Source organism: Amphiprion ocellaris, chromosome 11 (assembly GCF_022539595.1).
Source record: "Amphiprion ocellaris isolate individual 3 ecotype Okinawa chromosome 11, ASM2253959v1, whole genome shotgun sequence".
NCBI lineage: Eukaryota > Metazoa > Chordata > Actinopteri > Pomacentridae > Amphiprion > Amphiprion ocellaris.
Window position 1 is genome coordinate 1,278,942 of NC_072776.1, and position 72,089 is coordinate 1,351,030.

The 72,089-nt window shown below is 38.6% G+C and overlaps 2 protein-coding genes and 1 long non-coding RNA gene across 7 annotated transcripts in view; all 3 read left to right on the forward strand.

Annotated features, from left to right (window-relative positions):
* The first annotated feature begins 3,289 nt into the window (after positions 1–3,289).
* LOC111564160 (phospholipid-transporting ATPase IH-like) lies at positions 3,290–52,148 on the forward strand. Of its 5 annotated transcripts, XM_023263580.3 has the most exons (31): positions 3,290–3,774; positions 16,445–16,567; positions 16,827–16,916; positions 19,619–19,699; positions 20,320–20,427; positions 23,344–23,472; positions 25,120–25,223; positions 25,318–25,368; positions 26,075–26,139; positions 26,225–26,306; positions 26,408–26,558; positions 26,658–26,855; positions 26,944–27,117; positions 28,911–29,077; positions 30,336–30,407; positions 32,074–32,147; positions 32,254–32,357; positions 34,694–34,875; positions 35,819–36,052; positions 36,190–36,367; positions 36,458–36,560; positions 37,271–37,416; positions 37,826–37,885; positions 38,966–39,093; positions 39,889–40,024; positions 40,511–40,534; positions 42,007–42,072; positions 42,340–42,443; positions 42,541–42,706; positions 45,171–45,285; positions 49,092–49,231. In XM_023263580.3, exons 1-30 carry the CDS (start codon positions 3,736–3,738, stop codon positions 45,246–45,248), a joined length of 3,417 nt encoding a protein of 1,138 aa, XP_023119348.1. In that variant the 5' UTR covers positions 3,290–3,735; the 3' UTR covers positions 45,249–45,285; positions 49,092–49,231. The 5 variants fall into 5 exon arrangements, with proteins under 5 accessions (XP_023119348.1, XP_023119346.1, XP_054871101.1 ...); XM_023263578.3 differs by lacking the exon at positions 45,171–45,285 and having other exon boundaries at positions 49,092–52,148; XM_055015126.1 differs by lacking the exon at positions 40,511–40,534.
* Positions 52,149–55,404: 3,256 nt separating this feature from the next.
* On the forward strand, positions 55,405–58,392 carry LOC129350024 (uncharacterized). Its single transcript, XR_008603221.1, has 2 exons — positions 55,405–56,946; positions 57,891–58,392. It is a non-coding gene; the product is annotated as an uncharacterized LOC129350024 (long non-coding RNA).
* Positions 58,393–68,836: 10,444 nt separating this feature from the next.
* Positions 68,837–72,089, forward strand: part of mcf2lb (mcf.2 cell line derived transforming sequence-like b) — a 25,166-nt gene continuing 21,913 nt past the window's right edge. The window contains exon 1 of the mRNA XM_055014982.1: positions 68,837–69,500. Coding sequence (XP_054870957.1) covers positions 69,422–69,500 — 79 coding nt within the window. The 5' untranslated portion in view covers positions 68,837–69,421. The remainder of the gene's footprint in view (positions 69,501–72,089) is intronic.

Consider the following 72,089-nt stretch of genomic DNA (forward strand, 5'->3'; position numbering starts at 1 on the left):
GTCTGTACTTTCTTTTCATGCTTATTTGTTTTGCCAATTTGAGTCTTATTTTTGTCCTTTTGTGTCTCGCTTTGTCATTTTGTGTCTTGTTTTTGTCGTTTTGTGCCTTGCTTTGTCATTCTGTTTCTTGTTTTTGTCACAGACATTCTTGTTACCATAGCAGCGAAATCTTTCTCAGACTCCAGTTTGTTGTAGTATTGTTCTGTGTTGTAAAATTATTAACACAGATGATGATGTGTGGCTTTTCTTATTTTTCCATAATGAGGAATAATCCTATAGAATTGGACTTTAGGCTCAGACTCTTTCATTGTGTCCATTAAACCAGTGATAACATTTATTAAGCTGTGAGTCTGCAACAGCATCATATCAAAATGCAAACTAGAGACATATAGCTGGTTAAAAATACCAAAAAGAACTGTTCACCTGGAGTGGTACTGATACTGGAGATGTTGGGTCTGGGTCCATGGACTAAAGTTCCCAGTGTAAACAGCAGACTGCACATGGAAATTTCCTCTGTTGGATTATTATGAACCTACTCCAAGTTACACAATTTGCAGTACGTATTTGATGAAATAACACAATAAAGGTTTGAAAACTAGATTTTGATAGCCACAAGATTAGGTAATAATGCAGGACCCACCTTTGTTGATGCTCTTCTTCAGTGGTGAAAATTTCCCAGACATTTTGCTGTTAATCAACTTACCAAAAACAGCTGACATGCAGTGAAGCAGAGGCTTTAGGATCCCCTGGGAAGATATCCATATGTTCAAAACAGTGTGAGGATGCTTATGATTTGCTGCACCATCAATAGGCACTAAATCATGATAAAACACTCTGACAAGAAGACAGATTACAGTGGGATATAAGCAGGCGTCATATTTTCCATTTTCTGTATCATCTGTAGCACTCCAGGTCCTGTAGTGAATGTGAGCATTTAACCCTTGTGTCGTCCTGCGGGTCAAAATTGACCCGTTTTAAAGTTTGAAAATGTGGAAAAAAATATATTTTCACAGTGAAACTTCTGATGTCCACATTTTCAACATTTTTGGGAAAACTTTGAACATTTTTTGATGCAAAAAATGTTAAAAATGTTTCTTAAGAACATTCACAAAAAATCTACCAAAATCCAGCGAATCTCACTGGATTTTGGTTGATTTTTTTGTGAATGTTCTTAAGAAAATATTATAAGTTTTACTGATATATATGGAATCACTTTAGATATTTTTAGGATTTTTTTGGAAGATTTTTGCTCACTTTTTGAAAATATTTACATGAATTTTCTTGCCAAATTTGGAGGAATTTTTGAATAAAACTTTGAAGGAATTATTGGAATTTTCTTCCTGAAGGTTTTGCAAATTTTCAGAAATTTGGGGATTTCTTTTGCTAAATTTTTGCATTTTTTTCAGACAAGGAAACTATACTTTTGGTGCCCGTAAATGAAGACAACAGGAGGGTTAAATGTGTTTGTAAGCCATCAGACACATCTTGATTACCAGCATAACTCTCATTCTTCTGTGTTTTCATCGTGAAAAACAGGGCAAAACATGGTGTCCACATGTGCAAGTTACATATTCTGTCCATGCCAGTCTGGTGGGAGCACGAGGACAGTAACCCACTGCCCCATATGTAGCTCCATATCGCCCATGCAGAGGACAGAAGGAAGAAATGAACAATGACCCAGTTCCTCCACTCAGATGGAACCGTGATATCCAGTCAACTAAATGATCACCTTAGTAACAGGAGTGGAAACATCAACCTTTGTGCTGCAAATTGAGCAGCAATTTTGGCCCAGTTCATTTGGAAACGAGGCCACATTGAAAAAAACCTTCAAATAAAATCAGATTTTCTCATCATTCAGTGATCTGGTTGTTTTCAATAATAACACAGGCCAAACGGTTAATGTCCAGGATGGGGAAGTAATTGCACTGATGATGTTTTTATGGGACAAATATGGGCAAATGGCATCATCTCACTGACATGACAATGACTTTAAACCTCCATATAATTATCACAGCCCATAAACAAAGAGCATGCAATCTGCCCACTGAGGCGCACTCATCATTAGACACTAAGTGCCCTGAGGTCTGGAGGGAGGTAAACAGCTGCATCAGAGCTTTAGCAGGTCAGAGCTGAAAGTGCTGGATCCCTATGCATTATTAATAGTGTCTGTGCTAATTGAAAGTCATAACTCCGCAAATGAAACGTCTGGAGCAGACATCACGCCTTGTTGCCCTGCCATCAGAGGATCCCCGTAGATGGAGACTCTGCTAATTTTAGATTTTCTCTTGATCCCGAACGCAGCCAGGTTTTGTAAGTTACATTGTGTGACGACAGGTCAAACAATGGCAGGACGGCTGCTGAGTGGCTGCATTAACCCTCCTGTTGTCCTCATTTACAGGCACCAAAAATATTGTTTCCTTGTCTGAAAAAAACCCCAAAATTCAGCAAAAAATTCCCCAAATTTCTGCTAATTTGCAAAACCTTCAGGAAGAAAATTTCAATAATTCCTTCAAAGTTTCCCATAAAAGTTTTATTTAAAAAAAAATCCCCCAAATTTGGCAAGAAAATTATTGTAAATATTTTCAAAAAAATTAGTAAAAATCTTCCAAAAAACTCCTAAAAATATCTAAAGTGATTCCATGTATATCAGTAAAACTTGTAATATTTTATTTAAGAACATTCACAAAACATCAACCAAAATCCAGCGAAATTCGTTTGATTCTGGTTGATTTTTTTGTGAATGTTCTTAAGAAACATTTTTAACATTTCTTTTTTCCACCAAAAAATGTTCAAAGATTTCCCAAAATGTTGAAAATGTGGACATCAGAAGTTTTACTGTGAAAATATATATATTGTTCCACATTTTCAAACTTTAAAACGGGTCAATTTGACCTGCAGGACGACACGAGGGTTAAATAAAGTTCTTCTTATCACTATTATTATTGTTGTTGTTATTTTAGCTTTGACAACACAGAACTTTACGTATGATAAGACACTATATAGATAAAATTTCTTGCCACCACCAATAATGCAGTTTTTCTTTTATTTTTTTTATTTTAAATGTAGTCTGTTTTTACGCAAATCTCCTAAAACACCTGGAAGCTGCAACCACAGTGATAATAATCTGATGCAGCTGTGATTGCTATAGTTGTGTTATGATTTGTGTTTTTTTCCCTTCTCACTGAGCTTTTTGCATGTTGATGTGTTTTGTTTTGTTTTTTTAGTGCAGATTTTATTCCAGGAGATGCGAGAAACGCCAGTGCGCATGCGTAGCGTAGTCATCTGACGGCTGTGGACGCTTTCGCAGCAGCAGCTACACGGAGGAGCGGGACACAGATCCTCCATGAGGGACCATCTCCTGCACGAATAGACCAGGTCCTGCAGAAACAAGCGAGCACCGAGCACACACGAGAAGGAGATTTTTTTCTTTCTTTCTTTTTTGGGGCGGTTTGCAAGCGGTGAAATCGTCCCTCCTGAAATGTAGCCAGAGGAGACGGTTTGTTGCGATCGCTCGGTGGCTGCATGGCTCTTCCCAGGGATGCCATGAAAAGCAGAGCAGGCGACTGACTGAGAGACAGACCGCTGCTCCTCGCTTATCACAGACTGTGGCGGCGGGAAGTGGGGGAAGCGATGGATCCTGGTGGAAAGATCCACGTCAGGTAGCGTCCACGAAGATCCAGGGAGAGCCGAACGTCTCTGTCGCGCAGTTTAGTCGCCGCCGGAGCTGTCTGAAGGATGGATTTCACCCTGCTCCGGAACATCATCAGCAGATACGTAAGGGCCCCTGTCAACACTCACAACTGTAGCTGCAAAGTGCAACAATATACACGCGAAATGCACGTTTGTGTTGCATGAGTGGGTGATGAATACTCCTGCAGTGATTCCACTGGAGCTGCATGTCACTGTAGGGCTTCACAGTGTTTTTGTGGAGCTGAATGGAGAATGTGCCAGTGGCTACAGATGCAGTGATGGCCGGTGAACGTGTGGAATAGGAATGAACTGGCTGGCCTATTTAAGTGAGTCACAACATGCATGCATACTAAACCATCTCTGGTCCTGCAGAGGGAATAAATCCCAATTAGGGCTGGCAGCGCTGAGAGAGGCCTTGTGGCCACCAGCAGTGAAGCGGAGCAGCCTGATGGAAGTTGTGCAGGTTGTGTGGAACGTCCACATAGTGATGCTGAGTTGTGACCATCTGATGACCCAGCAGTGTTCAGGAAAGCATCTGGTTTTGGTTGGCAGTTGAGTTAACCCTCGTGTTGTCCTGCAGTTCAAACCGACCTGTTTTAAAGTTTGAAAATGTGGAAAAAAAAAAAATATTCACAGTGAAACTTCTGATGTCCACATTTTCAACATTTTTGGGAAATCTTTGAACTTTTTTTGGTGGAAAAAAAAGAAATGTTAAAAATGTTTCTTAAGAACATTCACAAAAAATCAACCAAAATCCAGCGAAATTCACTGGATTTTGGTTGATTTTTTTTGTGAATGTTCTTCAAGAAAATATTACAAGTTTTACTGATATATATGGAGTCACTTTAGATATTTTTAGGATTTTTTTTTTTTTTTTAGAAGATTTTTACTCATTTTTTGAAAATATTTACAAGCATTTTCTTGCCAATTATTTTTTTTTTAAATTAACCTTTTGAGGGAAACTTTGAACGAATTATTTGAATTTTCTTCTTGAAGGTTTTGCAAATTTTCAGAAATTTGGGGAATTTTTTTTTCTGAATTTTTGAATTTTTTTCAGACAATGAAACAATACTTTTTGGTGCTTGTAAATGAGGACAACAGGAGGGTTAAAAGTGAACCAACTCTGACTCGCTCATCAAACTGGGGCACCTCTGGAGTATTGCCACTTCTGCAAAAGAACACACCGTGACCCCTTCACCTGACCTCAACACCAGCCTCAGGTGCTGCGTCTATAACAAGCGGTGTTCTGAGCGTTCTGAGCTTACAAATTAGGCGAGTGACGGCGTGCAGGGAGCTTGACGGATGCTAACATCAGGGGAAATCAGATCCATGAGGGAGGGGAAGCAGGGAGGAGGACATCACCTCTCAGCCCTTTGCATCCTCACCCTGCAATCAGACAAGGGATTAATCATTAATTCAGTTATCTGCATAGTGATTCAGAATCGGAGGGATGGATGATGTGTATCAGGGCCTCTTATTACTTTGTGTATCACCTCCTATTAACCCAGCCACATTCTGAACAGCTGCTCCCGTAATGAGGCGACATAGTAGAACAAACATTACATCATGCAAGGTGATTAACGTGAGATGAGCGGGGCAAGTCCGAGGCCTTTTCTCCGGGCGCTCCCATCAAGGTCACTGGCCACATGTAGCCGGCATGCAGTCCTTTAACAAATCTGTTAGGACAAAAAAACAGCAACAACACCGAAGTAGTAAATCTTCTTCAGCCATTAAAGCTCACGCCTCTGATTTAGTCCGCTTCACTCCACTCCACAGCTTATGAGCCTTTCACTTGGTCTCTTGTTTCTTTATTGTCACCCTGGCAGTGACTTATGACTTGTCCTTGATGCTGTTTTTGTGTGTGTGTGTGTGTGTGTGTGTGTGTGTTAAGGAAATTAGAGTTTTAAAGTTCTCTTGTACAGCGTTGCTTGGATTTGCTTTGCTTTATGGAGCACATTGCAAAACTGGACAACATGTGAGATAATAAGGTCTCATGCAGACATATTGCCATTGTTTTTAACTGTGTTTATGCTGTATAACAACCTTAACCCTCCTGTTGTCTTCATTTACAGGCACCAAAAATATTGTTTCCTTGTCTGTAAAAAAATCCAAAAATTCAGCAAAAAATTCTCCAAATTTCAGAAAATTTTCAAAACCTTCAGGAAGAAAATTCCAATAATTCCTTAAAAGTTTCCCTTAAAGTTTTATTTTTTAAAAAATCTTCAAAATTTGGCAAGAAAATTCCTGTAAATATTTTCAAAAATGATTAAAAATCTTCCAAAAAAATCCTAAAAATATCTAAAGTGATTCCATACATATCAATAAAACGTCTAATATTTTCTTTAAGAGCATTCACATAAAAATCAACCAAAATCCAGCGAATGATGCTGGATTTTGGTTGATATTTTTCGGTGAATGTTCTGAAAGAAACATTTTTAACATTTCTTTTTTACCACCAAATAATGTTCAGAAATTTCCCAAAAAAGTTGGAAATGTGGACATCAGAAGTTTCACTGTGAAAATATATTTTTTTTCCACATTTTCAAACTTTAAACCGGGTCAATTTGACCTGCAGGACGACATGAGGGTTGATTCAGACGGAGAGTGTCAGTCAATCTCTGACGTTAAAAGACAGCAAATAAAACACTAGAAAACAGGTTTAAAAGTGTCTTTGCTATTAGCTGTGTAGTTTCGACGCCTTAGTCTTCACCTTGACTGTTGGTGTGCAAACTGTGTTGCCTGATATGCTCAGATAAGTTATTCCATGCACTCATGCAGACTGTCTACTAACAGTGTTTTATAATTAGGAGGAAATCATAATTTTCTGAAGTTAGTGCATTCTGTTCTGACTGGAAACATTGCAGCTGAATCAGGCCTACAGTGCAGCAAATAGCAAAGAAAAACATGGTGTCATGGTGTTCTGCAGTGCGTGAAGTTTAAATGGGACATTTTGTTGTGTAATAATCTAAGTCTGCTCAACTTTTTTTCATCTTGCTGGCATAGAAGAATGTCTAAGCCCTCATGCAATAAGATGTAAGAGGTGCGTGTTCACTGGTTCTGGCATGTTAGTGGAGTCTTGGTGGTGCGAAGAGATTTAATTTATAATTAGATGTGTCTGTAAAAGGACCTCCTGTGGCTTGAATGGATCCTGTTTTGTATCGGTGCATGTGCCGGTGCCCTTTTCTCATCTCTGGTAATAATAGCGATGGCGTGATGCCTCAGACCGGCAAAAGCCCTGAGGTCATGATCTGTTTGAGAAGGATGCTGGTATGTGTGGGTGCTGGTCATATTAAAAATAAATAACAGGTGCCATGTAAGAGCATGTCCTCATATTTGCACAGCTTTACCTTTTTGCTTTCATATGAGCCTGTCGCAGTAACAACAATTTGATGGGTCAGTATATAACTGAGTGATTTTTGAAGTCCATGGGATATATTTCACATAGATTTTTATTAAAAGATAAAAAAAATAATGTGTTTTATGTTCATTATGATCGTGTCTTTACAAATTACATTACTATTTATTATGGAAACAATCACTTATTAATAAAAAATGACTGGATATCACTAAAATGTCAACTAAATAACCGTCTGAATTTAATACCAACCACCTTCTAATGAGCTAAACAATAATAATATGAGTTTATTCAGAAATAGTTTGGATTGTGTTCTTTTATTAAGTTGAGATAATCATGACAGATATTTCTTTTTGGGCAATATGTCACATTTTATGTGGAAAATAACAAATTAAATCCCTTTCCACTAAGTTCCTCATTACAAAAACACCTCTCCAGGAAGTGTGTTAATTCCAGATCACATGACCTGCTCCACATGATGTCATTTCCTCCTGAAGAAAAGACTGGCCAGACTCCAAGGCTTTCTGACTTATTTAATATAAAGTAGTCAACAGGTTTACTGCAATATCTGTAGAAATAACTTTCAGTTTCAATTTTACTCAGTTGTACATCTAATATTTAGAAGAATCTTTCTCTAAAATGCCATGTAGTGTTTGGTTATAGGTTATATATGTTGATTTTAGGCCTGGAAACAACAAAAATGTGAACTATGATACAAAAAGTCCTGCAGTTATATATTGACCCTCATTTATATCTACTATTTTCCCCTGTATTCAGCTTTGTTTACCCTTCCCCCCCTTCATCCCGACCCTCCTCGACATCTTATCACTGAATGCGTAACTGTCTTTCCTCTGGAGACCTCTCCCAGTATCAGCAGATAAAAGAGAAAGGCCAAGCGATGTCTCCCTTTGATCAGAGAGGTGCCAGCAGGGCTGGGTGTGCTGAGGGGCTTAAGTAGGGTTTCTAGCTACTTTACAGCTCAGCTCTACAGTGTTGAAAGGCAGAACACAGCCTGCTGCATTACTGTTTTTGCCACGTTACTTCTCACTGCTGCAAACGGTTAAGGGCAATCTATTCCTGTCCTCTGTCCTCCCCCTTGGAGATGGGGTCCTGGCGGAGAGACAGCGGCTGTAGGTGACAAAAACACACCAGATTTGTGTTTGGGCTGAACGTTGCCCGCCGGCCTGTTGTGTATATCGGAGAAGACAGCCGTGCTTCTGCCCTCGTGCTGACTCATGAGGAAGATTTTTAATTCCCGCAGCATTGCCCAAAGACAAAGTTTTCATTATAAGTCACCGTTTCGAGCCTGTATTGGCACGTCAGTGTTGTATGCAGACAAAAAAAGAGTGTTTTCTTTTTTTTTTTTTAAGCGTGCAGATTACGGTGGCTGGAGGAAAAGGAGAGGGAGGGGAGAGGAGAAGTAGCACAGCTGGATTAAAGACTTATGTAACTGTTGGATCACAGCGAATCAAGTGGGAGAGGAAGCTGGGACAACAACAGAATACAAATTTTGTCTTTTTAAAGTAATCTTCTCACATTCATCCTTTGGTTTTGTGGCAGGTAAACAGTTATTTGCGTCATCGGGCATCTGGTGGCTTTTGTCACTAGCGTTTGAGACGGCATGAGCAGAGTTCACGGCAGTATTTCTTTCATTCCTTACCAAAATACTGGTAAATTAGTGTTTTCTATTTTCACCTGGGTAGCGATTCATTCCACATCCACACATATTATTCTCTAATCAATATCATAACAGCTAATGGCACTTAGGTTTCCCATGAGCTTCCTGTTTCATTAGTTTCTTCCTCAATTTTGCTTTTGATGTTTACTCTTTCATTTTATTTTGCTCCAAGAAAGAGTTTTCCACAGAGTGTAAGAATTCATATTTGAACTGACTACACGCCCCAAGAAGATCTTAGTAATATTGTCTGGTGCATTAATACTTCAAATGTTTTCTCAGAGCCTCATATTCGCTTGTCAAATCCAGTTTCTCTGCATTAAACCCTGCATATTCTACCTTCAGTCTGCATATATTCTGTTACTTTGCATTAAGAACTTGCACACAAGGCGTAGCTGTCTGTTGCTGCATGCTGCGTTGCCATGGTGATTAATGGCTAATGAGTAGCAGTGGGGTGCATCTCGAACAAGCCTCCATCCTTTTTAGCTGATCAAGGTCTTAAGGCTCCTTTTATGTGCGGTGACAAACTTCACAGCTCCTGTTAATAAGTTTCTGCATTTCTTTCAACATTCTCACCCCCTCAGTTTACACAGAGCAGATCTACTATCAGCAGCTTGTGCTACTTTCTCCCATTTGAATGTGGTGTAGAATAAACAGTGTCCATTAGGTCAGTAAAACTGGTCAAATGCCACCAGGTTGCATCAGCAAAACAACAGGTATTCAAACATAAATGGACTTACTGAATTTAACTGAAGAAAACTTAAGAAATGTCTTTAATAGTTGGGTCAATCTATAATTGAGGGAGTTTTGAAGTCCATATCTTGCATACATTTTTATTAAAAGTAAAAAAAAAAATTATGTGTTTTATGTTCATTATGATCATGTCTTTACAAATTCCATAATTATTTATTATGGAAACAATCACTTAATAAAAAATGACTGGATATCACTAAAATGTCAACTAAATAACCGTCTGAATTTAATACCAACCACCTTCTAATGAGCTAAACAATAACAAAATGAGCTGATTCAGAAATAGTTTGAATTGTGTTCTTGTTATTAGGTTGAGATAATCATGACAGCTATTTCTTTTTAATAATAATAATAATAATAATAATAATAATAATAATAATAATAATAATAATAATAATAACTTTATTTATATAGCACTTTCAAATCAAAGTGCTTTACAGAGCAACAGATAAAATACAATAAAGTTTTTTGTCAGTATATCAAATTTTATATGGAAAATAACAAATCACTTTCCACTAAGTTCCTCATTCCAAAAACACCTCTCCAGGAAGTGTGTTAATTCCAGATCACATGACCTGCTCCACATGATGTCATTTCCTCCTGAAGAAAAGACTGGCCAGACTCCAAGGCTTTCTGACTTATTTAATAGAAAGCGGTCAACAGGTTTACTACAATATCTGTAGAAATCAGTTGTATATCTAATATTTAGAAGAATCTTTCTCTAAAATGCCATGTGGTGTTTGGTTATAGGCGGTCAGGTTGGTTTTAGGCATGACAATAGCAAAAAATGTCAACTATGATAGAAAAGTCCCACAATTATATATTGACCCTGTTGCAGTCAGTTATGTAAACTGGAAATCAATGTAGCATCACAAACTGTGACATAACTCTCAAAAATACCAGGTTTAAATTGAGGCTGTGAATACATTCAGTGTAATAATATATAAATAATATAATAAAACCTTTCTGTAAACAGTGTCTGACATTAAACAGGCCAGTCATTCACTTATGGCTCCGGAGCAGCATCTAAGTACTACATATTCTGCAATCATGTTAAATAATTATAAATATTATACGGTGTATATCCTGATTTGTTCCCTTTGTAATTTGCTAATTGCATTGTGTAAAATTGCAGTTGAATAATTATTAGTAGCATAATAAAGTACCTAAATATGCTAACCGAGCATATGCTACTCAGTTGTTTAACCCTCATGTCGTCCTGTGGGTTAAAATTGACCCATTTTAAAGTTTGAAAATGTGGGAAAAAATAGATATTTTCACAGTGAAACTTCTGATGTCCACATTTTCAACATTTTTGGGAAATCTTTGAACATTTTTTGGTGGAAAAAAAGAAATGTTAAAAATGTTTCTTAAGAACATTCACAAAAAATCAACCAAAATCCAGCGAATTTCGCTGGATTTTGGTTGATTTTTATGTGAATGTTCTTAAAGAAAATATTAGAAGTTTTACTGATATATATGGAATCACTTTAGATATTTTTAGGATTATTTTAGAAGATTTTTACTCATTTTTTGAAAATATTTCCAAGAATTTTCTTGCCAAATTTGGGGGATTTTTTTTAAAAAATAAATCTTTGAAGGGAAACTTTGAAGGAATTATTGGAATTTTCTTCCTGAAGGTTTTGCAAATTTTCAGAAATTTGTAGAATTTTTTTGCTGAATTTTTGGATTTTTTCCAGACAAGGAAACAATATTTTTTGGTGCCTGTAAATGAAGACAACAGGAGGGTTAAAGCTGACCCGATGTCATTAACACTATCCATGTATACGGTTATTGTTTATTACTGTTCCAAGTATTTTTCACAAACTTGTTGGAATCGTACCGTTAAGGCACTGCGTGACTCTGCACCACCGTCTGCTCAGCTGTGATACGTTCTCTGCTGCATGTGCTGCAAATGCAAAAACAGCTTTGGCACATGTTAGACAGCACATATGCCAAAACTGATAGATTTGTTACAGTCCAACATCAGCAATACATTAGTCAAGCTCTAGTGTAAACATTTAACAGTAACTCATTTCTGTGGAAGAACTACTGGTAGTTTGTGCTGTATGCAACACAGTGATGCCTGAAAGTCCACTTATAAACACTTAAATTCAGATGTTAAAGAGCTAAACTCTGTCCAATTCACTTTTTTGTTTATTCACTATCATGTCCTGCACATAGGTGTTTTATAACTGTCTTTGAATGTTTATACATCCTGTGTTAGCATGAGGAGTTCATTAAGGAAGAGCTCAGTCGCAGGAATTTGATCTGCAGGTTAATGAGGGATCTCTGCTCAACATGCTTCTGCAGTGCAGCATTGCAGTACAGTGGAGGAAGTATATAACAGGACCATTTAATCAAGCCAGTTAATGGTGTGTAGCTTTTATTACACCTCTGTGGCAGAAAGGAGCTACATCGTGGAGGCGGCATGGATAGATCATGGCACTGCCAGGGCTGAAGGTAGCTTCTCCACAATGAGAATATATGCATCTGTAGCGCAGTAAAGCGCTTTGATGAAGCACCTGCGAATGGTGGGCGCAGTAATAGAGAGTGCCAGAACTAGAAATACTCTCATGGCTTTTTAAAGCAGCATTTCAACTTTTAAAAATAGCAGACCTGCTTCTGTTCTCTCATTGTGCATCCAGAGTTCAAAGAGAAAACTCTCCACCCGAGAGAGTGCAGCACGGTGCAGTTAGCGAAATGAAAGGAGAAGTTGCAGTGGTGGGGTGTTTTTCTGTTATCAAATCCATCCTGTCATCGTGGATGATTGATGGTGATGTAAGACCAGCCTCGCCGCTCGGAGGCCGTTTCACTGTCGTTAATAAAGACAAAGCCTCCATGTCCTGCAACCCAACCAGCAAGTCACTTTGTCTGATGAAGCAGTGGAGAGAAGAGCGAACTGTGGGACGAGGGTTGATACGGATCAGTGAGGATTAATGGTCAGATAACTACCAACCACAATGCAATCTCTCTGAGTCTTTCTCCATCCCTCTCTGCAGTCACACTGTCGTAGTGTGACGCTCGCTGCCAGGAGAACAGGCCACATAGAAATATGATGGATGGATGATGAAATCAGAGAAGTGCCTGTTTAAGAAGAAAATGTTAGAATAGAAATGAAAGTGGAAAGTAGCTGATATTGCTGTGGACTTAAAGGAGTGATGTGGTTGAAATCGTTATCACAGTATTAATAGCAATTATAGGTGTAAAGCAGAGTACTAATGTTTCACTGTTGTGTCAGTATGAGACCAAACTCTAGAGACATTAATTTAGTCACATAATATATTCATATCATTATGTTAGAATTCCACTTTAAGACAGTAAATGATAATATTCAATTATTTGTGAGCTCAAATGTATGTGAACATATGCTTTTCCTTGTGTGAGAGGTTATTCGTTCTAATCATTTATCATTCTTTCTTTTTTACCCTCCTGTTGTCTTCATTTACAGGCACCAAAAAAAATTGTTTCCTTGTCTGAAAAAAAATCCAAAAATTCATCAAAAAAATTCCCCAAATTTCTGAAAATTTGCAAAACCTTCAGGAAGAAAATTCCAATAATTCCTTAAAAGTTCCCTTAAAAGTTTTATTTTTAAAAAATCCCCCAAATTTGACAAGAAAATTCTTGTAAATATTTTTTAAAAATGAGTAAAAATCTTCTAAAAAGAATCCTAAAAATATCTAAAATGACTCCATATATATCAGTAAAACTTTTAATATTTTCTTTAATAACATTCACAAAAAATCTACCAAAATCCAGTGAATTTCGCTGGATTTTGGTTGATTTTTTTGTGAATGTTCTTAAGAAACATTTTTAACATTTCTTTTTTCCACCAAAAAATGTCCCAGAAATGTTGAAAATGTGGACATCAGAAGTTTCGCTGTGAAAATATATTTTTTCCTCATTTTCAAACTTTAAAACGGGTCAATTTTGACCCACAGGACGACTCGAGGGTTAATGAACCAACACTCCTTTACACAGTGGTACATTTGTTTTTAACTTCCATCCTAATTAATGACTGTATGATTCTGCTAATTTTCTTTTTTCTGGACCTTAGAGCCTGCTGAGTTTTTAGGAAACTGTTTGATTGTTCAACCCTAGATCACAGCCTTGTGTACGTTTTTTATGCTATCTTAACTTCTTTAACTCCATACAAGTCTGAAGAAAGTGGTTTCATCTGGAGCTGTTGTCCTTAATATAAACCTTTATGAGTGTGTACACTGTGCTGGACTGGAACCAAGAGGTTTTCAGGTTAACTGTGTACAGTACATGTAGTCATTTAAGGACAGGAACGATTCCTTTCCTAAGAGGCACCATTGGAAAAGTGATTATTATTAGGATTTTGTGTTTGTTTCCTGAGAGATCATGAGGATGTTGGTGTAGTTTTACAGTAAATATTTTAATACTTGGAGGAGTTAGCCTGATAAGTAGATATTAAAGGCTCAGAATACTTGTCAGTGCTACATCATCGCTTCCTGTTCGCCCGTCTTTTTCTTATTGACACATTTTTCTTCCTTGTTGCCTTTTTTAGCCGTTTAATTCTCTCCTAATGTGTTCCCTTCACTCCTGTGTCCCTGTTCGTCTCCTGCTCCTGTTGTTCTGCTTTCCGCCTCACTTTCCATCTCTCTCTTTCCATTTCCCAGTATCTCTCTGGGTCATGCCGTCCCCTCCTCTGCTAATGTTTTGGAGGGGTCTCAAGTCGGCTGACACTGTCGGCTTCGCGTCTATTTTTAACTCTCTGCTGAGCGCCTGTCGATCGCAGTGGATAAGTTTAGATCTGTGACTCGGAGCTTTTTGCAATGTTACAGTCTGCTGATCTCACTGTGGACATTACAGTCATTTGATCTTGTGTCCAAACTTCAAACTTGTACAAACTTGTGGATTAAGTTCAGTAAAAAACACACTTAACAGGATTATAGAGGGGAATTTTAAATCATGTGGACGGAGCACAAATGTATTAAAAGTTTTGGCAATAATGATCTCTGTCTCTGCCAAAGCATTGAGGACATTTAAAGCAGTGAAGCGCTGCTTCCACTGAAGTGGTTGTTCCAGAACTTTTCTGCTAATGGTCAATATTTCTGCTTTGAGCTGTGTCAGGCCGGCTGCTCTGCCAAAGGCTACGCTCACACTGCCCACTCCGGCCCACTCCGGCCCACTCCGGCCCACTCCGGCCCACTCCGGCCCACTCAGGCCCACTCCGGCCCACTCAGGCCCACTCAGGCCCACTCAGGCCCGAGCACTGGGAGCCACGTAGGAAGCCAGATGGAAACAAACAGCTGAATGCTGTGGTCTCCTGACTCTTGTTTTGTCTTGGAGAGCTCTGTTCCCACAATAGTGTTTAATGAAGGACACCTTGGAAAAAAATGTGCTGCATTAAACTCCCAGAATGCACTCTGTGAGGCCCTGGGGAGCTACTTAGATGTAATATAGATGAGAGATGAACTAAAGTGGAAGTTTGCACGCACAGGACCCGATGTGTATTTAATTTTTTGTGTCAAGACACTGAATCGATTGTAAATTGTAGTTCCAACAGAATAACTGTTGTTTTGGGAAAAGAGTAATCGAAGAATGGAGCCGAGTGCCGGCTACGGAAAGCTACTGCAGGAAGAAGTGCAAAGATAAATGACAAATCCACAGTAGTGTGACTCAGAGCTGATCCCACCTCCACACATCACCAAGCATACACTCATCCTTCAGTCGGGCCGCCTTCACCACAAAGTTGTTTGTTAAAAGAAGTCACTGAAGTCGTGTAACGCAGTCTTCTGTAACGTTCTGTTTCTTGATTGCAGTGTTTAATCCGGGGCAGTTAGGTCAGTGTTTCTCTTGAGGCTGTTAAAAATCAAAAACAAGCGAGTAAGCAATAACAAATTCCATTTCTTTATAATTCAGATTAACTTTGTTGCATTTATGACAAATTGCATGTTGGCTTAGATCAGTGGTGATTAATCTGTCAATAATTTTCACAAATAATTTTGCCTGATAAATGATTAACTGATTTTAACCAAGAACTCCGATCAGCTTCCGGATGTTTTTTTTGCTCCTGTCACATCATTTTTACTCACAACAGACTAAGTTTTCTTTGCAGTATAAAGTCCTGCACCTCTGTGGAAGCAACACAAACATGGCTTGAAGTAGAGAGAACTAAAAAAAAATGTATTCTGTGCTGCACAACAAATGAAAAAAATGCCAACATCTGCCACATTTGTTTAAGCACCCACAGTTGTTACCATGACTGGGAAAAGTGACTCTACATACTACAGATATTTTTCATACTTTTCTCTTGTCTCTTCTGTATATTCTGTGTTAACACGGCCAGAGGTTTAGCCGAATAAATACAATTTTTATCATGTGTTTGTGGGTCTCAGCAAAGTCACTAATGGCTCCAAAATTGTGCCGAGGATCCTAGAAATTTTTGTTTTTTACAGAGTCTGGATACTACATATCATTTGTTTTTGATGATTTTTTTTAAATGAAATATGTGGAATAAATTAATGAAATATTAAGGTTTTATTGCTTTATTTTAGGACATTTTCTGAACAGCGACACATCTTTGATGCGTAGTTCAACAACTGTCAGAGGGTTAAAAATAATTTCACTGGATTTTGGTTGATTTTTTTGTGAATGTTCTTAAGAAACATTTTTAACATTTCTTTTTTTCCACCAAAAAATGTTAAAAAATGTTGACATCAGAAGTTTCACTGTGAAAATATTTTTTTTTCAACGCTTTCAAACTTTAAACCAGATCAATTTTGACCCGCAGGACGACACGAGGGTTAAATGGTCATTTTGGGATGAGAATAAGGTGGATGACATTAACATTCAATTAAATCAATGTGCTCAGAGGAATATAAATCAAATAATAGCAAGTAGGTCATGAATTGTAAGCGAATGCAGTGTTATTTAACCCCATTTTCTTGTTGGGTGTACACATACTGCTGTTTATACCCATATATCATCTCTTTCTTCATCAGTGTGTGGGGGAGGAGAACTGGGTGGACAGTCGGACGGTGTATATCGGACATAAAGAACCCCCTCCGGGAGCTGAGGCCTACATCCCTCAGCGTTATCCCGACAACCGCATTGTCTCCTCCAAGGTGAGCGAGCTCCAGCCCATGAGTCAGCGCCACCACATTGTTTATCATCGTGCTTCTCTCTTCTTACATATTCAGACAACCATGTAATCTCCTTTGTCGCCATGTTTTTAAGGATGACACGCTTCACTTTCCTCGTGTTTGTCAAGCCGTTTATCACCGTTGCTCTCGCCAGAGGGACTGCTGTGACGTGCCATTGTTTCCCTTTCTGTTTTTACTGTATGTGTCTCGATAGTAATTTTGCTGTCACTCTGCTCCACAGTACACCTTCTGGAACTTCATTCCCAAGAACCTGTTTGAGCAATTCAGGAGAATCGCTAACTTCTACTTCTTGGTCATATTTTTGGTCCAGGTGAGGCAGCAGTGGTTGTTTTTCATCTGTCTTTGTGTTTGAAGCTCTAAGAAAATGTTTCCCAGTTCTGATCTGTCCAGAAACCTCTTGAAGTGTCACAAGCTGCAGGAGACAAATGGCATTTATGAGTCGCATTTTGTGATCTAACTTTAAATTTCCACATAAAACTGCCTTAAATATTTGCAAAGAAGCTGTTAGGTTTCACACCTGCTGCATTCCTCATAACTATCTAACACAACAGGGTCATTTAAATGCCTGGTGGTGTCTAAAGAATGTGACAAAAGTGAGTCAAAGTGCTGGAAATTTCTTGAACTCAAACCTACAATGCAAACATAAAATTATTGAAAGTTAGCTGAAACAAAGTTTGCAACTACCTTTTGAATCTGTGTAGCCAAGAAACCTAATAAATACACTTTAACACGGTAGATACATTTGTGAAGTTATTTTCCTTGAATTAGAGTATAGAGTATTGACTTAAAACATAGAAAAATGAAGGTCTTGACCAAATTTCAAGGCAGTTCATCCATTAGTTGTAGAGACATTTCAGGAGACAGTTTACTTTTTTGTAATTTCTTCTAGAATTTAAGTGTATGAGCCTGAAAAAAAAGTTTTTAACAATTTATCAAATCTATGTGAGCTTTCGGTGCAACCACATTTAAGCTATTTCATGGTTAAGATGTTGTACATTGCCTTTGCTCATCACTTTCAATCAACTCCACTGGCAAAAAAGTCCTGCCTTTGATGAAGCGTAATCTAAGTCACAAATCATGGGCCAGAGTCTAAGACTTGACCATGTTCAAACGTTAAAGATCTTCAAAAAACTCACCAGGAGAAGTCAGCATTTGGAGGCAGCAGAATTTATTGTCGACAAAAATCCTGGAGTAGTTCTTAGCAGTGATTAACACCCCAAGAAAAACCAGAGATACTGAGCTGTGCTTCGTCTTTATGCTGTGAGAGTTGGTCATTTTTCTACACCTATAGGGTGTATGATTGGAGTGACAGCTTTGACAACATTATACTTTTCTAAAAAAGATCTCACTTTACAGAAGACATTAGGTTATCATTACGGCGTGCTTTACAGAGAACATCCCCAGAAATGTTCAAACGTTTGCATCAGTCTCCAGTACTCTTGTTAGGTTATCATTTTGTGACAGATTCCAAGCATATTATACCTTAATGTGCTGTTATGTCTCTGATGCCCCTCTTTTAAATGTTATATTGCTTTAAGTTTACACCATCATGTTTTGAATACTCCACACATCATTTTCTATAAAGCATGTATCTTCACACCAACAATGCAGGTTTTACTTTATGATCTTCCAGCTGTGTGTATGTGTGTGTCCTCCACAGACACACACAAAATAACTCAAAATATCAGAGACTACCAGAACCTTCATCATTATGTAGTTCATTTTAATAGCATTTGCCATAAGTATATCAGCTCTTACTTTTAGTATATTGCACCCAGAAATTCACCTCATTGTTTTCTTATTTCAAAATTCAAGCAGTAAATCAACCTGGATGAGAGTTACCAACACAAGATACCATCGTAGAATAATCAGTGTCATGACTGCTCAGACGCTTGACTCTTGTTTTCCATGAGACGCTGTATTGCGCCAAACGTTGAATAATCATGCAAGGACAAACTTGGAGAAGCTGCATTCTTTTCTGTTCATTTCTTCACCGGCAGCTGCTTCAATAGACCAGAATGCAGCACAGCAACAGCTTGGCTCTTTGTTTGCTGCAGGTTTTATCAGTAGCATGTGAAATACTGCACCTTCTTAATGGGACAAATGGAGCTCGGCACCCGTGTTTGAACTCTTTTGTCACCTAAAAGCTATGTCTTTGCTATGCTACTCTCTGCATTTGCAACTTTTAACCCTCATGTCATCCTGCAGGTCAAAATTGACCCGTTTTAAAGTTTGAAAATGTGAAATAAAAAAAATTAAAAATTCCCAGTAAAACTTCTGATGTCCACATTTTCAACATTTTTGGGAAATCTTTGAATATTTTTTGGTGGGAAAAAGAAATGTTAAAAATGTTTCTTAAGAACATTCACAAAAAAAAACAACCAAAATCCAGCAAATTTCACAGGATTCTGGCTGATTTTTATGTAAATGTTCTTAAAGAAAATAATAGAAGTTTTACTGATGTATATGGAATCACTTTAGATATTTTTAGGATTCTTTTTAGAAGATTTTTACTCATTTTTAAAAAATATTTACAAGAATTTTCTTGTCAAATTTGGGGATTTTTTAAAAAAAAATCTAACTTTTAAGGAAAACTTTTAAGGAATTACTGGAATTTTCTTCCTGAAGGTTTTGCAAATTTTCAGAAATTAGGGGAAATTTTTTTCTGAATATTTGGATTTTTTTCAGACAAGGAAACAATATTTTTTGGTGCCTGTAAATGAAGACAGCAGGAGGGTTAAAAATGTAGGCATGTGTAACCATAACAACAAATCACATCTGTTGATTTTAACTAACCCAGAATGGAGTTTTGCTGCAGTAGAAGAAGATTTCAATATGAGGATGCTTACATTTTTGCAAGTCTGGTGCTTTATTTTTTTCCCTGCTGTACTTCCAAACTCAGCATTGCATTATTCCCTCTCCCCCCTTCTCCTTTATTTGCTTTTGTCCCCTCTTCTCCCTCCCCCTGCTCTTACTCTCCATCTTCCTCCCACTGCTCCTCTTCCTTTACAGCTTATCATCGACACCCCCACCAGCCCAGTCACCAGTGGCCTGCCCCTCTTCTTTGTTATCACTGTCACCGCCATAAAACAGGTAGGACGCACACAAACGCGCTTCCGGGAAATATTGCCCACAACGATCCTCCTCTGCACACCAACTTCCAGGCCTCAACACACACTCTCTACCAGTCGGCCGCTCTATTATCTGTAAATACACATTCCTCTCCCAGCGAAAGGACATGCCATTGAATATGTCTGGTGATGTGAGAAATATGATAATGAATGGTCTCCTCTGTTAATCACTCTAGCTGAGGATCCCATGCCCCTGGGAGATGCATCCTCTCTACTGTGTCCCCCCCTGTACTGAGGGATGGGGTACTATCAGTGATAGATGGAGCGATTCTGGCTAAGGAAGCCTGAGCTTTACCGGGACATAAATCTAAAACATGACAAGTTGGCTAGAAATCCAGGAAACAGGTCACTAAGCTCAGGGAGCACAATGCTAATTAATTACAGAGTATGACTTTCACCTCTCCCCCGCTCTGTCTTGATCTCATGCTACGCTCTGGCCCCAATTTCTCTCTGCACAATGATCTATATTCTCCGTTTCCCCGCTGCCAACAAACACATTTACTTTCTCCTCCTGCTTGCCCCTTACGATCTTGTTTTCTATTTCTCTCTCGCTGCAAACCCTCCTCGCTGCATCTCTCTCAGGGCTACGAGGACTGGCTCAGACACAAAGCTGACTGCTCTATAAACGAGTGTCCGGTGGACGTGGTGCAGCAGGGGAAGGTGGTGAGGACACAGAGTCACAAGCTACGGGTAAGAATGGCCTCATTAGATGCAGTGTAGCACCTGAGGCCACAAAGCAACACTGCTGTAGTGCTGCATAGCTGGCTTTTTCTGGAACTGTCGCTCTCTCTCGCTCCCTCCTTCCTCTTCCTCTCTGCAGTCCTCTCTAACTTTCTTTCCTTCCTCTCTTTGCACTCTCTCTCCTTCTTCCCACCAATTAATTGCCCTGAAACTGTAGTAGACCGTCCCCTGGTGTAACACACAAGAGTCCCTCAGAGGATGAGCAGGATCGATGTATTTCATGAGTGAAGATGCTCCTGTCGTCATCCTTTGATGCTCTCTTATGTCGCTCTGATGCAACTGTGGATCACAGTTTGGTAGCGTGGCTCATTGGGCTTTCTGAAGATGATTTTTATCACCTAAAACCCGGCACTGATCCTCTTTTTTTCTGCTCGTTTTTATTGTTTCTGGCCCGAGTCTGTTTGTCTGATGTCCACTTCAAACTGGCACTCAGGACCTCATGTAACGCCGACAACTGATGATGGTGAAACTGCTGATTGCCCTCTTAAGTCTTCTTCATTAAAACGTCCCCCTGAGGAATCCTCTCAGTCTGCGTTTTGTTTGGGGCGACTGAAATCTGATACACAAGTTGCTCTGGTTCTGCTTTTTGTTTTTTGGCAGATGAGCTGCTCAGGGTGCTTTTTCTTCCCAGCGTTGAGTTTACGTGTTATTTATGACCCAACTCTGGAAGCTGTATTTTAAAAATACACTTTGTTGTCTGAGGTGTTGCCAAGTCAAGCAAATTTATCGGACATTACTCATGACTACTCGGACATTAAGTATAGTAAATTTTGCATTTGTTGAAACTGTAGGTAAAATTTAGACAACGGGGTAATGCAGATGGGACAGACTCGAAAGAAACCACAATTTGCACCCATTTTTTGCGATGAAGGAGCATGTCTTAAATAGTTTTTTGTTAAGAGTTAACAGTGTATCGTACTCCAGCTAATACTTAACATCTGTTCTTATGGGGTTTGTTGCCAAAAGAAAAAATAATACAGTAGAATCACCACACTTCTTTTGCAAGAATGAAGGGTCTGTGACACCACTTATCAGGTACTTACAATGCTGTCTTGAGTCATCCCTGATCAAGCAGTTTCACAACCATTCACATCAACGTATGTGCTTTTTGAGCTACTATTGGGCTGTTTGCCATGTGAATAGGGATTGTCAGTAAATATACACTACCGTTCAAAAGTCAGGGGTCACTTAGAAATGCCCTTGTTTTTGAAAGAATAGCAGTTTCGTTCAATGAAGATAACATGAAATGAATGATAAATCCAGTGTAGACATTGTTAATGTGGTAAATGACTACTGTAGCTGGAAATGGCTGATTTTTAATGGAATATCTCCATAGGGGTACAGAGGAACATTTCCAGCAACCATCACTCCTGTGTTCTAATGCTACATTGTGTTAGCTAATGGTGTTGAAAGGCTCATTGATGATTAGAAAACCCTTGTGCAGTTTTGTTAGCACATGGATAAAAGTGGGAGTTTTCATGGAAAACATGGAATTGTCTGGATGACCCCAAACTTTTGAACAGTAGCGTATGAGGGAGTTCATCACTCAGAACTGAAGAAGCCGCTTGGATGATGTGAAACTTCTTTAAGAACCAAAGAGAAGTCCAGTTGTCTTCTACTGAAAAATTCCAATGATCTGGATGACAGAGAATTTACCCAGAGAAGGATTTGTAGCCTGTAGTCTATGTTCATTTAATCGATTTCCTAAATATATCCTGTAAAAATCTAAAACACATAATGCAATCAGTCATACTGTACAGAGGGTCCTCGACTTACATCAGAGTTCTGCTCCTACGGTGTGACGTGAGTCGATTTTCGTCATAAGGTGGAACTCCGGTGAAAATATAAACAAAGCTGTTATGTGCATCACAATATTGATCAGTCCACAGTCACTGTTGTTTTCCATAAATGATTCTACTATAAAAAAATAAACAACTTCAACAGTGTTAATTTCCAAGATGATACAGTAGGTGATATAGTAGAGGAAATGAGACACTCACTCATTTTATTTTGTCTTATTTACAGTCCCGGTAGCAGATGTCGGGGTGAATGTCAAGATTTGTGTGGAAAAACACGAAGCAGCATCGCTTAGCTGGCACACTGCTCAGCAGAAATCTGCTGTATCACTCAGGCGTGAATGAAAACAGTGCATAATTTGAGTGTCTAGCTCATCACCTCCTGTGTAGATCTATAGATACAGTATGGTGTATTTCAGTCTTGTTTCCCCGTTGTGTTGGCAGGTATGTAATGGGCGGCGGTACATGTCATTTCTGCTGCGTTTGCTCTTCTTGTCGAGAGTGCAGAGACTGTGTGGGATGTTGAAGGGTCAGCTTGTAATATAGCTTCAGTAAAACTGCCAAACCTTAAAGGATGCAGAGCACGAGTAGCTTCCCTCAAATTTCACCGGATGAGAAACACTTTCTTGAATCCAGCTGCGTAAAAATACTCTTAATGTGTCGTTTTCTGTCTAGTTTTGTCTGTCACTGTCCTTTCCGTCTGCCTCTCTTTCTTCTGGTGCTTCTTGCACCAAGGTTTCTCACCACCGCAGATCAAACACAGAGGATTACTGTGTGAATCGGGAGCAGGAATAATGATGAATACATTAATCGTGCAAAATCAGAGAGCGTGTGTCATGTGTATGGTCACCGTGGAGATGGGATTTATCAGAGTTTAAGCTGCTCTGCTCGCATAATCCGTTATGCAACTTCCCAATCCTTTGGAAAAAAAAGAAAATAAAAGGAATAGTAAAGGATGAGCAGATGATTACCCGCAGGTCTGCCTGTTTGTCTTTTACTCTCTGTGTGCAAACTTCTCATTGATTATTGATGTGAAAGCCGCTGTGGGGTGTGTCTGTCCTCCTGTCAGGTGGGGGACATCGTGGTGGTGAGGGAGGACGAGACGTTCCCCTGCGACCTCATCCTTCTGTCCTCCAGCCGCCATGACGGGACCTGCTACGTCACCACCGCCAGCCTGGACGGGGAGTCCAGTCACAAGGTGCCAGGACTGGTTTTCCTTTCAAAAATATCACATTTGATCACAAAAAAGGCCTCGATTTACATACCTCTTTAAGGCCTTCACCAGCACTAAAACACCACAAATAGAAGCCCTTTGAAATCACACAATGCCTGCCTACTCACACAGAACAATGCTGCTTATGTAATACTATTATAGTATTACTGGCTGTTGTTTTTTGTTTGTTGTTTTTACTGAAAATTTATCAGAAAAATCTTTTAACATCAACAACAATAGAAAGGAAAATGACATGACTGTTTCCAGGCGCTAGATTGCAGATATTATATATATATATACATGGAATGGCAATCTTCATATGTCTGTGGTTAGTAAAGAATATATATCATGAAAATATAAAGCAAGGTGAGGGAAGAAATGTGGAGGTTTTTTTGTCATCTTCTCAAATAAATACATAATTGAGTTTTGCTTTTAGAGTTACTTATTTCAGTGTCGTTTCTAAAATCTTGCATTTTTAGAGTCTGAGTCCTATTAATTAGTTATTGTACCATTATTTTTACCATCTTAAATTGGTTTTAAATGTGGTTACAGATAATAATTAAAAAGGCAGATTGATTTGTTTCACAGAGTCACTGTTTTGACATTTGGGTCATTTTCTCAGCAAAAATATGAAATGTCTCCTAGTTTTTGCCACTCAAATCTGAACATTTGATGCTTTTCTTTATTAAATATGATAGGTACCCAAATATATTTAGATTTCAGACTGTTGGTCAGACTAAACAAGTAAGTAAGTAAGTAAACTTTATTTCTATAACACTTTTCACAGTAAAGATTCACAAAGTGCTTCACAATAAAATGCAAAATGACAATAATGTAAAACAACACATAAATACACATGACAACATGATACTAAAATACAGTCACCGACCATTCAGTCAACCAAAAGCTCGTCTAAACAGTAGTGTTTTCAGCTGACTTTTCAAAGAGTCGACTGAATGAGCCGGACGCAAGAACCACGGTAAAGCATTCTACAAACGAGGAGCAACAGACTGGAATGCCAGATCACCTCTAGTTTTGTAGCGAGTTTTTGGTACCGTCAAAAACTTTTGTTCAGAAGATCTGAGTGACTGATGAGAAGTAAACAAACAACTTAAAAAGGTAACTTTGGGATTAAGAGGGCTGTAATAGATTTATGACGTCTTCTAACAACACTTAATCAAGAAAAAAGTAATAAGCAGATTTATTAAATAATCAAAGTAGTCATTAGTTGCAGCCCTGCACTTTTTAATCAACAAATACACACACACACACTCACAAATGCATAGTGATGATTTTTCCCCGATGTTCATCGATGTCACTCACACGACCTTATGCATGGCCGAGCACACACACACACAAGCACACACACACACACACACATCTATCGGCCACAGCGTAGCATTGAGTTCAGTCCATCCCACTGATACGTGTCCTCGGGGGTAAACCCCTGATGTGCTCGCCCTCCCTTCACGCCGCCCTCCGCTGACCCAGGGAGGAACAGCTCATCTCCCACCTTCCCGATTCCTCCCGGTCATTTAGAAAACCTGCTGAGGCTCAAATGAACCCTGTTCTCATTAGTGGCTGTGGGTGACATTTCCCTCTGTTGTCTTCTTCTTCACCTTTCCGTCTCAGACCTATTATGCTGTACCAGATACCATGGCCTTTAGAACAGAGCAGGAGGTGGATTCACTACATGCCACTATTGAATGTGAACAACCACAGCCCGACCTCTACAAGTGAGTCTGACGCCTGCTCACTGATGCACCTGTTAGAAGATCTGACCTTACTGCTGAGCACGTCTTCATTTGATTGTGCTGTGACTTTTTGTAGATTTGTGGGACGCATCAACATTTACAAGGACAAAGAGGAGCCTGTAGCGAGGTGGGTGTGTTTTTTTTGTTGTTGTGGATACTTTCTTAACCCTCCTGTTGTCCTCATCTACAGCCACCAAAAAATACTGTTTCCTTGTCTGAAAAAAATCCAAAAAGTCTGCAAAAAAATTCCCCTCATTTCTGAAAATTTGCAAAACCTTCAGGAAGAAAATTCCAATAATTTCTTAAAAGTTTCCCTTAAAAGTTTTATTTTAAAAAAAATCCCCCAAATTTGGCAAGAAAATTCTTGTAAATATTTTCAAAAAATGAATAAAAATCTTCCAAAAAAATCCTAAAAATATCTAAAGTGATTCCATATATATCAGTAAAACTTCTAATATTTTCTTTAAGAACATTCACATAAAAATCAACCAAAATCCAGTGAATTTTGCTGGATTTTGGTTGATTTTTTTTTGTGAATGTTCTTAAAGAAAATATTTTTAACATTTCTATTTTTCCACCAAAAAATGTTCAAAGATTTCCCCAAAATGTTGAAAATGTGGACATCAGAAGTTTCTCTGTGAAAATGTATTTTTTCCACATTTTCCAATTTTAAAACGGGTCAGTTTTGACCCGCAGGACAACATGAGGGTTAAGACTTTCTTGTTTAGTTTTTGGCTGTAGGTTTGATTGAAAAAGGCAGCCTTTTTTCTTCAGTGTTCTTGGAGGCCTTCTGTGCTAATTTGTGAATTCCTTCATGTGTTTTATTCTTGCAGACCACTTGGGGCTGAAAACTTGCTTCTTAGAGGAGCCACACTGAAGAACACACAGCATATTTATGGTAATATCATGTGGATTCTCTTAAATGTTGTCATGGTTAACAGCAGTTTTTTCTCTTTGTAACTCAGTGTATTCTCTCCTCTCAGCTGTTGCAGTCTACACTGGCATGGAGACCAAGATGGCACTAAATTACCAGTCTAAATCTCAGAAGCGCTCTGCTGTAGAAAAGTATGATTAACGTCCCGATTCCCTCTCACTGCATGATTCAGAGCTCTTTCGGGGATTGGTTAATATCCTCACCCCGACCGCTTCTTACCTTCCCTCTGCAGGTCCATGAACGCCTTTCTGATTGTCTATCTGTGCATCCTGATCAGTAAAGCGGTCATCAACACTGTTCTGAAATACGCCTGGCAGTGGTCTCCTGACCGAGACGAACCCTGGTACAACCACAGGACCGAGAACGAACGTCAGCGACATGTGGTCCGTTCCTTCTCCTTCATGTCACAAACTAAACCTGGACACCAAGTATAATTTCTCTAAAAACTTCATAGCTGTTGTGTGTCTTTCTTCCCGTATCAGGTGATCCGAGCATTCACAGACTTCCTGGCCTTCATGGTCTTGTTTAATTACATCATCCCAGTGTCTATGTACGTAACGGTGGAGATGCAGAAATTTCTCGGCTCCTATTTCATCACCTGGGATGAGGAGATGTTTGACGAGGAGCTGGGAGAGGGCGCTCAGGTGAACACCTCCGACCTGAACGAAGAGCTGGGACAGGTACACGAGCACGCAGGCGTTTGCATACGTTACGCGGTTAGAAACTAGACGTTTCCTCACTGTGCTCTTCCTTTTTCCTCCCTCCCAGGTGGAGTATGTGTTTACTGATAAGACCGGCACGCTGACGGAGAACAACATGGAGTTTATCGAATGCTGCGTGGATGGGAACGTCTACATCCCACATGCAATCTGCAACGGCCAAATCCTCAGCGCTGCCTCCAGCATAGACATGATTGATTCCTCACCTGGAGGATACAGGAGGGTAAGTGTTTGTGTTTTGCAAAATAAACAGCCTGAGTAGAAGCCTGGCATCGCTAACGCTACGACCAAATAGGAGACAAGAGTAAAAAAGCATATTTTAGCTGACAAATTAGGCATATTTTTAGGCAGAATGAATGTTAAAGTAATATTCTTTGATGCGTTGATATGAATAAATTTCAGTTTTTTCTCGTTTTAGTTGCTGATGCACACAGTACTTATACAGCCTATATCCACTTCATGAAAACTTTATCATTTTCTTTGCAAAGCCCAAGTGTTTGCTTTGTCTTACAGGGGGAAAAAAGTCCTCTGGTACACAGAAAAGTGATGAGCCTTGCATTTATGGCAACGGCAACAAAGATTAGTTTAGATTTAATAAAAGAAAAATTGTGCAGTCAGCAGGAGCAGCGGTAGTCACCACAGATGACTAGAGAGAGGAGCCCGAGCTTAAATGTGCAGAAAGGATGTCCTGCTTTATTGCTATGTTTTCAGGGAAATGTAGTATGAAAACACCGCAGCAGTGACCGAACAGAATCAGTCATGTTTCAAAAAGTGGCGAGGCACTGGAAAAAATGCTCCTCTCAAAACAAGAAAAGATACCTTATTTCAAGGAACTTTTACCTTGAAATAAGTGAAAAAATCTGCCAATAGAACAAGTGAAAAATGTCTTGGTCAGATTTCTTGAAATAAGATACGATATTTAGAATATTGAGATCTTAAAATTAGCTGGAAAACTTATTTTAAGCTATATTTTACCAGGATTGTCAAGCTTAGGCGTCTTAAAATAAGCCAGATATGCTTAAAAAAAATAGTAGTTTTCCACTCAAAAACAGATTTTTGCTTTCATATAACCTCCTAATCTGAGATGTATTAAACTTATTTTGAGTTGTATTATAGTGATACTTCTCTAGATTTAAGACCATGTAGTACTTGAAATAAGATTACAAAGATTAATTGAAGCATTTTCAGATTTGTCTTTTCACAGTTAGAGAGAAATCCTAATATTTACTCGTGTTTTGACAGCATTTGTTGTGTTTTAGCCAAGCAGCTGTTTTTAACTCATAAGTAAACATTTGCGTTTTAAACATTCATGTTGAGTATAAAATTTAGGATGTATTTTACTTATTTTTGGTTGTATAACAGAGACATGACTCCAGATTTAAGACCAGCTTGTCCTTGAAACAAGATTAAAAAGTGTGATTTAAGCATTTTCAGATATCTGTCTGCATACAGTTGGTTGAAAATACATTAGTTGTAAATATGACCATGGTTCTTCCTCCCTCATTTATAAATAACTCTACACCATGTAAACAGTCTAGTATTGAAATCAACTATTTATTTTAGAATTTGCAGCAACGCATTAGCAAACTTGACAATAAAACGCATTTACTTGAATCAAGTGAAGTTTATTTCTTAAATCCAGATTGTGTAACTTCTACAAATAACACCTCAGCTGGAAAAATGTATGAAAAAGAAAATGAACCGTGTTTCTGGTAAAATTCAACTCAAAACAAGATCATTTCAAGATTGTTTGACTTAACAAGATATTTAAGATGCATTGTCTTAAAACAAGTCCCTCCATCTGCTGAAATGTCTCTTGTTAAGTGAATTTATCTTAAATCAAGTGGGATGAGACATTCTGACTAAAAATCAGACAAATAGACTTGGTAAGATTTGGAGTTTTTGCAGTGGGAGTAGTTCTTTACTTGTGTTTCAATGATGTACCCTTGATTCTGTCTCCTGGATGAAGCTAAAACGTTTTCAAGTGATTGGCTGTGTGTTTATTTGTGTCTGCAGGAACACGAGGATCTGTTTTTCCGGGCGCTGTGTCTGTGCCACACGGTGCAGGTGAAGGAGGAGGAGACTGTGGACGGCATCAAGAGAGGCATCCATCAGGGCAGGCCCACCTCCTTCTACATCTCCTCCTCGCCGGATGAGGTGGCTTTGGTCGAGGGAATGAAAAGGTAAAAGGCGCTAAATCACATCAGCAGAATCACATTATTAGCCTAAGTAGTGAAGTGGCGGCTCTTTTTGTTGCATTAATTCTGTCCATTCACGTATTGAATTTGAAAAGCAAGAAGTTCTGACTTTCTGTGTCAGCGTGATTCACCGTGTAAGAATTGCAGCTCTTTATATTTATAGTCTCCCATTTTTTAGTAGATGTGGTTCAATTAAACTTCATCAATGTCAGATTTAATATTTGGTTGGAAATACTGTGCAGTCCGTTACTGTCTGAGTCACACACAACAGCCAAAACCTTTTCAAGGACTTTTTGCTGGTTTTCAAGATGTTCGCTGTCAGTCTGGTCAGACTGAAGTCAGCTGGGTGACTCAGTGAGTCAATGACACTTTGATATCCAACTATAAGTGACTTGATTTCCTTTGAGGAGATGGTTAGGGAGTGCAACACAAAGACGCCAAAGCCATCAGTAGTGAATCTTTGGTTTAATTCCCAGCCAGCTGGACCTTTAACCCTCGTGTCGTCCTGCGGGTCAAAATTGACCCGTATTAAAGTTTGAAAATGTGGGAAAAATAATCTATTTTCACAGTGAAACTTCTGATGTCCACATTTTCAACATTTTTGGGAAATCTTTGAACATTTTTTGGTGGAAAAAAAGAAATGTTAAAAATGTTTCTTAAGAACATTCACATAAAAATAAACCAAAATCCAGCAAATTTCGCTGGATTTTGGTTGATTTTTATTTGAATGTTCTTAAAGAAAATATTAGAAGTTTTACTGATATATATGGAATCACTTTAGATATTTTTAGGATTTTTTTGGAAGATTTTTACTCATTTTTCTTATCAAATTTGGGGGATTTTTTTTTAAAAAAATCAAACTTTTAAGGGAAACTTTTAAGGAATAATTGGAATTTCCTTGCTTCCGGAAGGTTTTGCAAATTTTCAGAAATTTGTGGAACTTTTTAGCAGAATTTTTTCAGATGAGGAAACAATATATTTTGGTGCCCATAAATGAAGACAACAGGAGGGTTAACTCAGTGCTATTTCCACTACAACTACACTACGTGTGCAGCCAAACATGCACCATCACAGGAGGCTGCTCTCATATATTGCTTTCACAGAAGGGTAGTACTGTCCACTGCGTACATGTGGGCTCCGGTTGCGCTAAATGCGTCAGAACAAACTCTCCAAGTGTGACACAAGTGAGTAATAGTGGTAATAAACTTCTAATGAATCCTTTTCCCTTCGCTCTTGTTGCCAGGCTGGGTTACACCTACCTGAGACTGAGAGACAACTACATGGAGATCCTGAACAAAGACGACGAGATCGAAAGGTTAGTCTGCTGTGGTTCCACCGCAAACTGTGGGAGTAATTCAGCTGATGGAGGTACGGTCATACATCAGCTGTCTGGAAGGCAAACAGCTCTGGGGTTGTGTTTCATGCTCAGTGGAGGCTACGAAACAACTACAAGCACAACAGAGTGGGCAGAGGGGTTGTTTTTAGAAACTGCACACTCGGATCAAAACGCTCGGGAAGAGATTCCATCAGAGAGTGGTTTTTGTGGAAAGTGTCTAATGTTTTGATCCGCAGGATGTGTTCATGTAGCCGCCCTCCCTCCCTCTCCATCACTCTCTGCAGTGGCCTGTCAATAGGGAGCTATTTTAAGGAAGCAGTGGAGAGGGGAGGAGGGGGCATCCAGCAGTTGTTCAGACTTTGGAGGCAATGTGAAGGGAGAATGGTGTAGAATAGAACTACACTTGCTGTTTTTGCCCTTTACAAGGAATCTACATTGTTTTGGCCTTCTACACAGATTACCAGACCAGTAAAAGTGTACTTAATTCAGGCCTCAAATCTCTATCAGTATCATAGTTAGCTTACCCATTAGGAAGTTCAAAGATCATCTACTTTTGTTAGAATATAAAAGGAGACATTCAGTCAGAAGCAGATGTAATGACACTGTGCAAGGTACTTGATGTGAGTGTTTTGTCTTAGAAATGAGAGAAAGTAGACCATTAAATAGAACAAGCAGATGCAGAGAAATGATGAGTGTCATGTAACCCTGGTGTCGTCCTGTGGGTCAAAATTGACCTGTTTTAAAGTTTGAAAATGTGGAGAAAAAAATATATTTTCACAGTGAAACTTCTGATGTCCACATTTTCAACATTTTTGGGAAATTTTTGAACATTTTTTGGTGGAAAAAAAGAAATGCTTAAGATGTTTCGTAAGAACATTCACATAAAAATCTAACAAAATCCAGCAAATTTCACTGGATTTTGGTTGATTTTTTTTGTGAATGTTCTTAAAGAAAATATTAGAATTTTTACTGATATATATGGAATCACTTTAGATATATTTAGGATTTCTTGGAAGATTTTTTACGATTTTTTTGAAAATATGTACCAGAATTTTCTTGCCAAATTTGGGGGATTTTTTTTTAATGTAAATCTTTTAAGGGAAATTTTTAAGGAATTATTGGAATTTTCTTCCTGAAGGTTTTGCAAACTTTCAGAAATCTGGGGAGTTTTTTTGCTGAATTTTTGGATTTTTTTTCAGACAATGAAACAATATTTTTTGACATCTGTAAATGAAGACAACAGGAGGGTTAAAGAAAAGGCTAATAAAAGTAGAAATATAAAGACAAATGAATAAAATAGTACAAAAAATAACAAAAACAATTAATAAAAAATAAGTAATGTGACAAAATAAAGCAATATTACTCAAAAAATGAATCCATAAAAGAAAAGAATTATAATGTTGTAATGTCACTTTAAATGCAAAGGAAAAACACGTCTTCCTAATCCTTTTATATTTCAGACATTGTGTAGTTTTTATTTTATTTATTTGTCTTTATATTTCCACTTTTATATGCTTATTCTTCTATGGATTTGTTTTTGTAATGTGGCACTCTCACTACTCCATACAAGACTCCGGATAAAACAATGAAAGATTAATAGATATTTTGTTGTTGTTGTTGTTTTTTTGCTAATGCTTCCCTGCAGGTTTGAGCTGCTCCATGTCCTGAACTTTGACTCTGTCAGGAGGAGAATGAGTGTCATAGTCAAGTCAAGCTCAGGTACGACGTTCATCACACTCAAAATGTGACGTTAATACGTTTATTAAATCCACAATCAGATGGTTGCATGTTGCTTAAATGTGTCTGCTTCTTTGTGGGCTTTCAGGAGACTACCTGCTGTTCTGTAAGGGGGCAGACTCCTCCATTTTTCCACGGGTGGTGTCTGGAAAGGTGGAACAAGTAAAAGCCCGGGTGGAACAGAATGCTGTAGTAAGTGGACAGTTTGACCAACGCAGATGTATAATGGGTTTAATGCTGTATGGCATTAGGCCAGATTTGGCATAAATGTAATTCAGTGATATATTTCATAGCATTAGGACAGTAATGCATCCTTAGCTACCAAAGTTACAGAAATACAAGGTTCAAAAAAGAAGCTCATTGAACTAAATTCTCCTGAATTTAGCAAAACATTGAGAAATGATTCCATCAGTGGCGTTAAGAAAGTCATTATTTATTTTTTATTTGCAATGTGTTACAACTCGGCACCACAGTTGTAACAAGAAATGCGGAGACAACCACTGTACAGTGCAAAACAAAGGTTTTATTTGCCCATCAAACAAAAAGTCCTCGCCACCATCAAGGCCCAAAAGAACAAAACCCACACATGAGGCTGGAGCTCCACAGACACCAGCTCCTGTCAGCGACCCGTCTAGACTGGAGAGGAGAGCAGTTCAATGCAGCTGAGCCACTGATTGCAGGTGTGGCTCAGTCAGGTGGCAACACTCAGCTCCTAATTAGGCACACCTGGTGTTGAGATGGAGGGTCGTCACAAATGAAAAAAATACTTTTGTGCCATGTGAAGAGGATAGCATATTTAAACAAAGACTTATAATGCAAATCTGCAGTTCACCTCAGCTCCATGAGGAGTTTTAGTGTCTTTCAGCTAATTGTTTTGGTTTTACAACTCACTACTTTACTTTCTTATGCCCTAATCCACTTAGTTTCCAGCTGTGGCAGGCCACTATTTCAGCAGAAAAAGTATATTAATCACCCACTATATGCAACCCACCCTGCACCAAACCTACGTGCAGTCAAAGTTAGTAACTACTTGGTGAAGATATTGGAGCATGCAGTGGTTAAAGAGCCAGATATTTCCTCAAGAGTACCAGAGACCAAACCAGAGAGTGAATATTGACCCTACATCGATCCGGTTTATACAAGTGCAACTACATATGAATACTAATGCTCTCTGTGTCTGCTGGTTGTGTTAAAAAATTTTTGTTAGCATGTCCACCGTAATTTAATAATGTGGTAATATGTGAGTGTTGTGAGCTTGTTGCACTGCCCTAAAGTACTGCACTGGAAAAAATGCTCCTCTCAAAACAAGAAAAGAAATTTTTTTCAAGGAACTTTTACCTTGAAATAAGTGAAAAATCTGCCAATAGAACAAGTGAAAAATGTCTTGGTAAGATTTCTTGAAATAGGATGTGATATTTACAATATTGAGATCTTAAAATTAGCTGGGAAAACTTATTTTAAGCTCTGTTTTACCAGGATTGTCAAGCTTAGGTGTCTTAAAAAAAAAATAGTAGTTTTTCACTCAAAAACAGATTTTTGCTTTCATATAACCTGCTAATCTGAGATGTATTAACCTTGTTTTGAGTCGTATTATTGTGGCACTTCTCTAGATTTAAGACCATGTAGTACTTGAAATAAGATTACAAAGATTAATTGAAGCATTTTCAGATATGTCTTCTCACAGTTAACTAGAAATCCTAATATTTAGTCGTGTTTTGACAGCATTTGTTGTGTTTTAGCCAAGCAGCTGTTTTTAACTCATAAGTAAACATTTGCGTTTTAAACATTCATGTTGAGTATAAAATTTAGGATGTATTTTACTTATTTTAGGTTGTATAACAGAGACATGACTCTAGATTTAAGACCAGCTTGTCCTTGAAACAAGATTAAAAAGTGTGATTTAAGCATTTTCAGATATCTGTCTGCATACAGTTGGTTGAAAATACATTAGTTGTAAATATGACCATGGTTCTTCCTCCCTCATTTATAAATAACTCTACACCATGTAAACAAGTCTAGTATTGAAATCAACTATTTATTTTAGAATTTGCAGCAACGCATTAGCAAACTTGACAATATGAACTAATAGTTATTTTCCAATAAAACGCATTGACTTGAATCAAGTGAAGTTTATTTCTTAAATCCAGATTGTGTAACTTCTACAAATAACACCTCAGTTGGAAAAATGTACGAAACGTAAAATTAACCTTGTTTCTTGTAAAATTCAACTCAAAACAAGATAATTTCAAGATTGATTGACTTAACAAGATATTTCAGATGCATTGTCTTAAAACAAGTCCCTCCATCTGCTGAAATGTCTCTTGTTAAGTGAATTTATCTTAAATCAAGTGGGATGAGACATTCTGACTAAAAATCAGACAAATAGACTTGGTAAGATTTGGAGTTTTTGCAGTGTGGTGTTGTCCTTCTAAAACTCATGCTGCAGTGCTGGTAACAGACCTATAATGGCTGCATATGAAGTCATAGATCACAGCATGAACCTCACTCTGTCTTCACCGTGTCTCCAGGAGGGGCTGCGGACTCTGTGCGTCGCCTATCGAAGGTTGTCGGAGTCCGAATATGCAGAAGCGTGTCATCACCTGACGGAAGCCAAGCTGGCCCTGCAGGACAGGGAGCAGAGGCTGGCGCAGGCCTATGACATCATCGAGAGGGATTTTGTCCTTTTAGGCGCCACAGCGGTGGAGGACAGGTTGGTGGATGTAGAGCAAGAGAGAGCGAGGGGAGGGGGAAGATTTAGAAATGGTGCAACTGCAGGGGGACAGAAGGGAAGATTAATGAATCCTTAAGCTGCCTTCAAAGTATTGTCTTCAAAGTGTTGTCATGAGTCACGGGGCAAAAAAGATCCGGTGACTTACTGTTAATGATGCAGGGCCTTTTTATGTCACTTTCGCTTATTTTTCTCCACTTTGTGTTAACTTTCGTGTCGTCCTGTGGGTCAAAATTGACCCGTTTTAAAGATTGAAAATGTGGAAAAAATATATATTTTCACAGTGAAACTTCTGATGTCCACATTGTCAACATTTTTGGGAAATTTTTGAACATTTTTTGGTGAAAAAAAGAAATGTTAAAAAGGATTCTTAAGAACATTCACATAAAAATCAACCAAAATCCAGCAAATTTCACTAGATTTTGGTTGATTTTTATGTCTATGTTCTTAAAGAAGATATTAGAAGTTTTACTGATATTTTGAAAATATTTACAAGAATTTTCTTGCCAAATTTGGGGGATGTTTTTAAAATAAAACTTTGAAGGGAAGCTTTTAATGAATTATTGGAGTTTTCTTCCTGAAGGTTTTGCAAATTTTCTGAAATTTGGGGAATTTTTTTGCCGAATTTTTGTATTTTTTGCAGACAATGAAACAATATTTTCTGGTGCCCATAAATGAGGACAACAGGAGGGTTAATATAAGATTTTTAGTGCTCCAATGAGGTAGACTTCAGTATTGACCATAACTGATTGATCAACTGCATGACAGTTTAATTTCCTAATAGATAAACTGCTGCTGGGAGGACCAGGGGTGGTCATGCATTGATAAGTTATCACCACTTGGTAATGGATTGATTGAAGCTTTGATGGATGCTTCAGCCTACCCCAACGGAGGCTGAAACTCTTATCGACTTATTGATGCACAGGCTGCAGGAGAAAGCTGCAGACACCATCGAGTCGCTGCACAAGGCCGGGATGAAAGTCTGGGTCCTGACAGGGGACAAGATGGAGACGGCGGCGGCGACCTGCTACGCCAGCAAGCTGTTCCGTCGCAGCACCCAGATCCTGGAGCTGACCAAGAAACGAACAGAGGAGCAGAGTCTGCACGATGTTCTGTTCGAACTAAACAGGACTGTTCTCAGACAACGCTCGATTTCTGGGTATGAGATAATGTAGCTGCTTATCTGTACCTCTGGATCCCCACATCTACATATCTGCATACTGTGTGCACTTGAATTCTGATCATGTGGGTTGTGAAATACGTCCCTGTTGATCGGTCTGTGGTGTGTTTCTCCAGGTTGTCGGTAGACTGCCTCGACTTCGGTCTCATAATCGACGGGGCGACTCTTTCTGCAGTGTTAAAGCCCAACCAGGAGAGCGCCGGTCACGGCAACTACAGAGAGATCTTTCTAGAGATCTGTCGCAACTGCAGCGCCGTGCTCTGCTGCCGCATGGCGCCGCTGCAGAAAGCACAGGTGACAGAACTGCACTCCTGTTCTAAATATACTCCAAACACCTTCCCGCATGTCACAGTGGCACTGATTGAGATGATTTTGTTTGTGCAGATTGTGAAGCTAATAAAAGCTTCCAAGGAGCACCCCATAACCCTCGCCATCGGTGATGGAGCTAATGATGTCAGTATGATCTTGGAAGCACACGTGGGCATTGGTAGGTTCATTTTATTTCCATATTAACCTTCGTGTCGTCCTGTGGGTCAAAATTGGCCCGTTTTAAAGTTTGAAAATGTGAACAAAAAAAATATATATATTTTCATAGTGAAACTTCTGATGTCCACATTTTCAACATTTTTGGGAAATCTTTGAACATTTTTTGGTGGAAAAAAAGAAATGTTGAAAATGTTTCTTGAGAACATTCACAAAAAAATCTACCAAAATCCAGCAAATTTTGCTGGATTTTGGTAGATTTTTATGTGAATGTTCTTAAAGAAAATAATAGGAGTTTTACTGATATATATGGAATCACTTTAGATATTTTTATGATTTTTTTTTGGAAGATTTTTACTCATTTTTTTAAAAATATTTACAAGAGTTTTCTTGCCAAATTTGGGGGATTTTTTTTACAATTAAACTTTTAATGAATTATTGGAATTTTCTTCCTGAAGGTTTTGCAAATTTTCTGAAATTTGGTGAATTTTTTTTCTGAATTTTTGTATTTTTTTCAGACAAGGAAACAATATTTTCTGGTGCCCGTAAATGAGGACAACAGGAGGGTTAAATGGCTAAATTGCTCAAATATCCATCAAGTATTTCAGCTGGATTTTTAAACAGAGTTGTGATAGATCTGTACTGATGTCAGTGAAACTTTGGGTAGTTGTAAAGGAGTATTAAAACACATCACGCTGTCTTTTCTTTCCTCAGGCATCATGGGGAAAGAAGGCCGACAGGCAGCAAGAAATAGCGACTATGCCATCCCAAAGTTTAAACACTTGAAGAAGATGCTACTTGTTCACGGCCACTACTACTACATCCGAATTGCTGAGCTTGTTCAGTACTTCTTCTACAAGGTACTAGACGAATGCCTGGCGTATTCCCGTGGCTCACACATTTTAATCGCATTATTGTAATTCCCAGTGAAACACTGAGTTACAAAGACCCAGGTTTTGCAGCTACTCTGACAGATTACTGGATTCATGAATCCCCGGTGCAACATTCTCCCGGATTCATGGCCGCGATGATCAGCGTGGGCGGCTTCCATAGCGAGCAGCGCCATGCCAACTGATTCATTTTTTTTCTTTTTTGGCAGGCCAGCTCTGTGCGGCCCACTCACTGAGCTTATAGCGCGCAATCTCTGCATAAACAGAAATGTGTAGATAGTAGCATTTTTAGATTTCTTCAAATCTCTTCACTTGTACTTGTCACAAGCTTATCACTTTCTCCACTTGTTTTTTTTTCTCCCCTCTTAAACCTCTCCAGAATGTATGCTTCATCTTTCCTCAGTTCCTGTATCAATTCTTCTGCGGGTTTTCCCAGCAGGTAAGTACTTTACACTGTGTCAGAGTTAGTATGCAAGCATGTAATGCAATGTGTACACTGACTGTTTGTTTTCACAGTAGTTTCATGTAGTAATTAATGTTCATAGACACTTCAAAGAATTATAACCTGAATCTGTTCTTCTCCTCAGCACAGTGGAGGTTTTTCTTTTTAACTCTTTGCTCAGGTTTTTAGTGCAAAGACTCATCTTTCATCAATCTTGTTTCTAAGAGCATCTAGCAGACATTTACAGCTAAAAAAACTCTGATAAACCCAATTAACCCTCGTGTTGCCCTGTGGGTCAAAACTGACCCATTTTAAAGTTTGAAAATGTGGAAAAAAAAATATATTTTCACAGTGAAACTTCTGATGTCCACATTTTCAACATTTTTGGGAAATCTTTGAACATTTTTTGGTGGAAAAAAAGAAATGTTAAAAATGTTTCTTAGTGAAATTCACTGGATTTTGGTTGATTTTTATGTGAATGTTCTTAAAGAATATATTAGAAGTTTTACTGATATGTATGGAATCACTTTAGATATTTTTAGGATTTTTTTGGAAGATTTTTACTCATTTTTTGAAAATATTTATGAGAATTTTCTTGCCAAATTCAGGGAATTTTTTAAAAAAAATCAAACTTTTAAGGTAAACTTTTAAGGAATTATTGTAATTTTCTTCCTGAAGGTTTTGCGAATTTTCAGAAATTTGGGGAATTTTTTTACATATTTTTTGGATTTTTTTGAGACAAGGAAACAATACTTTTTGGTGCCCGTAAATGAAGACAACAGGAAGGTTAAACATACTTGCAGAGCCTCCAAATACCTGACAGATATAGTTTGGGAGCATAGTGGAACATGTAGCACTTGAGACCAGCACAGAAATAAGAGAAGAATTCATTAGACAAATAAAAACACAGCTAGAAATACATGTTTGTGTTGCTCTATTTGCGTTGGATGTCTAAAAACACACGGCTGTCCGATGTGTTTTCAGGTTTTCCCACTTGTTCTTCCAAAAAAACGTCCCGAAACATCAGTGCAGTTGTTTAAAGGCTCTGATGCCGTGTGTGTTGTGTTACTCCTACAGCCGCTGTACGACACCGCGTATCTGACGCTGTACAACATCAGCTTCACGTCCCTCCCCATCCTCCTGTACAGCCTGGTTGAGCAGCACGTCACCATGGAGACGCTGAAGAGGGAGCCCTCCTTGTACAGGTGAGGTCCCAAGAAAATCCCCAAATGTTTAGTTTGGACGTTGGTGTGGTGTTCAGTCAGTCAGTTGCATCCGATGGTATCGGTGACATGAATGAAGTTCTTCATCCATCTCCCCCTGTCCAGCATTGCAGTGTCTTCTTCTAGAACCTTCCTTAATGTAGTGCTCAGCCTGCCAACCCTTTTGACAGCATCAGGTTTCCATAGCAACGATCAGCTGCTTCGTTGTGTCTCACCACATGTCCATCCAGGGCTGGTCTATGTTGCCTAATGATAGTTGACCAGCGTGTATGTGGACCGTATAGCCATTTGTTGGTGGGATGCGATTTCCAGGAGATGTTTTGTACCTTCCATCGCCTTCTGGTAGAAGTCTCATCAATTCTTTTTTAAGGCGGTCTTCGTTAGTGACCAGGAATCAGATCCATAGAATAAGGTGGACTCCACTCACGTCTTGAATACTCTCATGTTGGTTGTTTTAATAGGCGATAGCCATACTTTTGCCAGAGAGTTTAATGCTCCCCAGGCTTTTCAGAGTTTTGTTTCTGTATCATGTGCTGTGTTGGTGTACCCTCCAAGATACAGGAAATCATCAACCTTTTCCATTTCAGACCCATCTAGTGCTGCAATGTCTCCTCAGATGTTGGGTTAGGGTTGGGTTAGGTTCAGGAAGAGTCCAGTCAGTCTTGTTTCTCGCTCTACCCGATGCAGAAGGTCTTGTGCTTCACTGAGAGTGTTTTCCAGTGTGGTGTTGATGATGCTAAAATGTGAAGTTTCTGCCCATCTCTGTCTCTCTTTCAGGGACATTGCGAAGAACTCCCTCCTCCGCTGGCCTGTCTTCCTCTACTGGACGTGTCTGGGTGTGTTTGACGCTGTTATCTTCTTCTTTGGTGCCTATTTCCTCTTTGACAACACCACATTCACCAGCAACGGCCAGGTGAGCCTCCGTCTGTGTAGTTAATCGAGTAGAAGCAACACAGTTATTTTTTGTGGGAATTAAAGAGAGGATAAAGCATTAAAGTAAGTGCTGTCTTTACAAACACTCGTTCATCTCCATTGGATTCTCATTAGAGAGGAGTTCAGTGCAGTGGGTTGACTTTGTGCTCATGTTTTTTTGTTATTATGGATCTGTAACAGTAAAGTTTCTGTCTTGGGCCCCGCCGTAGGTCAGCAACATTGGATCTCCATTCATATCGACAACGCAATAGCATCTTTCTCTGTATTGTTAATTTTGTATCATGTCAACTGTTTTCGATTGCCTTTGGTCCTGTTTTTTAAGTTGAGACATCCTGAAATTCATTTTACCCTTTGTCCTGATTCTTTTCTCTTTTTCTTCCCCCTCCTTCTCTCTGCTTCCTCTCTCTTTATTTTGCTCCTCTTTCTTCTTCTTCTTCTCCTCCTTCTCCCTCTTCTTCCTCTTCAGCTTATGACCACCAACACACAGATGGTAAGCCTGTCTCCCTCCCTGTCAGCTCTATCTGTCTTTCACGCTCTTTTAGTTCCTGTCGTCTCGTTTATGCTTTCAGTTTGACCGTTTCATCCGGTTTCATCCTTTCTCACTTCACATCATCCATGCACTTTCATTTGAATGTGTAGTCTTTCCTAGTGCGCCATTATTTCCCTAATCTCTGTAAAAACCCTGAATCCTGCACAGTACCTGATCTTAACAACCCTACTGACATGGTAGAAATCTTTTCGACGCTTCCCCACATTATCCTTGTGTTTCGTTGTGGTAGTGAATAAATTAATACTAATACAGATCGAGATCCAGCATCTGTTTGTTTTTCTGTCTACTGTGTTTGTGCATCTGTGCGTGTATCTGTTTGTCCGTGTGTTTGCGCTGGAAGTTTTCGGGGTTGGTTGGGTTTTAATTTCACTGCTCCAGCTGGTTTAAAAATGGAAAATGTCACTATTTCTGTTATTCAAAAATTAAAGGGAGTAATGGATGAAGGAATTCTGGCAGAGACAGGTGTAGCAGCACCAACAAGCAGCTGTAGTTATTACATAAGTTCTCCAGTTTCTTCTCCTTGATCTCCCTATCCCGCCACCCTCCTCCCTCTGCCATTCTCTCATTCCATCTGTTCACTCCTGACATCTGCTTAAACCCTTCTAGGATTTCAGCAGGTAGAAAAAAGAGAGATGAAGTGAAAATATTCCCAGTTTATTGGTGACAACCTTTAACCCTCCTGCTGTCCTCATTTACGGGCACCAAAAAATATTATTTCTTTGTCTGAAAAAAAATCCAAAAATTCAGCAAAAAAATTCCCCAAATTTCAGAAAATTTGCAAAACCTTCAGGAAGAAAATTCCAATAATTCCTTAAAAGTTTACCTTAAAAGTTTGATTTTAAAAAAAAATCCCCCAAATGTGGCAAGGAAATTCTTGTAAATATTTTCAAAAAATTAGTACAAATCTCCCAAAAAAATCCTAAAAATATCTAAAGTGATTCCATATATATCAGTAAAACTTCTAATATTTTCCTTAAGAACAGTCACATAAAAATCAACCAAAATCCAGCAAAATTTGCTGGATTTTGGTTGATTCTTTTACGTGAATGTTCTTAAGAAACATTTTTAACATTTCTTTTTTCCACCAAAACATGTTGAAAGATTTCCCCAGAATGTTGAAAATGTGGACATCAGAAGTTTCACTGTGAAAATATTTTTTTTTCCACATTTTCAAACTTTAAAACGTGTCAATTTTGACCTGCAGGACGACACCAGGGTTAAAAGAAAGCCAAGAGGGTGCTAATTTTTAAACAAATCACCTCTTACCACATGAGGGTGTCTTTCTTCCCTTCTTTCGGGTGCTAACAGATGCACTGTAAAACCATAGGATGCTCACTAACCCAGGAATGCAGGGCGACTGGGGGTGTGACTGATGTGGCCACTAACCCTCCTCTTCCTCTTTTCCTTTGCAGATGTTTGGAAACTGGACGTTTGGGACTCTCGTCTTTACTGTGCTGGTGTTCACTGTTACGCTCAAGGTATGTGATCACGTGTGTTTGGAAATTAAATGGATGGAAAAGCGCTCCAATAGTATTACGTAATCCCTCCGTTTCAATAGGGTCATTACCGCTGCATGTGTTCCTGACTCTATATGTGGACAAGCTGGCATGCTGTTAACTATCCTGTTACATAAACTATTGACTACACATGCTGCTTAGTTTGCACGGCAGTAAACCCTAAAGGAAAAAGCTTCGACCTGATTGACTGCTTTGGTGTTTACTATGTATATATTCTGTTTGTTTCAGCTTGCCTTGGATACACACCACTGGACCTGGATCAATCACTTTGTCATCTGGGGCTCACTACTTTTCTATGTTATTTTCTCTCTTCTCTGGGGCGGCATCATTTGGTATGACGTGCTTTGGGTTTAACTACTATCTGCTTATGTTTATTTGTACATTTTGGGGGAAAATCAATGCTTTTCTGCTTTTCCTGTCGCTGCTCAGGCCCTTCCTGAACTACCAGAGGATGTACTACGTGTTTATGCAGATGCTGTCCAGCGGCCCGGCCTGGCTCAGCATCATCCTCCTTATTACAGTCAGCTTGCTGCCAGATGTCATCAAGAAGGTCCTCTGCAGGGCCATGTGTCCCACAGCCACCGAGCGTGCACAGGTGGGATGTTAGCACCAACCCCACAATGAAACTAGAGCTTTAACCCTCATGTCGTCCTGCGAGTCAGATTCACCCGTTTTAAAGTTTGAAACTGTGGAAAAAAAATATGTTTTCACAGTGAAACTTCTGATGTCCACATTTTCAACATTTTTGGGAAATCTTTGAACATTTTTTGGTGGAAAAAAAAGAAATGTTAAAAATGTTTCTTAAGAACATTCAAATAAAAATCTACCAAAATCCAGCGAAATTTGCTGGATTTTGGTAGATTTTTATGTGAATGTTCTTAAAGAAAATATTAGAAGTTTTACTGATATATATGGAATCACTTTAAATATTTTCAGGATTTTTTGGAAGATTTTTACTCATTTTTTGAAAATATTTACAGGAATTTTCTTGCTAAATTTGGGGGATGTTTTTAAAATCAAACTTTTACGGGAAACTTTTAAGGAATTATTGGAATTTTCTTCCTGAAGGTTTTGCAAATTTTCAGAAATTTGGGGAATTTTTTTGCCAAATCTTTGTATTTTTTGCAAACGATGAAACAATTTTTTTTGGTGCCCGTAAATGAGGACAACAGGAGGGTTAAGTTGTCATGCTTCCAAATTAGCGTTTAGATTTTTTCATATAGTAATAGTGTTAACTAAATGCGTTGCTAAAGCTATTAACCAGTGACTAATGAATGCTCCCCTCTTTTAAACCTCTGAACCCCTGTCTGGGTCTTTCCTGTAACGTTTTGACTCACTGTGGGCTCATTTTTCACTACAGCATAAAGTACTGTATGGAAACAGCACAAACATGAGTACAAGTACAGAAAAGTAAAATATGTCTTTTCTGCAGTATATAAAAAAATAAATGTCACAAATCTTAAAAAGACTAAAAACCACAGGAAAATTTCTTTATTTATTTTGCAAAAAATCAATGTATAACTTTTTCCAAGTGCCTGCAGGTGTTCCACATACAGCAAAAACAATGAAAACTCCACATGATGTGATTATTTTACTACCTAAATTTAAATTTGCTTTCATGCTGTCCTGTCTTCTTTCAGCCCAGTTCAACCAAAATGTCTTTGATTTTTTTTGTTTTGTGACTCGTTGGTTTCAGCTGGCTGACTAATCGCTTTTTAATTAGACCAAGGAGTGCAGAATTTTCAGTTTTTTACAGAATCTGCTTAGAGCCAACGGTTTATTTTTGCTGTTTTTTTTGAATAAGATGTAGAATTTAATGATTTTATTGAAGATCATAATCTTAATCTTAACCCTCGTGTTGTCCTCCAGGTCAAATTGACCCGTTTTAAAGTTTGAAAATGTGGAAAAAATAATATATTTTCACAGTGAAACTTCTGATTTCCACATTTTCAACAGTTTTGGGAAAACTTTGAACATTTTTTCGGTGGAAAAAATGAAATGTTAAAAGTGTTTCTTAAGAACATTCACAAAAAATCAACCAAAATCCAGCGAATTTCACTGGATTTTGGTTGATTTTTTTCTGAATGTTATTAAAGAAAATATTAGCAGTTTTACTGATATATATGTAACCACTTTAGATATTTTTAGGATTTTTTTGGAAGATTTTTACTCATTTTTGAAAATATTTACAAGAATTTTCTTGCCATATTTGGGAAATTTTTTAAAAATAAAACTTTTAAGGGAAACTTTTAAAGAATTATTGGAATTTTCTTCCTGAAGGTTTTGCAAATTTTCTGAAATTTGGAGAATATTTTTGCTGAAATTTTGGATTTTTTCAGACAGGGAACAATATTTTTTGGTGCCTGTAAATGAAGACAACAGGAGGGTTAAACATGGTCCATTTTCCCATGGCCAGTCACAGATGAGTAGTTCAAGGACTAGCGGAAAGTCACAATCTGATGATTTCTTTTCAGTTTTTACAGTTTCTAGCTCTTATAAATTATTTAAATTCATAAGTTTTGAAAAGACAACATGCCATTTCAATCCACCCGCAGGTTTTGGGGTTCAGAGAGTTAAAAGAAAATCAACTGTTAAACAGCATTCCAGTTCACAAACTATAGTGTCAAAAATGTGACTCGGTAAGCAGAATTCTCTGAAATCCTGCCTCATACTTCATATTTCAGTACCATAAGCCACAAATCTATTCCAGTCTATTAATCATCTAGGAAGACCATTAAGATCCATAAAAGCTTTAAGCCTCAGTGGGATTTACTATGCCTTCCTGTTCCCTGTGGCTTAGCCTTAACTTCCTGTGAAGCAAGCTTCACCATGAATGGAAAAAATGAGTGAAAGTCCTGACAGATTTCTTCCTCCTGTGCTTTTTCTCCTCTTTTCTCTTTTCTCACTGCAACCTAATGGATCGCCGTAATCACAACTCACACCATCCCCCATCGTTCCTCCTTTCTTTCCTTCTTTCTACCTCTTCATTACTGTCACCTCTCCCTTCCCCTCTCTTATTTTCCACTCCCTGTGTGGTTGTGACTCTGTGGTAACTCCAGTCCACCCGCCCGTGCCTTACTGTGGAGCCGTCCACCATCTTCATGCTTTCCCAGTCCTCCAGCAGAATGAGTTTCTGATTGGCCCAGAGAGACGAGAGAGGAGCAGGAAGAGGAGGTGACTCTCTCTTTTATGCCCTCATCTCTGTTTGCATGGTGGAATGTCATCCACTTAGTCTCCACACTTTGCCCAATGTGAAACTATTAGCCGTTGATGAGATCTGGTTTGTAAGCCAGGTTGTAGCATCCTGTCACTGCCGTTTTCAATGTAATTTCATGTTTTTTTGTCCCTTTTCCTGTTTAGGAAATGCACGTTGCATGCACTTTACCATCCATTTCTGTCTTTCATGTTGTCGCTTTGTCATGTGTCTTTTTTTTAACTCTCGTGTCGTCCTGTGGGTCAAATTGACCCGTTTTAAAGTTTGAAAATGTGGGAAAAAATATATTTTCACAGTGAAACTTCTGATGTCCACATTTTCAACATTTTGGGGAAATTTTTGAACATTTTTTGGTGAGAAAAAAGAAATGTTAAAAACCAATGTTTCTTAAGAACATTCACATAAAAAATCAACCAAAATCCAGTGAAATTCACTGGATTTTGGTTGATTTTTTATGTGAATGTTCTTAAAGAAAATATTAGAAGTTTTTCTGATATATATGGAATCACTTTAGATATTTTTAGGATTTTTTTTGGAAGATTTACTCATTTTTTGAAAATATTTCCAAGAATTTTCTTGCCAAATTTGTGGGGTTTTTTTTCAAATATAACTTTTAATGAATTATTGGAATTTTCTTCCTGAAGCTTCTGCAAATTATGAGAGGCATTTTCACTATTTTCTGTCATTTCTTTTCTTAAAATGACAATAAGAGGTAGCTGAAGTCCCTATTCATTGCCATCACTAAACCAGTGCAGCCAAGATTCTAACAAACTGAATCTGATTTACAGTAATGGTCCAGCAGCACCACCCTGTTCATACTGCTCTCTGAAAGGTGTCTAAAGTGGTCTGATCACAACTGAATCATTCTAAATGCATTTTTGCCATGCCCAGAGCGAAATGAAGACACACAGAGGTCAATAGGAGTCAAATTTATCTACTAGTTGTAGATAAAAGCGGGACAAAAAGGAAACACAAAATGACAAAAACATGAGACAAGCAACAAAAGTCAGACAAAAAAAAAGACAAAAACAAGACAAAATATTACAAAAATGAGACACAAAATGAGACAGACGACACGAAACAAAATAAAGAGAAAAAAATTAGACAAAGAAGTTAGAAAACGACAAAAAATGCACATAAACGAGACAAAAAAATGACAAAAAAAGGACCAAAACAGCAAACAAATAGACAAAAAACACAAGCGAGACAAAAAGGAAACACAAAATGACAAAAACATGAGACAAGCAACAAAAGTCAGACAAAAAAAAGACAAAAACAAGACAAAATATTACAAAATTGAGACACAAAATGACAAAAGAACAATGAACAATCTGGTATTTTACTTTATGATCAAAACAACTTGTCATGGTCTAGAAATTATTTTAAATTTATATTTTTACAAATTCACAATTTGCAGTTAATGTCTTCTGTCTAATTTTTACAAAGTCGTCCTGTGGGCTGGATTGGACCCTCTGGAGGGCCGGTTTTGGCCCGTGGGCTGCATGTTTGACACCCCTGCTGTAACCACTGTGAGATCTTAGGAGGTTTGTCAGAGATCTACTCCAGTAGGACACACCGTCTGGCACCAGACAGACTCCACTCAGCTTTATACAGGTTTGATCAGATTTCATTATCAGCTCCTCTCCTCTAACGTCATCCACAGAAGGTATGGCCAGTGCAGGCCCCCGGAGGCCAGTGTGGCCCCCGGAGGCCAGTGCAGGCCCCGGAGGCCGGTGCGGCCCCGGAGGCCAGTGTGGCCCCCGGAGGCCAGTGTGGCCCCCGGAGGCCAGTGTGGCCCCGGAGGCCAGTGTGGCCCCCGGCCCTGCTGGTGGAGGCAGTGAGAGGGACCCACTGCACCCTGATAGGACCTGTGAGGGAGACAGTGGAGGAAAGGCTGCTAGAACGTATGACTCCATGATGCCACGCAGCCATGGCACCCCGTCCAGCAAACCCTAGAGTCCTGCCCCCACCCGGCCCTGCTAGGTGGGCCTGGGGTCACCATGGTAACAGCACACAGAGGGCGTTGACAGTGGGGTGTCTGGTTGTTAATGCTGCTGTGAACTGCATGCGCTGTGGAGTCCTGCTGAGACTCAGGCTGACAGGGGCTGGGCCTGCGTTGGTGTGTTAGTGTCTGTCAGACCGACTTTCAGGAATCACAATCCCCAATTAACTGTGCCGTGCCGGTTTCAAAGCGTGCTGTGCTTCTCACAGCATGTGGGACGGGAATTAACTTGATCTGGGGAGCAGCCAAATGAGAAATTTCATCCTGGCTTTAATAAACCCAGGCTACTTAAAATCCACCGCCACTTGTCATGTGGATTTCAACAAGTAGCAGCAGCTTGATGCGTTTTTTAAGATCCTGGACTGCTGCTTAAGATAGATACCAGACTCCAACTGAAGTATCTGGGTTCCAAGGTTTACTGGTGAAATATGAGATGATGATTTAGTGGTCAGCACAGATTTTATTCATGTTTAATTAGTAACCGCGGTCATATTTTACTCGGCAAGCCAACCAGTGGGTCACCTAATCCAACACTGATGTCACAGACTAATCTGATGTGGAGAAATATTTACTCAGGTTGCCTGGGCAGTTTGGCAAACTGTGAAATACGCATTTGAAGTGTGGCAGGTAAACTGGTGACATCTGGTGTTTGGAAATGGGACTGCATGTGTGAATTTTGAGTTAACCCTCGTGTCGTCCTGCGGGTCAAAATTGACCCGTTTAAAGTTTGAAAATGTGAAGAAAAAAAATTTTCACAGTGAAACTTCTGATGTCCACATTTTCAACATTTTTGGGGAATTTTAGAACATTTTTTAATGGAAAAAAGAAATGTTTAAAATGTTTCTTAAGAATGTTCACATTAAAAAAAAGAAAAAAAGTTGATTCTTATGTGAATGTTCTTAAGAGAATATTAGAAGTTTTACTGATATATATGTAATCACTTTAGATATTTTTAGGATTTTTTGGAAGATTTTTATGAATTTTTTGAAAATATTTACAAGAATTTTCTTGCCAAATTTGGGGGATTTTTTAAAAATAAAACTTTTTAGAGAAACTTGTAAGGAATTATGGGAATTTTCTTCCTGAAGGTTTTTCAAATTTTCATAAATTTGGGGAATTTTTTTGCTGAATTTTTGGATTTTTTTCAGACAAGGAAACAATATTTTTTGGTGCCCATAAATGAGGACAACAGGAGCGTTAAAAGTTGGGTTAAAAAAGGCACCAAAAAATATTGTTTCCTTGTCTGAAAAAAATTCAAAAAATCTGCAAAAAAATTCCCCAAATTTCTGAAAATTTGCAAAACCTTCAGGAAGAAAACTCCAATAATTCCTTAAAAGTTTCCCTTAAAAGATTTATTTTAAAAAAAAATCCCCTGAATTTGGCAAGAAAATTCTTGTAAATATTTTCAAAAAAATGAGTAAAAATCTTCCTAAAAATATCTAAAGTGATTCCAGTAAAACTTCTAATATTTTCTTTAAGAACATTCACTTAAAAATCAGCGAAATTTGCTGGATTTTGGTTGATTTTTTGTGAATGTTCTTAAGAAACATTTTTAAAATTTCTTTTTTCCCCCAAAAAAAGTTCAAAGATTTCCCAAAAATGTTGATAATGTGGACATCAGAAGTTTCATTGTGAAAATTTATTTTTTTCACATTTTCAAACGTTAAACCGGGTCAATTTTGACCGGCAGGACGACACGAGGGTGAACTTCCTTTACTCTGTTCTACATGTTCTCATGATGGTGCGTTCTCCGTTTCTATGTAGGATGAAGAGAAGCTGTTGCCGGGCAGCGCAGCAGAGCTGAGTCCACTGTCCTTTCGTCGATCCTGCAAAGGCATGAGCACGGACTCGTCTCACCTCCACCTGAGCGCCGTGGACACGCTGTCGCTCCGCAGGTCTGACCCTCTTCCTCACAAACTGCTGGCCCACCTGGCTGAAGGCGGAGGGGCGGACTTGTGCTCCCTCAGCCCCTGCATGTTCCGTCTCTCAGGGGCAGGATTCGCCTACTACGCTCCAGGGCCGGAGACCTCGGTGTGAACGCAGACTCTGAAACAATGTGTACGTGAATCTCATGGATGTGTGACCAAGATCTGCATCGCAATGATCGAGGAATTAGAGAGCAAAACACACATCAGACGCATGGACGCTCCATGCTGAGTTCACCATGTGCATTTCCTGGGCTACACCCGAGTGGACGTCCCTTTAGATAATATTGTCCTCATTTTCATACTTGTCTCTTTTTTTTTTTTGGTTCCAGTGTAGCCCCTGTCTTAGTCTCATCAAAGTTCCTGCTTAAACGCTTACTTGAAAAAGTGTAAGAGCTAAAAAATGGGGAACCATGTGGAACTTTCCTGTTTGAACTGTCATATTTTTTGTATTCCTCTTTTTTTCAGTCAAATTCTTGCCTGTTCCTCCACTTCCGTGTCCTTTTTTTTGTTGTTTCTTTGTACATGTTTGTCGAACAAAAAAAAAGCAACACAACATTTCTGTATAGTACGTGGTCTGGCCAAGTAAAGGGGTAGCCGTCGAGCTCAGCCCTTTAGGTGTGCGTGCGTGTGCATGTGCGTGAGAGTACGCATGAAATTGCCTGATATTGTATGTTTGTATGTGACACACCTTTGCCTTACAGGTAACCACACAGCAGCAGGCTAGGAGCCAAAGGAGAAAGGTGTTTAAAAAAAGAAAATAAATAAAAAGTGGTGTTTTACTAAGCCTTACACACACACACCCATCAGCTGAAGGAGGGAGAAAAATCTGGAGGGATGTGCAGTATTTTAGCCACCCTGCCTTAATTCATAGATACCCATTTTCCAGTGGATTATATTTCAATTCAAACACATTTGTGAGAGTACAAGGAGGTTCAGAGGGCATATATGTCTGGTACAGTGTGTCTATTATTCCTCTTTCTACTTTCTTTTACCCTCACAATCGTGTCAAGCTTTGTTTCCCTTATCTGTCAGTGTAGCATGTCGGATCCTTCTCTCTCTCTCTGCATGCAGATCTATTCTTCTCTCCATCGTACCTCATTCTCCTTTGTCCCAGACATCATTTATCACCAAACATATCATGGCACTTTCTTTTCTCTTTTTTTCTTTCTCCTGAAACAGCGAGCACCCTCTGCTGCCACCATGTGGCCACGTAGGGTAACAACAATAACAGTAGCAGCAGCAGCATCCTGGGACTGATGAGGTTCTGTGATTTGTGGATGTCCTAAATGACTCGCTACTCCTCCCTGTTGCATCCTGCTTGCGTGTTTTGCTGCCATGCTCTGTGTTATGCAAAAACTTGATGTGAGAATGCTAGTGTTATTAAGGGGTTGTCTTCTGTGTTGCATTAATCCATGAGTTTTTTCTCTCTGTTGTTCTAAAAATGATTGATGTCAGTCACTGTTGATGTATGGATGTAACTTAAAAAAATGTTTGCTCTATATTGTAGTGAGAAGGAGTGTTAGCTGTAGTTCGCTGGAAGCAGGAGGGAGACTTGAATCGGCGATGTCACAATCAAATCAATGAGAATGTTGAACTGATTTGTCCATCATGTCCTCCAGCCGAAGATTGTAGCTCATTATGGATGAACCTCTTTTCTGCATTTCTAACATCCGAAAGTCGTCTTTTTTCCAAAGCATATCTGTCGGGTTACATAGTGACTGACTCTGGAAGTCTTTTGAATGTGAGATTCTGAAGCATTTTTGTATGTTTATACAGTTTATTTTCATACACATCGCCATCTGCCAACATGTATAGATTTAATAGCAAGTATTTTTGATTTTTTACCGGGGTACAGATGATTTATCTATTTGATGGGAGGTCTGGATTTATCCCTTTTAGTTTTCACTCAAAGCCCACAAGCCTCCACGTGTTTGACTCGGGGGCTTCAACATCCTGACCTCAGTCGTTTTCAAGGAAAGACCTTGGTGCTTGTAACGCAGTGTCCCACCTCACTGTGCCGTTGCCATGCTGTATCCAGGCATTTTCTACATGTCACAATCCTACTACAATAATGCTGTAAGGTCTATTTAACTTCCACTATGTGATTTGGGGGGAATTCTTTGTAGTCATTCTTCAAACACGTATTCTTTTTTTAGTAGCTGAGTCCTTTCACAGCTCAAATTTTCACGAGTTTTTTTGTCATTTTTTTGTGTTGTCCATTGTGAATATTTCTTTTGCTACTTTTGTATCTCAGAGAGAAGACTATATTTTAACTGTTAGAATGTGTGTTCAAGTTTGTAACCAAAATGAGAGCAAAATATACATTATATGATTCATTAGAGATTTACCAATAGTACTACACACTGCACTTTGTTTTACAACAGATCAGTTTTACCCTAAAAACAAGGTCTATTGTCTGTCAGCTGAGGTTTATAGTTCACTCTTCCTCACAAGTTATTTTTCTAAGAAGATTGTAGTGGGTGAGAATACATTTAAAAAAAAGAAGTGACCAAATAACTTGACTAGGAATGAACTGTCTGTAGGTGTCAGCCTCTGTCTCAATGGGTTTATCACACCAGCCTTCTACTGCTGATCAGAATGTCAAACTGCTTTTTCTAAGTCCATCAGCACAACAGCAGGTGCTCATCCTGTCACTCCTGAGCTTGGCAAAGGTCTGAAATGTCAACTTCTGTGCTCTGAGCAGCACGCTTCATATCATAACTTTAGTATGGCACCGTTTACTAAACAGGTTTTAAGAAATTCCTCTTTTTTTTTCTTTTTGGATAAAGATTTTAAAAGTTCACTCCTTGACTTTTTGCCAGCCTGTCTGTAGCAAATGAGGGCAAAGCACTGTACTGTCATTCTGCTTGTAATAAAGAAAGAGAGAAAACGATGGTTCTCTGATGATTTATATGATGTCACAGTGAAATTATCATCGATTCATTTATCGTTTTTCTGTCACTGATCTTGTCAACCTGTCCTGTCATTTCAGACCCTGTCATTCACTGTCTGTCCAGCAGGAGGCGTCAGTCCATCCTCCACCAGGTGAACCCCACCCACCAGTTAGCACACCTGCTCTATAATCCCTCTCCATCTCTTTCCTTGCCTGCAAAAACATGCATCTTTCGCTGTAATTTCACTTAAAAGTGTTCTCGACAGATTAAAGGTCGCAGTTATAACACTGTTAAACTCATACTGCACAGTTTAAAATGCAGCATAAGGAGCGATAGTGTACCGATTGTTCCTTCATGGTGCCTACATTACCCACAATGCAACTCAACCACCAGCAGTTCCTTTCGAGATATGCATGGCAGCAGGAAATGTGATTTAAAGCAAGTAAAGCTGCTAATCTCATGCAAATATAAGGTGCAGGATTCAGGTAAACTCACCTCCAGATTCTTTCATTTTCAAATTTAGTGTTCCCAAGTGATATGTACTGAGTCATTTTAATAGCTTTAGCACATCTTCCTCAGGAGACACATATGCCGTGTATACTGTTTTTCATTTCAAATATTCCCCAGGAGCTCTGTTCATGAGTCCCATTTTGTATGCTTCTTTTTTTGACATTTCAAAGTAGGAAAAACACAGGTGTGAGATGGTAGAATTCTATTTAGTCAGGATACAGATGACTGGGTCTTCCAGGTTTGTACATCCAAAGTAGTTTTTGTACTCAAACGTATTTTTTTTTTTTTTTTTTTTTTTTACCTTTATTTAACCAGGATTTCCCACTGAGATTAGAAATCTCTTTTATAAGAGAGACCTGGTCAAGGTAGCAGTAGTACAAAATGTAAAAGTTACATAAAACAGATACATGATATAAACAATAATCAGTAAAACAGATTGACAGCTGTTCAAAGACAGTGATCTCTTAAGGAAAAGACTGACATTCCTCCTTTACTGTATTCTTTATTATACTCTTAAACTCATCAATGGATATGAATGTTTGTAGTTTAAGAGATTATTTCATGACCGTGGTGCATGATGGGAGAATGCTTTTCCGCCAAAGTTTGCTTGAATCCAGGGAAAGTTGTCATCATTGAAGGATTTTTAGATGCGATATTCCCAGTTATGGTCCGTGTATATTTTGGCAATTGGATTTTCCGTTCTGAAACGGGTATTGAAAAACAAAAAACAAGTGGTTATTTGATTTTTGTTTTAAAATATAAAAATTTAAATTTAAATACAAGACATTTTTCCTTTTCATGATCAAAAAGGAATATACGAAATTTTAAAAATGCTTTGATTTTCATTTTATATTTAGACTAACAAAAAAGTAATATCAATAAGAGACAGAAACGAAAAAAGGTCCAATTTTTCATTTTCTGAGACCGGAAGTGGCAAAGCCAGGGGGCGGGGCTACTTCATTGACAGTCCAATCTGGAATGATTGACAGGTCCTATGGAGGAGGCAGTAGAGACTCTGCTCTCCTCGTTTGGATTAATTCTGCTATAATAACTGTTGGTTTATTTATCGGTGCAGCAGCAGAACCTTTTCCACAGACAGTTTTCCTGCCCGTTGGCTTGTTTTAACCAGTTTTCTGCCTTCGGCTGATTCTACCAGCAGACACAAAGGACTCTGATAGTTCGGTAAGTAAATGTTTGTTTTCGTATCGGTGCCGCTTTTAATGCACTTTATATGCAGCTTTAGTGTCAGATATAATGTGTGCCATGCACTCCAGATGTCGGTGGAGCTTATTTCTGTGTGTGTTGACCAGAGAAGAGAGTTAGCATAGTAAATATTAGTTTTAATGTTAGCGATGCTAACCGAGCTAGCTGCTCAGTCGTAGCCTGATTAAAGCTAACGTAGCATTAAGCTAACGTAGCATTAAGCTAACGATGTTTGTGCTGAGTTTCATGTAAACAGCTGAAGTGTGTTGTGTTACTGTAATGTGGTACATTTAGTTAATAAAACTGTTCATGGAGACGCTCGTTCACACTAATGTACCGTTTAGAAAACCTAAATGTGATTAAAACAGTAAGGTTAAGGTTCTGTGTTGTCAGTAGTCCTGAATATCTGCTGAGTCTCTGAAGTTAAACTGGAGAAAACAGTAAATCTACTCTCTAGTCGTTAACGTTGTTTAATGACTGATTCACATGTTGTAGTACATCTTAGTGCAGATTAGAAAAATAACCTCCCAGAATATGTCCAAAGTAATGATGAACACTACAGTTATTACATTTAAATTACAGCACAGATAAGCTGGATAATAAAATCCTCTCCTCTAAAGCTAAAGTGACTACAGGCCTTTCTGTCTTTCAGTGCTTGGAAAACTATATGAATGAGGAAATCTATCCAGGGACACTTTAAAATGAACCTCTGCTGTTGATGCTGATACTGTGATGTCTGTCTTCCTGTAACCAAAACATCACTTTTCACAGTGAGTTGCTGTTCTGACTTAGTTACTTCTTAAACAAAGATTATAAAAATAGGTATTTGTGTTAGCTTTAACACACTTATTAGGTTATCGCATGAATCAGTTATAAATCACAGGTTATAATATCACAATGTTCCCTTATTTAGCTGTTATTCTGCCAGAGTCTCCCCCTTGTGGCTGATTCTGGGATCTCATACCTCCATGTTTCTCAACAAGACATTTTTATTGATGTCCAGTACATTTTATAGACATAAACATATTTGATAGAAATATTAGACATGGATTTCTGTTTCCTCATAATAATTTAGTTAATGCAATTAGATGTTCATCAGTGATTAATCTGTAGTGTGAAACTTTTACTTTGCACCTATATTTTTTTTAAAATGTAGGTCATTTTAAGGTAAGACATTAAGGGATGGTTTTCTTAGGTAAATCAATTTAAGGTTTAATTGACTGAAATCTTTCAGTCAATGTTGTGTTTCTTTCAATTTGAAATATCTCGATTTAATTAATACAGCTCAGTCAGTTCCATTTTATATTATTAAGAATTCTGATTCAGTTTAACACTAGATGACGTATCAGTTCATTGAGTATTTCAGAGCCAGTTTTTTTCTTTTCAATTATCTGTATTTAAAGTGATATTATTAAAATATAATTGCAATGAAACAGCAGCAACATAAGAAACGACCAAATATACAAAGGAAGTGCAGCTATTTTAATATAAAATGATTTATCAGAACATGGTGAAAGTGCAGCTGAAGTTAAGTTAGTGAAACTAGGGATAAGCAACGTTTCCTTTTACTTTCAGAAAAATAAAAGCCTCATATTTGCTATTTATTAAAAAATCCCTGAAAGCAGCACTTCCACCGAGTTTGTTTTAGTTTGTTGGTATTTATTGGTGGAGCAGCAGCACGTTTTCCACAGTCAGTTTTACTGTCCGTTGTCTTGTTTTAATCAGTTTTCAGTTCAGTAATTCAGTCCTTTGACTGATTGGACCAACAGACACTGAAGGACTCCGACAGCTGGTCAGTAATAAATGATAATTTACTGATCGGTGCTGGTTTTAATTAACTTCATGTTCAACTTCAGAGTCAGATATAATGTGAGCAGTGAACTCCAGGAGTTGGTGGAGTTTATTTGTGTGTTGACCAGAGAAGAGAGTTAGCATCCAGTGAACATTAGCTTTAATGTGAATTAGCGATGCTAACCGAGCTAGCTGACCAGTCCTGATTAGCAGCTAAATGTAGCATCAAGCTAACGATGTTTGTGTTGTTTCCTGTCAGCAGCTGAAGTGTGTTGTGTTCCTGTAATGTGGTTCATTAAGTTCATAAAACTGTGGCTGGTTGACATTAATGTAACGTTCAGGAAACTTAAATGTGATTAAAACAGTAATGTTAATGTTCTAGTTGTCAGTAATCAGCTTTAATTTGACACTAAAACAGACTCTGATAGTTTTAAATGACATCAATTTCATTAATTTGTTGAAAATTGTCTCATTTGTTGTTGTGATGTTGCTGCTGATTCATTAAAACCAGATGATCCGTGTTGAAGCCGCGTTTAGTTCTAGTATCAGAAGTACAAGAAGGAAAATGGAAGTTTAGTTCTGCTCTGTCAAAGATTTCAGGAATAAAATAACTAAATGAGTCTTTATGCCTCAAACTTTATTTTACAATCATGAAATAATGAAATAATCACAGATAATAAAAATATAAATAGCAGAGAAAACCTGAGAGAATAATTTCCTGAAAAGTCTATGAAGGAAAAGCAGCTTTTTATCCTGAAAGATCAGAATCAGGTCCAACATCTGCATCTGACAGCATCAAGTCAACCAGAAAGAAAAGAAAAAAGAAAATGACTTCTTTCTGATCACATCTGTTCTGCTGCTCACAGTCTGCTGCTGCTCACATTCTTCACATTTATAGTCCACTTTTAAAAGTTCAGCAGACAGGTGCTGTGCTTTGGAGTGTGACGATGTTGTCGCTGATGTGGAGAGTGAAGTTTCCGTTGCATCTACAGCATGCTTTAGGGCAGCCGGGTCGGACTTGATGTTTGAAATACTGACCAACAGCTCAGATTTAACTGTCTGTAGTTCTGTTTTGATGGATGTTAAACTTTCACTCAAAGCCTCCAGGAGCTGGGTCTTTAAAATAACCGCCGTCTCGTTACAGAGTGAAAGTAGCAGTTCCTCCTGAAGGTCAGAGATTGCAGCATCTGAGGGCCTCTTCAAAAGAAGACGGAGTTGATGAAGGCGTTCTGGAGCAGGACCAGAAAGACCACGACCAAGCAGCCTTGAGATCTTAGGCAGCGTCTCCCTCAGGTGGGTATCAACGGTGTTCACAGTCAGGTCTGTGGTAATCCCGTCAAAAAACAAAACAGAAAAAAATCGAGATTATAAATCAACATGTAACCAAAGCACTCTGTGTATAACGCCATAGTATAGGATGTAGTTCAGAAAATGTTAAAGTATAGTATACTTTACTCAAGAATAACATAATATGGCCTGTAGTTCATAGTACAGCATGTCGGCAAAAAAAACCCATAGATTATTATGTGGTTCAAAAAGAGCAAATGATAGGATGTTGCCTAAAATTGTCATGTATGATATGTGGTTCAAAAAATGTTTTAGTGCAGTATATTGTCAAAATAGTATGTTATTCAAGAAAACATCAGAGTATAATATGTCGTCTAAAAAATGCCATAGAATAATAATTTCATTGCACAAGTAAAAGTATAGTAATTTTTAAAACTGTTCAAATTCTTATTTGTTGCTAAAAAACAAACACAAACAAAAAAAACATCATAATATGTCAATTAAAAAAGCCCATAGTATAGCATGTTGCCCAACAAACGTCATAGTTTAGCATGTCACTCTAAAAACGTCATAGTTTAGCCTTTATTCCACAAAACGTTGTTATGTCCCGGCTGTCTGAAGTAGGTGAGGAGCAACACAAAAACAGTCTAAACGCTGGTTTCCAGAGGGTTAGACGAGTATTTATTTGAAAGAGTAAGTTTACAACAACACAACATGTGAGGGGGTTAAAAGCAAATGGATGTTAGTAAAATAAAAATAAATCAACAGAACTAAAAGTGAACTTCATGTTGACATTGATGGACATTCCAACCAGGAACAAAGTAAAAGATAATCAATACGAAAAAAAAACCTCTTCCTGTTCACCTCTTAAAACCCAAAAAACACAGCAGTAGCACCCTAAACTAAAACTACCAATGGGTTTCCTGTTTTCCTTTGTGAACTATTCAAAGGTCCCTCTCTATCTCCCCACACATCCACCAACCACTGGAACACATCTCCAAAGTTCTGCTGGACCAGCTCAGCTTCCCCTCAGAAGAAGTGCTGCCACCTGCCAGATGAAGGAGCCTTTTGAGAGGCAGCTGGCATCGTGATTGGACTGTACTTTGGTCTGTTCCAATCCAGCTTCAGCTCCAGAGACGGCAGGCGGGACGAGTCAACGGAGGCCTGGTGGACGAAGGCATGAAGCTGAGTACAATCCAGAAAACAACAGAGGAGGAGTGCAGCAGCCCAGAGCCAGAACAACCAGAGTAGCATCGTATGTCTCTTAGAAAACATCATAGTATAGCCTTTGGGATGAAAAAACACCATCATATACATCGTAGATTGTACAAATAACAAGTCAAAGGAAAGAGACATACATTGTAGAATTGTAGTAATTGTGGGCTGACTGATTTACTGATTATCAGTATTTTATTTTTTACTGATTTACTGTAATAAATAAATTTAAAAATGGTGCTACTTTGGCTCTGAACCTTTATCTACCTGTGGTTGCTCTGTCTTCTGGAGTGATTTGATTGGTTATACGTCACGAATAAAACTCCTTTAACTTAACATCTGTAAACAAAACAAAAACATATCAACAAAGTTTTCTGTTAGAGTTTGTGTTCTTCTAAGTTTAACTCCAAGATGTTAAATACTTTCATTTACTGCAAATGAATATCTACTCCAAATGTCTCACTAATAATCATTATCAGCCTTAAAAACCTACAAAACACCCCTCTATACTCAACCACACTTAGTACAGTCCGGTTCCCCCTTCTATAAATCTGCTTGGAATCTTCCACTTCCTGTTTGTCAAATTGGCCTTCTACCTGGACAGGTTTTGCTGGAGCTCATGCAACAAACATTTTGGGTAACTGCACTTTAATATGGATGGATGACAATGAATTAGAGTCTGTTTTAATGAGACTGAGTTAAGATGTGTAGCTCTGTCATTAAATAGGAAATTATTTCTCAGAATTCACAGAGAAAAGTCTGAAATGTTTGCTAGGTTAGCGTCCCACATGTTCTTTGGCTCAGCTAAAGCTAACTCTCTCCAACTTCTGGATCTCTTGAGTTGCTTGTTGTTAAAATATCTTGCTAGAGGTGCTGAAGCTCAGAAAGTCTGAGATGTTTGTTCAAAATAAGCTCATTCTCAAGTCTGATCTGAACTGTCCTCTTCTGTTTGAACTTTCCCTAAACTTAGGAGTTAATAACAGAGCAGCACATCCAGACTCCATCTCATTTATGTAGAGCTTAAACTTCAGTGTCATTCATTGATGTTAAAGTGCAGTTTTTCAAATGTTTGTTGCACATGCTCCCAACCAAACCAGTCCAGGTGGAAGACGATGTGAAGAGAAAGCTCCAGAGGATGAATATCACATATTTACGTTGGAAATAAATGTCCTTTAATTAGACATTGTCATGCAAAAGTTGGATTTCCCTTTAATGATGTTCAAATATTTGTTGTTTTTTTGATGTTGGTTTCTAAATGTTTTCTGACACTCAGCCCCAAAGATTAAAACCTTTTACGGCTCACAAGCTGCAACAATTCACACATTATCAACTATCTTTCTGACTAAACTAAGATAAAAAGTGAAAAACTGCCTGATTCCTGCATCATAAATGTAAACCTTTTTGGTTTTTATGACAGTAAACTGAATATATTTGGGTTTGACATTTTATAAACCAAAACAAGAAATGAATTTTTGGAGAAAACAATCAACAGATTAATGGACAAAGAAAATGTGTTTTCCAACATATATGGCTGAATTACTCCAACATTACAGGATACATACAGTTTTAATTCAATTTTATTTATATAACGCCAATTACAGGTCAAATGGTCTCAAGATGCTTTATATTTTTTGTCATATTTAAAATATGACAAAGTAAGAAATTTAAACCTCTTGACTAACCCAATTTATTATTTGGTTTTTAAGAGACTAATGGACAATCAAAATAACTTTCTCCACTAAAACTAAAAAACATGAGGTCAAATAGAAGGAAGAGTTTTAAATACTGCAGTCCCACGATGACAAGAATAAAGTTTGTCAACAAAAACTAAATCTGCAGGTGGATTCCATGAAAGTCCTAATAAAAGATAATAAAGTGTGATACTAAAGGTTTGTGGTGCTAAAAATGTCAAAGTAAAGATATGAAGTTGAACATCTGGATGGAGGTTGATAAAAGTTGACCTTCTTTCATTTCTCTGGAGCGACTCCATGGATTTTATGGATGGTGGTTAAAGACCTGCTCTTCTAGTCGTCTTCCTTCTAGTCGCTGTAAAAAGTCAGTCCATCCTGGCCGACTTCAACACCTCTTCATGACAACTTGTTCTGCCTCCGACCTGGTGGAAACTCCAGAAACTCGGGAAAACCTGTGGAGACTCGAAGAACTCGTGGAGACTCGAAGAACTCGTGGGGCGGGGGAAGGTGTGGTGGGTGGTGGGGGGAGGTGGGGGAGTAGAGGGGGGAGGCCGCCACCCACCTCCCCGCCTACTCTCCGCCCTGACTCCACCCAGACTCCGCCTTGGCTCCACCCATGTGGTCACTTGTGGAACTACGATGCCAAAGGGACGACGAAATTATGTCTTTTTATCTGATCTGTAGCTCAGTGAGTTAAGGATTTGCCTATGGAGCTGCAGGTCGCTGGTTCAAGACCAGACCCTTCTTAAATTTTCTCAAAATTCTGACAAAGACAAAGAAAGAAAAGTGCCGGTGGCTGGTCTTGAACCTGCGACCTTCCACTTGGTAGTCTGTCTTCTTATCCCCTGAGCTATTCGCTCAGATACTAATTCTTCTTTTTTTTGCGCATTTGTCATCTATTTTTTGTCGTTTTCGAGTTTTTTTTTAACTCGTGTCTCGACTCAACCATTTTTCTCAGGAGGTTGGACTTCAGCCTTTGTGCTGGAGGGTGGAACCCTCAGCTCCAAGACTTTCCAAAGCCTTCACACCTCCCGAGTCCTCAGGACCTGAGCTTTCACACAGTCTGAGGGCTGAAATTTTCTAAGTCCCACAGTAGTTCTCTGTTAGATTGAACTTTCAGACAGTCCAAGGACTGATATCTTCTCAGTTCCTGAGTAGTTCTCTGTCAGTTTGAACCTTTAGACAGTCTGAGGACTGAAATCTTCTCAGTTCCTGAGTAGTTCTCTGTTAGATTTAACTTTCAGACAGTCTGAGGACTGAAGTTTTAAAAGTTTCTCAGTACTTCTCTGTTAGTTTGAACCTTCAAACAGTCTGAGGGCTGAAGTTTTAAAAGTTTGTCAGTATTTCTCTGTTAGTTTGAACCTTTCGACAGTCTGAGGGCTGAAATCTATGATCTTGAGCAGTTCTCTGTTAGTTTGAAGTTTCTGGTTAACAGAAGCCTTAAAACTTGTGACCATGAGTCTTGATTTCACATTTAGACCATCCATCTGAGTTCCTCTCAGACCTTCACCTGTGGGTTTTTGAGAAATCTTCAACAAACTTTGATTCTCTTCACTGAACAGTAAAGTTTGTGGAGATCAGAAGGTAACATTAGTTTGATCGATGCCTTCAACTACTAGTAGACTTTATCTGGAAAGCAGTTTTCTGAAATGAGTTCTTAGTAAATCTGTCCACAATCAAACCAAGAACATAGAAAGAAGAAATGTTTGAAGAAACAACTTGATGTTTTCATTTCAGACTAGAAAATGCTTTCCGACTTTTATCTCTTTTTGCTCTTTTTGATCGTTTTGACTCTCCTGTTTAATTTGATCTTCTAAAGTCTAACTGGTGTCTTTTAAAATGTTTTGTCTTTAGTTTGTTTCTTCTTAAATGTTTAGTTTTGCTCTTTTCTCACCTTTTATTCTTTTCTAATGTCTGATTTGATTTCCAAATGTTTTGTCTTTTTAATGTTTAATTGTTGTTTTTTCAAATGTTTTATTGGCTTGTTTGAAAAATTTCCTTTTCTTTCCCAATGTTTAATGTTTCGATTAAATCTTTGTTAAGGTTTTTCTTTTTAAATGTTTTACCACCTTTTAATGTTTAATTTTCTTTTTAAATGCTTCATTGTATTTTCTGTTTAATTCCTATTTAAAGTTTTATTGTCTTTAAGATTTAATTTTCTAATTAAACATTTAATTTTTTAATTAAATGTTTTGTCTTTTTAAAGGTTTAATAATCTAATTAAATGTTTTGTATATTTTAAATGTTTAATTATCTAAAGTATTTCATCTTTTATGTTTAATATTTTTATTTTTTTTTTAAATTGTCTAATTTCATAATTACATGTTTTGTATCTTCTGTTTAATTATCTAATTAAATGTTTTGTCTGTTTAATATAATTTAATTGTATTTAAAGTTTAATTCTTTTTAAAAGTTTTATTGTATTAAATGTTTTTTTCTCTGATTTAATTGCTTTTTTTTAATGTAGTTTATTTCTTTAACCTTTTTTTCTGTCAAGATTTTAACCCCAACCTTAAAAATGAAACAAACCCTTAAATCACAATGAAAATACTTTTGTTGTCACAATCATGAGTTAGTCAATTATTCAGTTTATCAATTCAACTTTATTTGTTTAGCACCTTTCACACAGATGACAAAACTAAACAAGCAAAGAGAAAAACTATGCTAAAACTATGATTAAAACTCAAAACCATATTTTAAAAAAAGATTTAACATGGTAATAAAATCTGTTGTGTCCAGGGGATGGAGGGAGTTTATTGAAGTCTTCTTGGGCTCACATGGGAAATCGTTTAAAATATAAACTTGATATTCAGTATAAGGAAACTGCAGAGCGACAGAAGAACCAACAATATCTCCTGTTTTCTCCTTTAATGAGTTGACTCTTCTTGTGCTTTCAGACCAAAGAACTACAGACTCTTCACAACCTGCTCAAACTCTTGGTACAGGACCTCACCACACGGGTCAAGAAGGTTTCCGTCTCATTTCTACTCTGAAGATCACCTTCTCCTGCTCAAACTGCTGACAAATGTTTCTGCTGCTCTAAAGTCTGGTCTCCAGAACTTCCTAAAAACTCTCAAAGTCTCTTCTGCTGCAGGTTGCTTTGTAGAACTGTTGCAGAAAACCTCACTAAACCACATGGAGGAACCTCAAGATAGTCGTCCAAATGAAACCATACAAAAACCAAACTAGCACAATCCAAACGCTAAAGTCTCCTGCAGCCTACCAGAGAACCTCTGAGAACAGAGAATCAGGACAGGAACTCTTACCTTCTGGACAACCAATGCTGGTTCTCAAACAAGAATACAGAATGCGTCTGACCAGAAACCTCTAAAGACTCACTACAGCCAAGATAAAGACACAACTCACCTGCACCAAATCCACTAATCACTGCACACATTGGCACCATGTGCTAACTGTGGCTAAAGAACCACATTTACCAAGACAACTATCCAGTACAAAGCCCTACAACACACCAAGAAACACATTAAAGACAATTTTACTGCTGGAAGCTGCAAGCCAACGCCTAAAGAACAAACTAAGCAACGGAGCCAAACCCAGCTCAGTGGTGAAGAGAAACAGAGGAAATGTTTGTCTGCAGTTAAACAAAGCAGGAAGACACTGAGCTGCTCAGGTGTTCCTGATAACACCAAGCAGCCACCTGGACAGCCAATAGGAACACAGCTTCCTGGAAGTCCAGAGGGCTGGCTTAGTCAAGGAAATTTAGTTTAAAGTTGAAGCAGAAAGTTAACAAAGAAAGTTGAAAACCACCTTCTGATACTTGAAATCTCTGAGTTTTCACACAAAGAACGCCTGAACATGTCAAACTGGTTCCATAGTAGAACCCTCATTGTAAAAACATCATAGTATGGTGTGTTGCTCAAAAAACATTATGACCCGGCTGTCTAGGGTCGCTGAGGAGCAACACAAAAACAGGACAAACGCTGGTTTCCAGGGGGTTAGGAGGATATTTATTTGAAAGAGTAAGTTTACAACAACACAACATGTGAGCAGAAAAATCACAAAGTCTGTCTTTTCTAGTCTTTTTCCTCATGTCAGGGTCTGACCCTAAATATATTAATGATGTAAATTTAAATAATAAATAATATTGTAGTGCAGAGTCATAAACTTTAATCAGCTAAACTTACATAATAAATAGTTTGTTTCAAAGCAGAACACCAGAGGTTTTCACTAAAGAAGCTTTCAGAGCAACAATTAAATGACAGTTTTGTTCTCATTAGGTTCAGAGTCAGAGTCAGCCAAAATAATGTAGACACACATCAGGAAAAGAAAAACTTTTATAGATATTTCATTTGTATAAGTACTTCTGTACATATAAATTCCTCTTTCTAAGTTTGATCAAATCACGATAACTGTGTGTCCTGTTGTACGATGTTTTCCCAACAGATGGCGCTACCCTCATGAATGGAGCATCAACAAGTGACATCGACAACACAACAGAGATGTCTGGAAGCCAGTGGCCACCACTTCCAGCACCTCTTGTAATTGTAGAGGCCAAAGATAACTTTTATTAATCTGGTGATGTCTGAATAAATTTGGTATTGAAATATTTATGTGAGTTTTTCTTTTCCTGATGTGTGTAAACATTATTTTGGCTGACTCTGTATGATGGGTTTCTGACAGGTCACCAGGCAACATCTTTTTATAATAATGACAAACATACCTGCATTCTACAGGAGTGATTTTCCTCATGTGCAGGTAAAGATGTGGGAGGAGCTTAGAGATGACAGGAGCAGGAGTCATCCTCACTAATTCAGCTTCCACCTAGAAACAGAAAGACCACAAACAAACACACTGATAGACTCTCAAACGTTCAACCTCACAGCCTCAAAATATCTGTTTAGGAAGTGTTGTTTCTAAATTCTGCTGAAAGCATTGACAGACATTCTCTTACAACGGTGTGTAAAAAGCAGCCAGTCCTCTGAACTACTGAGAAATCTTCCTGAACAAAGTTTCTACGTGTAAATCGGCTCAACAAAAACTAAAGCCTCAGTCAGAGATAACAGGTATCGCAAATTATAAACAACTTTCTTTGTTAACTCAGACTTTCTGCTTCAACCTCACATAAAAAGGGGAGTTTAACTCGTCAGGTGACTGAAAATGAACGGCTTGTGCAGTTCTAGATGCAAAAGTAGGACGTTTCAACTCATGTTTTACTACAAATACATGCAATAATAAATAAATACAATGGCTGGTTGTTAGTTTATTCACTATTAATGTCACTTTATATACTGGATTGAACTTGAGCAGTGGAAGAGAGAAGGAATTTAATGAAAACTTTGATTCTCTTCACTGAACAGTAAAGTTTGTGGAGATCAGAAGGTAACATTAGTTTGATCGATGCCTTCAACTACTAGTAGACTTTATCTGGAAAGCAGTTTTCTGAAATGAGTTCTTAGTAAATCTGTCCACAGTCAAACCAAGAACATAGAAAGAAGAAATGTTTGAAGAAACAACTTGATGTTTTCATTTCAGACTAGAAAATGCTTTCAGACTTTTATCTCTTTTTGCTCTTTTTGATCGTTTTGACTCTCCTGTTTAATTTGATCTTCTAAAGTCTAACTGGTGTCTTTTAAAATGTTTTGTCTTTAGTTTGTTTCTTCTTAAATGTTTAGTTTTGCTCTTTTCTCACCTTTTATTCTTTTCTAATGTCTGATTTGATTTCCAAATGTTTTGTCTTTTTAATGTTTAATTGTTGTTTTTTCAAATGTTTTATTGGCTTGTTTGAAAAATTTCCTTTTCTTTCCCAATGTTTAATGTTTCGATTAAATCTTTGTTAAGGTTTTTCTTTTTAAATGTTTTACCACCTTTTAATGTTTAATTTTCTTTTTAAATGCTTCATTGTATTTTCTGTTTAATTCCTATTTAAAGTTTTATTGTCTTTAAGATTTAATTTTCTAATTAAACATTTAATTTTTTAATTAAATGTTTTGTCTTTTTAAAGGTTTAATAATCTAATTAAATGTTTTGTATATTTTAAATGTTTAATTATCTAAAGTATTTCATCTTTTATGTTTAATATTTTTTTTTTTTTTTAAATTGTCTAATTTCATAATTACATGTTTTGTATCTTCTGTTTAATTATCTAATTAAATGTTTTGTCTGTTTAATATAATTTAATTGTATTTAAAGTTTAATTCTTTTTAAAAGTTTTATTGTATTAAATGTTTTTTTCTCTGATTTAATTGCTTTTTTTAATGTAGTTTATTTGTAGTTTATTTCTTTAACCTTTAACCTTTTTTTTGTCAAGATTTTAACCCCAACCTTTAAAATGAAACAAACCCTTAAATCACAATGAAAATACTTCTGTTGTCACAATCATGAGTTAGTCAATTATTCAGTTTATCAATTCAACTTTATTTGTTTAGCACCTTTCACACAGATGACAAAACTAAACAAGCAAAGAGAAAAACTATGCTAAAACTATGATTAAAACTCAAAAACATATTTTAAAAAAAGATTTAACATGGTAATAAAATATGTTGTGTCCAGGGGATGGAGGGAGTTTATTGAAGTCTTCTTGGGCTCACATGGGAAATCATTTAAAATATAAACTTGATATTCAGTCTAAGGAAACTGGAAACTGCAGAGCGACAGAAGAACCAACAATATCTCCTGTTTTCTCCTTTAATGAGTCGACTCTTCTTGTGACATTTTGCCAATTTAGTGTCAACTTACTAGTAACATTATTTTTCTGAGTTACATCCAACAAAATAATGATTTAATTTGTCCAATTGTTTCAGGTTCATGGTGAAACGCTGGACATCTTAATGAAGGGAACGGGTGTCTGACTTCTCATTGGACATGAAGGCGTTCTGGACGATGCATTCCCAGTGTGGGTGTGGTGGCAGAGGAGACGATTGTTCTTGCTGACATAAGAGGTGTGGCCACTGGTTTCACTTTGCTGATGGGGACAATCTACTGCCTGAATCTGGAGTATCCTTCTGAGATGAAATACTCATTTGAATTCATGCAATGGGTTGTCATGAAAATAAAACCTGACCACTGTTCAGCCAGGAGACATAGAGTCAGAAACAAGCTAAGGTTTCGTTCATAAACTGAAAAGGGTACTTGTGAGGCCTCCCTGAAGGAAAGCTTTTTCTGCTTTGCTCAATATTACTTCTCGAGAAAGCAGCATCACTCTTTTTTTTGTTGTTGCAAAAATTACACTGCCAGTCTGAAGTTATTGTTATTCAGCACTGTTCTTTGTCATTCACAGAACAACTTGCATGAGCGTTGTTGTTAAAATAGTTTGTTTTTGAACAAATAAGCACCAAATTGATTCATTGTAAAGTCTAACTTAGTCAAGATGAGAAATAAAGTTGACAGATTAAAACGATTTTAAAAGATTAGTCCTTTTAACTTAACATAGCAATTAATATGAAATATAAACTCATCTTAACTTAAAAGTCTAAGTTGAAATAACGGAATTGTAAGTTTATGTAACAAGATAACTTGAGTTTTCATGAATGGACAGTTCAACATAGGAAGTGGACTTAACTCTGAGACTTAAGTTATACAAGTTGTTTAACTAATGATAGTTTGTATTTTCAACTTAACAGTTTGAGTTGAAACAATGGTTACTTTCAAGTTGAGTTTACTTACATTTTTAAGGCAGCAGGTGAACTTTCATTTCTAAGTTTAACTGGTTTAAAATGTTTTACAGCTAGGAAGGGAACTATAGTTCTATTGCCCCGGTGTCAGAGCACAGCTCTCTCCTGTTGCCCCAGTGTCAATGCACAGCTCTCTCCTGTTGCCCCAGTGTCGGTGCACAGCTCTCTCCTGTTGCCCCGGTGTCAGTGCACAGCTCTCTGCTGTTGCCCCAGTCTGTGAGCACAGCTCTCTCCTGTTGCCCCGGTGTCAGTGCACAGCTCTCTGCTGTTGCCCCGCTGTCAGAGCACAGCTCTGTCCTGTTGCCCCAGTGTCAGTGCACAGCTCTCTGCTATTGCCCCAGTCTGTGAGCACAGCTCTCTGCTGTTGCCCCGCTGTCAGAGCACAGCTCTGTCCTGTTGCCCCAGTGTCAGTGCACAGCTCTCTGCTGTTGCCCCAGTCTGTGAGCACAGCTCTCTGCTGTTGCCCCAGTGTCAGTGCACAGCTCTCTGCTGTTGCCCCAGTCTGTGAGCACAGCTCTCTCCTGTTGCCCCAGTGTCAGTGCACAGCTCTCTCCTGTTGCCCCGGTGTCAGAGCACAGCTCTCTGCTGTTGCCCCAGTGTCAGTGCACAGCTCTCTGCTGTTGCCCCAGTCTGTGAGCACAGCTCTCTCCTGTTGCCCCGGTCTGTGAGCACAGCTCTCTCCTCTTGCCCCAGTGTCAGAGCACAGCTCTCTCCTGTTGCCCCGGTGTCAGAGCACAGCTCTCTGCTGTTGCCCCAGTGTCAGAGCACAGCTCTCTGCTGTTGCCCCAGTGTCAGAGCACAGCTCTCTGCTGTTGCCCCAGTGTCAGAGCACAGCTCTCTGCTGTTGCCCGTAGCAGCAGTATTGCACGTACATTGTAAAAAATAGCAGCAGTTCTCTCTTCACAGTGACCACTGGTGGCCAGAAGGATTATTTTGAGTTCAAGAGTCTGATGGCTTGCTGGATGAAACTGCTACAGAACCTGGCTGTTCTCATTCTGATGCTGCAGAACCTCTTCCCAGAGGAGGAGTGTTAGGTTGTCTGTTTTCAGTAATGTCCCTTCTATTCACATATAAACAATGATAAGTGTAACCAAGTTGACATTTATTTGTTCAAGAAAGACCAACATATTGCCATCTAGGAACCTTGAATTCAAGCTTGTGCAGCACCCAACTCATTTTTGTCATAGCCTGGTGTCGTCACACGGTGGCAATACAGCATAACCAACGGTGCGTGACCAGCCTGAGTGTTTATGCTTCTGCAGATGAGAGCGTTTCATGACACAGCTGTTGTGCCTTTCTTCCACACTGGATGTCACTGTTGCATCAGCTGTTTGTGAGAAACTGCCACGCTGACCTTCACGTCCCCTCCCCCTTTCTGTCTGCCAGATCTGCACAGGTTTGCAGCATCATGTGTGCTGAGGCTGACGAATGCATGTGTGAACGAGGCTGTCTCCTGATCTCCACCTGATCTCCACCTGATCTCCACCTCCTCCCCATCTCAACTGCCGCCATCCTTCGCTGCTCTGCATCCCTCTGTGCAGGACTCGTCGCTGTAGCAGCCTCAGCATCACTCCCTCATCCGTCTCCACAGCATCCTCTCCATCCTCCAGAGCAGTCGTTTTCTCTCCCAAGCATCCCAGCTCTGCCAAGCTGCTCACACCCACATTTGCATTGAGATCTCTTTCCTTCAAGAATTCTTGAGGCGAACTGGGCAGCAGCCAGGCGGTCACGTTCCCGGCTCGTTTACCCTGCTGCATCTCCCTCGTCCCTTCTCCTGGGCTGGGCTTGTCACCGCTACAGTCCCTCTGTCCTTTTCCCCCGTCGTCTTCTTCACCGTCATCCACTCTCCGAAGCAGCGTTCAGCAAAAAGCAGGCAAGCTGTCTCTTCTCCCTGTGAAAGTGTCTTTTGGCTGGGCAGCTGGTCTTCCACTGTCCCTTTGGAGGATGATCCTGTGGATGAAGACGGAGGAGATGGCCCTGGGGGAGCTGCTGGAGAGACTGAGGACCGTCACCCAAAGCATAGGTGGGCAACAACAACACAGCCAAAACAAGCTATACGTCTTAGCTGTTGTATCACTGATTGCTGAGTATTGTGTTTGAAACATGGATATAGATAATATACTAATATGCAGAGACATTAACCAACAATATTGTTCCTCTGGATTGGTTAAATTTCCACAAAATGGGAGTCAAAACAAATAGATTTCTGCAGAAAATGCAGGATCGTCATGTCAGCTTTGATTAATACTCTGCTTTTCAAGATGTTTCCGCCTCAAGCTAAGCAGGTGTTGGACCAGCAAGCTCTGTTTATGTTACAAGACCTACAAATACAATTTATGCTTGCTGTGGAAAATGTGATCCGTACCCATATTATTTGATCCTGTAAGATACGATGTGTTACATGCTGTTGTGGAGCAAGAGCTGAAACTATTTTTAACGCAGTAAGGTTGAACTGCTGCCACACGTAAAGCTTTCTCTGTTGTATTTTTATCAGATTTCACATAAAATAGCCTAAAATCTGTTGTGCCCAATGATGCATGTGAAGTGTGCAGAAATGCAGGCTGCACTCAGGAGGATTTGTGCTGTGATACACTGCCTTACTGGCCTATTTTTTCGATAAACATTTGGAATATGTTTGATTGGGAGACACGGTGACCCATACATGAATCACCCGACCCCTCTGTAACCTTCAAACAGTTACCTAACGTGGGCTTGACACTTCAGATAATCACACCTTTTTGTAGATTTTGCTGTCAGGTTTGTGCTATTGTGTTTGGTGCAGGGCTCCACTCTTTCAGCCTGTGGCACTTTTGTGTTTGATATTTAAAAAATCAAAGCCACTGCAGGGAAACATTTTATGGTGCTGCCTTTTATTTGCAGCTCAAGTGCAAATTCATCATGAAGAGCTATGTCAGAGCCCGTTTAGTTGACATGAGGACCCTTTTCTGAATGTATGTGTGATGTTTCTCCTGCATCCTCTTGATTTAATGCAGCTGATTAAAGGCCAGATTTTTCTCCTTTGCTAAACTGAAGCAGCTAATATGTTTTTTTTGGGGGGGTTTTTTTGTATTTGCTCCTCTTCCTTTCTGATCCATTTATAGAGATCTCTCTTAATCCACTCACTGCCAGCACACAGCCACTGTCACATGCATGAATGCACACACAACATGCACATGCCGCACACTTGGCCAGCAAACGTTTTGTTTCATGCTGATATTGTTTCATTTGACAGTGCTGTGGAACCTCATTTAGAAAAACATAGCTATTAGGACATCATTTATGTTTGCATCTGCATATGGAAAGCTACATCATGTATGCTGACTGAGGAGAAATAATGTTTAGTGTCTGCTTCTCCTTTTGCATGATTTATTTTTGAGTCTTCTATGGGTGTTAAGGCTCTGAAATTATTCATACTGCTCTGGTTGCATCGTCTCCCTCTCAGCACCAGATATGGTGAATGCAAGGCAGTAGTGAGTGGGTGGACTTGAGGAAGGAGGGGAACATGGCGATGTCCAAGATAGAGGAGTGAAAATGCTCATATTTAATCTCTGAAGATGAATCACTCTACTACACTGAACTCAAAATGAAAACCCCGTCATATGTTTCATTATTGCATGCTCAGGAGGGGATAGTTCGGGATTTTTGACATGAATCTCTATGGCATCCCTATCATTAGTAACGTACACTCTCACTGTCTTACCCCCGACAGTGTCCCGTGAGCCGAGTTCTGGTCCGGTTCTGGTCGCGGCGAAAGTAGTCCGGCAGGTTTCCAGGGTCACTTAAATGAAACGTATTTCTTCTAAAAACAGCATGTGTTCAAAAGAGTGATTTATTTGCATCACAAAACCCATTTCCACGAAAAAGTCACACCACGTAATCACTTGGCACTACTTCCTGTCCCGTCGTATCAATGCGCGCTGCCGTAAGCCCACCCCGCGGCTACCTGTTTCACTTTGTTTATTACTCAGGGCGATCAGAACGATAGGCTACCATGTCTGAGTTCCCACAGAGCTACGTCCATCACTGGAAAGCGATGAAATCCGTGACAAGATCCAGGCACATCTTTATTGCTGCAGCCTGGGTAGTCACAAGTCCGCCCCATTTATCATATAATATGTAAAAATGTTTGGTTTCTAACTTGTAACTAAGCTGATAAACGTGTCGGTCTACCGCTCTCAAACTTAGCCTGCTCGTTAGCGTTGTTGATATCAACACATGTACGCAGCAGTCAGCTGGAGGACAGCGCGCATTGATACGACGGGACAGGAAGTAGTGCCACGTGATTACGTGGTGTGACTTTTTCGTGGAAATGGGTTTTGTGATGCAAATAAATCACTCTTTTGAACACATGCTGTTTTTAGAAGAAATACGTTTTATTTAAGTGACCCTGGAAACCTGCCGGACTACTTTCGCCGCGACCAGAACCGGACCAGAACTCGGCTCACGGGACACTGTCGGGGGTAAGACAGTGAGAGTGTACGTTACTAATGATAGGGATGCCATAGAGCAGGGCTATTCAATTAAAAATTGACTCGGGCCGGATTTTCAGACTAAGAACATGAGCTGGGCCGGATGTTTTTAGCAGACAGTGAGCAAAGTTAACCATTTAAAA

Excerpts from the sequence above, each read along its gene's own strand:
- LOC111564160 (XM_023263578.3), top strand. The coding sequence starts at position 3,736 with ATGGATTTCACCCTGCTCCGGAACATCATCAGCAGATAC. Across the intron at positions 3,775-16,444 it reads GGAACATCATCAGCAGATAC|TGTGTGGGGGAGGAGAACTG; the intron begins GTAAGGGCCCCT and ends TTTCTTCATCAG. Across the intron at positions 42,707-49,091 it reads CAGCCACCGAGCGTGCACAG|GATGAAGAGAAGCTGTTGCC; the intron begins GTGGGATGTTAG and ends GTTTCTATGTAG.